The following is a 72089-nucleotide window of genomic DNA, read 5'->3' as shown; positions in this document are numbered from 1 at the left end:
ATTTTCTCTTAACTTTGGGGCACCTAGATATTATTTATATTTTTTTCGATTCGCTTAAATATAGAATTTCTGTATTTTACATGAGAGAGCATACTGAGTTGGTGTATATACCCCAAAACAGAGTAGAATTAGGCATTGTATATTTTTTCTGAGAGACTATATTCAGAGCTATTTTCTTTTAATTTTGGGGCGCCTAGATAGTATTTAGATTTTTTTCGATTCACGTAAATATAGCATTTCGGTATTTTACAAGAGAGAGCAAACTGAGTTGGTGTATATACTCCAAAACAGAGTAGAATAAGGCATTGAATATGTTTTGTGACACATTATATTCAGAGCATTTTGGTTTTTAACATTGGGGTGCCTAGACAATATTTAGATTTTTTCAATACGAGTAAAATTAGAATTTCTTTATTTTACATGAGAAAGCATATGGATTTGGTGTATACATTCCAAAAAATAGTAGAATAGGGCATTGTATATTTTTTCTGACAGATTATATTCAGAGCAATTTTGTTTTTATCATTGGGGTGCTGCGATTATATTTAGATTTTTTTCGATTCACGTAAATTTAGAATTACGGTATTTTACATGAGAGAGCATAGTGAGTTGGTGTATATACTCCAAAACAGAGTAGAATCAGGCATTGTATGTTTTTTCTAACAGACTATATTCAGGGCCACTTTGCTTTTAACATTGGGGTGCCTAGATAATATTTAGATTTTTTTCGACTCGCTTAAATATTGTATTTCTGTATTTTACATGAGAGAGCATATGGAGTTGGTGTATATACTCCAAAACAGAGTAGAATAGGGCATTATATATTTTTTCTGACAGACTATATTCAGAGCTATTTTCTTTTAACTTTGGGGCGCCCAGATATTATTTAGATTTGTTTTCATTGGCATAAAATTAGAATTTCAATGTTTTAAATGAGAGAGCATATTGAGTTGCTGTATATACTACAAAACAGAGTAGAACGAGGCATTGTGTATTTTTTCTGACAGATTATATGGAGAGTAATTTTGGTTTTAACATAGGGGTGCCTAGATAATATTTAGAATTTTTTCGATTCACGTAAAATTAGAATTTCTGTACTTTACATGAGAGAGCATATGGAGTTGGTGTATATACTCCAAAACAGGGTAGAATAAGGCATTGTATATTTTTTCTAACAGACTATATTCAGAGCCATTTTCCTTTAACTTTGGGGCGCCTAGATATTATTTAGATTTTTTTCGATTTTTGTAAAATTACAATTTCGGTATTTTACATGAGAAAGCATATGGACTTGGTGTATATTCTACAAAACAGAGTCGAAAACGGCATTGCATAGTTTTTTGACAGATTATTTTCAGAGCAATTTTGCTTGCAACAGTGGGGTGCGTAGATAATACTTAAAATTTTTGATTCGCTTAAATATAGAATTACTGTATTTTACATAAGAGAGCATATTTAGTTGGTGTATATACTCCAAAAGTAAGTAGAATAGTTCATTGTATATTTTTTCTGACAGATTATATTCAGAGCAATTTTGCATTTAACATTGGGGTGCCTAAATAATATTTAGGTTTTATTTGATTCGCTTAAATATAGAATTACTGTATTTTACATGAGAGAGCATACTGAGTTGGTGTATATACTTCAAAACAGAGTAGAATAAGGCATTGTATATTTTCTCTGACAGACTATATTCAGAGCTATTTTCTTTTAACTTTGGGGCACCTAGATAGTATTTAGATTTTTTTCGATTCACGTAAATATAGCATTTCGGTATTTTACAATAGAGAGCATACTGAGTTGGTGTATATACTCCAAAACAGAGTAGAATAAGGCATTGTATATTTTTTGTGACATTATATTCAGAGCATTTTGGTTTTTAACACTGGGGTGCCTAGACAATATTTAGATTTTTTCAATACGAGTAAAATTAGAATTTCTTTATTTTACATGAGAGAGCATATTTAGTTTGTGTATATACTCCAAAAGTAAGAAGAATAGTTCATTGTATATTTTTTCTGACAAATTATATTCAGAGCAATTTTTTTTTTAACATTCGGGTGCCTAAATAATATTTAGATATTTTCGACTCGTGTAAAATTAGAATTTCTGTATTTTACATGAGAGAGCATATTTAGTTAATGTATATACTCCAAAACAGAGTAGAAAAGGGCATTGTATATTTTTTCTGACAGATTATATTCAGAGCAATTTTGCATTTCACATTGTGGTGCCTAAATAATATTTAGGTTTTATTTGATTCGCTTAAATATAGAATTTCTGTATTTTACCTGAGAGAGCATGTGAAGTTTGTGTATATACTCCAAAACAGAGTAGAATAGGGCATTGTATATTTTTTCTGACAGATAATATTCAGAGCAATTTTGTTTTTATCATTGGTGTGCCAAGATAATATTTCAATTTTTTCGATTCTCTTAAATATAGAATTTCTGTATTTTACATGAGAGAGCATATGGAGTTGGTGTATATACTCCAAAACTAAGTAGAATAGAGCATTGAATATTTTTTCTGACAGAGTATATTCAGTGGAATTTTGCTTTTAACATTGGGGTGACTAGATATTATTTAGATTTTTTCAATTCATGGAAAATTAGAATTTCGGTATTTTACATGAGAGAGCATACTGAGTTGGTGTATATACTCCACAACAGAGTACAATAAGGCATTGTACATTTTTTCTAACAGACTATATTCAGAGCAATTTTCTTTTAACTTTGGGGCGCCTAGATATTATTTAGATTTTTTTCGATTCGCGTAAAATTAGAATTTCGGTATTTTACAGGAGAGAGCATATGGAGCTGGTTTATATACCCCAAAACAGAGTAGAAAAGGGTAATGTATATTTTTTCTGACAGATTATATTCAGAGAAATTTTGTTTTTAACATTGGCGTGCCTAGATAATACTTAGATTTTTTCGATACGCTTAAAAGTAGAATTTCTGTATTTTACATGAGAGAACATATGGAGTTGGTGTATATACTCCAAAATAGAGTAGAATAGGGCATTGTATATTTTTTCTGACAGAGTATATTCAGAGCAATTTTGTTTTTAACATTGGGTTGCCTAGATAATATTTAGATTTTTTTCAATTCGGGTACAATTAGAATTTCGGTATTTTACATGAGAGAGCAAACTGAGTTGGTGTATATACTCCAAAAAAGAGTAGAATAAGGCATTGTACATTTCTTCAAACAGACTGTATACAGAGCCATTTTCTTTTAACTTTGGGTCGCCTACATATTATTTATATTTTTTTCGATTTCAGTAAAATTAGAATTTCGGTATTTTACATGAGATAGCATATTGAGTTGGTGTATATACTCTAAAACTAAGTAGAATAGGGCATTGTATATTTTTCTGACAGATTATATTCAGAGCTATTTTGCTATTGACATTGGGTTGCATAGATAATACTCAGATATTTTTCGATTCGCTAAATATAGAATTTCTGTATTTTACATAAGAGAGGATATGGAGTTGGTGTATATACTCCATACAGAGTAGAATAGGGAATTGTATATTTTTTCTGACACATTATATTCAGAGCAATTTTGTTTTTAACATTGGGGTGCCTAGATATTATTTAGATTTTTTTTGATTCGCTAAATATAGAATTTCTTTATTTTACATAGGAGAGCATATTGAGTTGGTGTATATACTCCAAAACAGAGTAGAATAGGGCATTGTATATTTTTTCTCACAGATTATATTAAGAGAAATTTTGTTTTTAACATGGCGTGCCTGTATAATATTTAAATTTTTTTTGATTTTCATAAAATTAGAATTTCTGTATTTTACATGAGAGAGCATACTGACTTGGTGTATATACTCCAAAACAGAGTAGAATAGGGCATTGTATATTTTTTCTGACAGACAATATTCAGAGCAATTTTTTTTTTAACATTTTGGTGCATATATAATATTTAGATTTATTCGATTCTGGTACAATTTGAATTTCTGTATTTTACATGAGAGAGCATATGGAGTTGGTGTATATACTCCAAAACAGAGTAGAAAAGGGCATTGTATATTTTCTCTGACAGATTATATTCAGAGCAATTTTTCTTTTAACAATGGGGTCCCTAGATAATATTTAGATTTTTTTCGATTCACTTAAACATAGAATTTTTGTATTTTACATGAGAGAGCATATGGAGTTGGTGTATATACTCCAAAACAGAGTAGAATAGGGCATTGTATATTTTATCTGACAGATTCTATTCAGAGCTATTTTTTTTTAACATTGGGGTGCCTAGATAATATTTAGATTTTTTTCGATTCGCTTAAATATAGAATTTCTGTATTTTACATGAGGGGGTATATGGAGATGATGTATGTACTTCAAAACAGGGTAGAATAGGGCATTGTATATTTTTTCTTATTTTTCTAAGGGACTATATTCAGAGCCATTTTCTTTTAACTTTGGTGCACCTTGATAATATTTAGATTTTTTTCAATTAGCTTAAAATTTGAATTTCGGTTTATTACATGAGAGAGCATATTGAGTTGGTGTATATACTACAAAACATAGTAGAAAAGAGCATTGTATATATTTTCTGACAGATTATATTCAGAGCAATTTTTCGTTTAACATTGGGGTGCCTAGATAATATTTCGATTTTTTTTGATTCGCTTAAATATAGAATTTCTGTATTTTAGATGAGAGAGCATATGGAATTGGTGTATATACTCCAAAACAGAGTGAAATAGGGCTTCGTATATTTTTTCTGACAGATTATATTCAGAGAAATTTTGTTTATTACATTGGGGTGCCTAGATAATATTTAGATTTTTTTCGATTCACGTAAAATTAGAATTTCGGTATTTTACATGAGAGAGCATACTGAGTTTGTGTATGTACTCCAAAACAGAGTAGAATAAGCCATTGTATATTTTTACTAACAGACTATATTCAGAGCCATTTTCTTTCAACTTTGGGGCGCCTAGATATTATTTAGATAATTTTGGATTCGCGTAAAATTAGAAGTTTTGTATTTTAAATGAGAGAGCATATTGAGTTGGTGTATATACTCCGAAATAGAGTAGAACAGAGCATTGTATATCTTTTCTGACACATTATATTCAGAGCAATATTGATTTTAACATTGGGGTGCCTAGGTTATATTTAGATTTTATTCGATTCGCTTAAATATAGAATTTCTGTATTTTACATGAGAGAGCATATGGAGTTGGTGTATATACTTCAAAATAAAGTAGAATAGGGCATTGTATGTTTTTTCTGACACATTATATTCAGAGAAATTTTGTTTTTAACACTGGGGCGCCTAGATAATATTTAGATTTTTTCGATTCAGGTAAAATTAGAATTTCTGTATTTTACATGAAAGAGCATACTGACTTGGTTTATATACTCCAAAACAGAGTAGAACATGGCAATGTACATTTTCTCTAACAGACTATATTCAGAGCCATTTTCTTTTAAATTTGGGGCACCTCGATATTATTTAGATGTTTTTCTATTCGCGTAAAATTAGAATTTCGGTATTTCACATGAGAGGGCATACTGAGTTGGTGTATATACGCCAAAACAGGGTAGAAATAGGCGTTATATATTTTTTCTAAAGGACTATATTCAGAGACATTCTCTTTTAACTTTTGGGCGCCTAGATATTATTTAGATTTTTTTTGATGTACGTAAGATTAGAATTTCGGTATTTTACATGAGAGAGCATATTCAGTTGGTTTATATGCTCCAAAACAGAGTAGAAAAGTTCATTGTATATTTTTTCTGACAGATTATATTCACAGCAATTTTTCTTTTAACATTGGGGTGCCTAGATAATATTTAGATTCTTTTCGATTCGCTTAAATATAGAATTTCTGTATTTTACATGAGAGAGTATATGGAGTTGGTGTATATACTCCAAAACCGAGTAGAAAAGGCCTTAGTATATTTTTTCTGACAGTTTATATTTAGAGCAATTTTATTCTTAACATTGGGGTGCCTAGATAATATTTAGATTTTTTTCGATTCACGTAAATTTATAATTTGGGTATTTCATATGAGAGAGCATACTGAGTTGGTGTATATACTTTAAAACAGTAGACTAAGGCACTGTATATTTTTTCTGACAGATTATATTCAGAGCAATTTTGCTTTTAACATTTGGGTGCATAGATAATATTTAGGTTTTTTTTGATTCACGTAAGATTAGAATTTCGGTAGTTTACATGAGAGAGCATATTGAGTTGGTTTATATACTCCAAAACAGAGTAGAAAATCGCATTGTATATTTTTTTGACAGATTCTAATCAGAGTAATTTTGCTTTTAACATTCGGGTGTCTTGATAATATTTAGAATTTTTTCGATTCACGTTAAATTAGAATTTCGGTATTTTACATGAGAGAGCATACTGATTTGGTGTATATACTCCAAAACAGAGTAGAATAAGGCATTGTATATTTTTTCTAACAGACTATATTCAGCGCCATTTTCTTTTAACTTTGGGGCGCCTAGATATTATTTAGATTTATTTCGATTCGCGTAAAATTGGAATTTCGCTATTTTAAATGACAAAGCATACTGCGTTCGTGTATATACTTTAAAACAGAGTAGAATAGGGCTTTGTATATTTTTTCTGACAGACTATATTAAGAGCAATTTTGCTTTTCACATTGGCGTGCCTACATATTATTTAGATTTTTTTCGATTCGGGCAAAATTAGAATCTCTGTATTTTACAAGAGAGAGCATATTGAGTTGGTGTATATACAAAAAGAGAGTAGAGAAAGGAATTGTATACTTTTTCTGACATATTATATTCAGAGCAATTTTTCTTTTAACATTGTGGTGCCTAGATAATATTTAGATTTTTTTCGATTTGCTTAAATATGAGATTTCTGTATTTACATGAGAGAACATATGAAGTTGGTTTATATTCTCCAAAATAGAGTATAATAGGGCATTTTATATTTTTTCTGATAGATTATATTCAGAGCAATTTTGTTTTTAACATTAAGGAGCCTACATAATATTTTTATTATTTCGATTCGGGTAAAATTAGAATTTCTGTATCTTAAATGAGAGACCATATTGAATTGGTGTATATACAAAAAACAGGGTAGAAAAGGGCATTGTATATTTTTTCTGACAGATTATATTCAAGGCAATTTTGCTTTTAACATTTGGGTGCCTAGATAATGTTTAAAATTTTTCGATTCGCTTAAATAGAGAATTTGTGTATTTTTCTTGAGAGAGTATAGTGACTTGGTGTATATACTCCAAAACATAGTAGAATAGGGCATTGTATATTTTCTCTGACAGATTATATATTAGAGAAATTTTGCTTTTAACATAAAAGTGCCTAGATAATATTTACATATTTTTTCGATTCTCTTAAATATAGAATTTCTGTATTTTACATGAGAGAGCATACTGAGTTGGTGTATATACTCCAAAACGAAGTAGAATAAGGCATTGTATATTTTGTCTAACAGACTATATTCAGAGCCATTTTCTTTTATCTTTGGGGCACCTAGATATTATTTAGATTATTTTTGATTCGCATAAAATTAGAATTTCGGTATTTTACATGAGAGACCATACTGAGTTGGTGTATATACTCCAAATCAGAGTCGAATAAGGCATTGTATATTTTTGCTGACAGATAATATTCAGAACAATTTTGTTTTTTACATTGGGGTGCCTACATATTATTTAGATTTTGCTGAATCTGGTAAAATTAGAATTTCTGTATTTTACATCAGAGAGCATATTGAGATGGTGTATATACTACAAAACAGAGTAGAAAAGGGCATTGTATATTTTTTATGACAGATTATATTCAGAGCAATTTTGCTTTTAACATTCGGGTGCCTAGATAATATTTAAATTTTTTTCGATTCTCCTAAATATAGAATTTCTGGATTTTACATAAGAGAGCATACTGAGTTTGTGTATGTACTCCAAAACAGAGTAGAATAAGGCAATGTATATTTTTTTCTAACAGACTATATTCAGAGCCATTTTCTTTGAAGTTCGGGGTGCCTCGATATTATTTAGATTTATTTCGATTCGCATAAAATTTGAATTTCTGTATTTTACATGAGAGAGCATATAGAGTTGCTGTATACACTCCAAAACAGAGTAGAATAGGGCATTGTATATTTTTTCTGACAGATTATGTTCAGAGCAATTTTTTTTTATCATTGAAGTGCCTAGATAATATTTAGATTTTTTTCGATTCACGTAAAATTAGAATTTCTGTAGTTTACATGAGAGAGCATACTGAGATGGTGTATATTCTCCAAAACAGAGTAGAATAAGGCATTTTATATTTTTTCTAACAGACTATATTCAGAGCAATTATATTTTAACTTTGGGGTGCCTAAATATTATTTAAATTTTTTTGGATTCACGTAAAATTAGAATTTCAGTATTTTACATGAGAGCATATTGAGTTGGTGTATATACTACAAAACAGAGTAGAAAAGGGCACTGTATATTTTTTCTGACAGATTATATTCAGAGCAATTTTGCTTTTAGCATTGGGGTGCCTAGATAATATTTAGATTTTTTTCGATTCGGTTAAATATAGAATTTCTGTATTTTACATGAGAGAGCATATGGAGTTGGTGTATATACTTCAAAAAAGAGTAGAATAGGGCATTGTATATTTTTTCTGACAGATTATATTCAGACCAATTTTTATTGTAACACTGGGGATCCTAGATAATATTTAGATTTTTTTGATTCGGGCAAAATTAGAATTACTGTATTTTACATGAGAGAGCAGCCTGAGTTGGTGTATATACTTCAAAACACAGTAGAATAAGGCATTTTATATTTTTTCTAACAGACTATATTCACAGCCATTTTCTTTTGACTTTGGGACGCCTAGATATTATTTAGATTTTTTTCGATTCACGTAAAATTAGAATTTCAGTATTTTATATTAGAGAGCATATTGAGTTGGTGTATGTACTGTAAAACAGAGTAGAAAAGGGCATTGTACATTTTTTCTGACAGATTATATTCAGAGCAATTTTGCTTTTAACATTGGGGTGCCCAGCACTTTGGGAGGCCGAGATGGGTGGAACACGAGGTCAAGAGATCGGGACCATCCTGGTCACCATGGTGAAACCCCGTCCCTACTAAAAAAAATACAAAAAATTAGCTGGGCATGGTGGCACACGCCTGTAATCCCAGCTACTCGGGAGGCTGAGGCAGGAGAATTGCCTGAACCCAGGAGGCGGAGGTTGCGGTGAGCCGAGATAGCGCCATTGCACTCCAGCCTGGGTAACAAGAGCGAAACTCCGTCTCAAAAAAAAAAAAAAAAAAAAAAAAAAAAAAAAAAAAAAACATTGGGATGCGCCTAGATAATATTTAGATTTTTTTTCATTCGCTTAAATATAGTATTTCTGTATTTGATATGAGAGCATATAGAGTTGGTTTATATACTCCAAAACAGAGTAGAATAGGGCATTGTGTATTTTTTCTGACAGATTGTATTCAGAGGAATTTCGTTTTTAACATTAGGATGCCTAGATAATATTTAGATTTTTGTGATTACGGTTAACTTACAATTTCTGTATTTTACATGAACGAGCATACTGAGTTGGTGTATATACTCCAAAACAGAGTAGAATAAGGCATTGTATATTTTTCTAACAGACTATATTCAGAGCCATTTTCTTATAACTTTGGGGCGCCTAGATATTATTTAGATTTTTTTCGATTCGAGAAAAATTAGAATTTCGGTATTTTACATGAGAGAGCATATTGAGTTGGTGTATATACTACATAACAGAGTAGAAAAGGGCATTGTTTATTTTTCTTGACAGATTATATTCAGTACAATTTTGCTTTCAACATTTGGATGCGTAGACAATATTTAGATTTTTTTCGATTCGCTTAAATATAGAATTTCTGTATTTTACATGAGAGAGCTTATGGACGTGGTGTATATACTCCGAAACAGCATAGAATACGGCATTGTATACTTTTTCTGACAGATTAAATTCAGAGAAATTTTGTTTTTAACATTGGGGTGCCTAGATAATATTTAGATTATTTCGATGTGGGTAAATTTAGAATTTCTGTATTTTACATGACACAGAATATGGAGTTGGTGTATATACTACAAAACAGAGTAGAAAAGGGCATTGTATATTTTTTCTGACAGATTATATTCAGAGCAATTTTGCTTTTAACATTGGGGTGCCTAGATAATATTTAGATTTTTTTCGATTTACGTAAATTTAGAATTTCGGTATTTTACATACACTGAGTTAGTGTATATACTCCAAAACAGAGTACAATAAGGTATTCTTTATTTTTTATAACAGACTATATTGAGAACCATTTTCTTTTAACTTTGGAGCGCCTAGATATTATTTACATTTTTTTCGATTCACGTCAAATTAGAATTTCTGTATTTTACATGATAGAGCATATTGAGTTGGTTTATATATTCCAAAACAGAGTAGAAAAGGGCATTGTATATTATTTCTGACAGATTATGTTCAGACCAATTTTTCTTTTAACATTGGGGTGCCTAGATAATATTTAGATTTTTTCTATTCGGAGTAAAATTAGAATTTCTGTATTTTACATGAGAGAGCATACTGAGTTGGTGTATGTACTCCAAAACAGAGTAGAAAAAATATTGTATATTTTTTCTGACAGATTATATTCAGAGAAATTTCTCGTTTAACATTGGGGTGCCTAGTTAATATTTAGATTTTTTTCGATTCACTTAAATATAGAATTTCTGTATTTTACATGAGAGAGAGTATGGACTTGGTGTATATATTTTAAAACAGATTAGAATAGGGCATTGTATATTTTTTCTGAGAGATTATACTCAAAGCAATTTTGGTTTTAACATTGGGGTGCCTAGATAATATTTAGATTTTTTCGATTCGGGTAAAATTAAAATTTCTGTATTTTACATGAGAAAGCATATGGACTTGGTTCATATACTACAAAACAGAGTAGTAAAGGGCATTGTATATTTTTTCTGACAGAGTATATTCAGAGGAATTTTGTTGTTAACATTGTGGTGCCTAGATAATATTTAGATTTTTTCTATTCGGGTAAAATTAGAATTTCTGTATTTTACATGAGAGAGCATAATGAATTGGTGTATATACTACAAAACAGAGTAGAAAAGGGCATTGTATATTTTTTCTGACAGATTATATTCAGGGCAATTTTTCTTTTTACATTGGGGTGCCTAGATAATATTTAGATATTTTTCGATTCGCTTAAATATAGAATTTCTGTATTTTACATGAGAGAGCATATGGAGTTGCTGTATATACTCCAACACAGAGTAGAATAAGGCATTTTATATTTTTTCTGACAGATTATATTCAGAGCAATATTGTTTTTAACATTTGGGTGCCTAGATAATATTTAGATTTATTTCAATTCGCTTAAATATAGAATTTCTGTATTTTTCATGAGAGAACATATGGAGTTGGTGTATATACTCCAAAACAGAGTAGAATAGGGCATGGTATATTTTTTCTGACAGATTATATTCAGAGAAATTTTGTTTTTATCAAGGGGTGCCTAGATAATATTTAGATTTTTTTCAATACGCTTAAATATAGAATTTCTGTATTTTACATCAGAGAGCATATTGAGTTGGTGTATATACTCCAAAACAGAGTAGAATATGGTATTGTATATTTTTTCTGACAGATTATATTCAGAGCAATTTTGTTTTTATCAAGGGGTGCCTAGATAATATTTAGATTTTTTTCTATACGCTTAAATATAGAATTTCTGTATTTTACATCAGAGAGCATATTGAGTTGGTGTATATACTCCAAAACAGAGTAGAATATGGCATTGTATATTTTTTCTGACAGATTATATCCAGAGCAATGTTGCTTTTAACATTGGGTTGCCTAGATAATATTTAGATTTTTTCAATTCTGGTAGAATTAGAATTTCAGTATTTTACATAAGAGAGCATATTGAGTTGGTGTATATAGTACAAAACAGAGTAGAAAAGGGCATTGTATATTTTTTCTTACAGATTATATTCAGAGCAATGTTGCTTTTAACACTGTGGTCCCTAAATAATATTTAGATTTTTTTCAGTTCCCTTAAATATGGAGTTTCTGTATTTTACATGAGAGAGCATAAAGAGTTGGTGTATATACTCCAAAACAGAGTAGAATAGGGCATTGTATATTTTTTCTGACAGATTATATTCAGATAAATTTTATTCTTAACATTGCGGTGCCTAGATAATATTTAGATTTTTTTTCGATTCACTTAAATAGAGAATCTCTGTATTTTACATGGGAGAGCATATTGAGTTGGTGTATATACTACAAAACAGAGTAGAAAAAAGCATTGTATATTTTTTCTGACACATTATATGCAGAGCAATTTTCTTTTAACATTCAGGTGCCTAGATAATATTTAGATTTTTTTCGATTCACGTGAAATTACAATTTCGGTATTTTATATGAGAGAGCACAGTGAGTTGCTGTATATACTCCAAAACAGAGTAGAATAGGGCATTGTATATTTTCTCTAACATACTATATTCAGAGCCATTTTCTTTTAAGTGTGGGGCGCCTAGATATTATTTAGATTTTCTTCGATTCACGTAAAATTACAATTTCAGTATTTTACATGAGAGAGAATACTGGTTTGGTGTATATACACCAATACAGAGGAGAATAGGGCATTGTATTTTTTTCTGACAGATTATATTCAGAGCAATTTTGCTTTTAACATTGGGCTGCCTAGGTAATATTTAGATTTTTTTCGATTCGCTTAAATATAGAATTTCTGTATTTTACATGAGAGAGCATATGGAGTTGGTGTATATACTCCACAAAAGAGTACAATAAGGCATTGTATATTTTTTCTAACATAGTATATTCAGAGACATTTTCTTTTAACTTTGGGGCGCCTAGATATTATTTAGATTTCTTTTGATTTGCGTAAAATTAGAATTTTGGTATTTTACATGAGGGAGCATTCTGGGTTGGTGTATATGCTCCAAAACAGAGTAGAATAAGTCATTGTATATTGCTTCTAACAGACTATATTCAGAGCCATTTTTTGTAACTTTTAAGTGCCTAGATATTATTTAGATTCTTTTCGATTCGCATAAAATTAGAATTTCGTTATTTTACAGGAGAGAGTATATTGAGTTGGTGTATATACTCGAAAACAGAGTACAAAAGGGCATTGTATAATTTTTCTGACAGATTATATTGAGAGCAATTTTACTTATAACATTGGGGTGCCTAGATAATATTTAGAGTTTTTTTTGATTCGCGTACAATTAGAATTTCGGTATTTTAAATGAGAGAGCATCCAGAGTTGCTGTATATACTTTAAAACAGCGTAGAATATGGCATTGTATATTTTCTCTGACAGATTATATTCAGAGAAATTTTAGTTTTAATATTGGGGTGCCTAGAATATATTTAGATTTTTTTTTGATTCACGTAATATTAGAATTTCGGTATTTAACCTGAGAGAGCATACTGAGTTTTATATATACTTTAAAACAGAGTAGAATAAGGCATTTTATATTTTTTCTGACAGATTATATTCAGATCAATATTGTTTTTAACATTTGGGTGCCTAGATAATATTTAGATTTATTTCGATTCGCTTAAATATAGAATTTTTGTATTTTTCATGAGAGAACATATGGAGTTGGTGTATATACTCCAAAACAGAGTAGAATAGGGCATGGTATATTTTTTCTGACTGATTATATTAAGAGAAATTTTGTTTTTAACATTGGGGTGCCTAGGTAATACTTGGATTTTTTCGATTCGGGTAAAATTAGAATTTCTGTATTTTACATGAGAGAGCATACTGATTTGGTGTATATACTCCAAAACAGAGTAGAATAAGGCATTGTATATTTTTTCTAACAGACTATATTCAGAGTAATTTTGCTTTTAACATCAGGGTGCCTAGATAATATTTAGATTTTTTTCGATTCGCGTATAATTAAAATTTCAGTATTTTACATGGAAGAGCATATTGAATTTGTGTATATACTCCAAAACAGAGTAGAATAGGGCATTGTATATTTTTTCTGACAGATTATATTCAGAGCAATTTTGCTTTTAACATTGAGCTGCCTAGATAATATTTAGATTGTTTTCGATTTGCGTAAATTTAAAATTTCTGTATTTTACATGAGAGAGCATATTGAGTTGGTTTATATACTTTAAAACAGAGTAGAAAAGAGCATTGTATATTTTTTCTGAGAGTTTATATTCACAGCAATTTTGCTTTTAACGTTGGGGTGCCTAGATTATATTTAGATATTTTTCGATTCGCGTAAAATTAGAATTTCAGTATTTTACATGAGAGAGCATATTGAGTTGGTGTATATACTCCAAACAGACTAGAAAAGGGCATTGTATATTTTTTATGACAGATGATATTCAGTGCAATTTTGCTTTTAAGATTGGGGTGCCTAGATAATATTTAGATTTTTTTATATTCGCGTAAATTTAAAATTTCGGTATTTTACAGGAGAGAGCCTATTTATTTGGTGGATATACTCCAAGAAAGAGTAAAAAAGGGCATTGTATATTTTCTTTTACACACTATATTATATGCAATTTTGCTTTAAACGGTGGTGTACATAGAAAATATTTATATTTTTTGTAACCCCGTAAATTGAGAATTTAAATATTTTACATGAGAGAGCTTATTGATATGGTGTATATACTCCAAAACAGTGTAGAAAAGGGCATTGTATATTTTTTGGAACAAATTTTCTTTAGTGCAATTTTGCTTTTAACATTGTGTTACATAGATAATATTTATATATTTTTTATCCGCGTAAATTTAGAATTTTAATATTTTACATGAGAGAGCATATTGATTTGGTGTATATACTCCAAAAGAGTGTAGAAAAGGGCATTGTATATTTTTTCATACAGACTATCATTAGAACAATTTTGCTTTCAGCATTTGGGTAATTAGATAATATTTATTTTTTTCTATTCACGTATATTTAGAATTTTGTTATTTTACATGACAAAGAATATTGAGATTGTGTATATACTCCAAAAGAATGTGGAATAGGGCATTGTATATTTTTTCTAACAGATTATTTTTCGAGCAATTTTGCTTATATCATTCGGGGACATAGAGGATATTTATATTTATTTCTAACAGCGTAAATTTAGATTTTCAGTATTTTACATGAGAGAGAATATTGAGATGGTATATATACACCATAAGAGAGTAGAAAAGAGCATTGTATTATTTTTCTAACAGGGTATCTTCCATGCAATTTTGTTTTTTACATTGTGGTGCAGAGAGAATATTTATATTTGTGTCTAACCACGTAAATTTAGAATTTTTGTATTTTACATGTGAGAGAATATTGAGATTGTGTATATACTAAAAAAGACAGTAAAAAAAGCATTGTGTATTTTTTCTAACTGAGTGTCTTTAGAGTAATTCGGTTTTTAACATTGAAGTCAAACGGAAATACTTACAATTTCTCTATCCACGTAATAACAGAATTTCCATGTTTTACAAGAGGGAATATGGAGATGGTGTATATACTTTAAAACAGAATAGAAAAGGGCATTGTATATTTTTTCTAACAGAGTATTGTCAGAACAATTTTGTTTTTAACGTTGGGGTAAAAAGAGAATATTTATATTTTTAGTAATTTTGTGTTTAACATTTGTGTTAAAATGAGTATGTATATATTCTGTAACCGCATAAAATTAGAATTTCCATATTATACAAGATAGAGAATATTGAGTCGGTGCATATACTTTAAAACATAGTAGAAAATTGCATTGTATATTTTTTCTATCAGAGTGTCTTCAGAGTAAATTTTTTAAGGTTAAATTAGAGTATTTATATTTTCTGTAACTGCATAAAAATAGAATTTTTGTATTTTACAAGACAGCCAATATTGAGACGGTGTATATACTTTAAAATAGTGTAGAAAGGGGCCTTGTATATTTTTTCTAACACAGTATTTTCATAGTAATTTACATTGTGTGTGGGGAGCAAATTTCTCAAATCCCTTTGAACATATTCTCCCTCTCCCCTGTTTTTCTCTTTGCTCACTATTGAATCATGTTCAGGTTTCTCGATTTCTTATCTTTTCCCTATGAGCATTTTAGCTTCTGTCCACTTCTACTTTCAGAATTCTTCAGCTACCAAGACCCACCTCCTCAAAGAGTTGCTGGAGATTTTAGTAACAAAAATTTTCTCTGTCACATTTAGGAGACGTGCTTCCTTATCTTAATTCTATCAAGCTGGGTGAATTTACACAAAACACTTTATATCTTAGAACCAGTTTCCTCTCTGTAGAATGTAGCTAACCTCTGTTCTGTGGTCACAAGGATCATCAAAATAAAAAATCATCATAGTTAATATGTGTGGCTTACTAACCATGTTCTAGAAACCATGTCAAGTGCTTTCTGCAGATGGTTCCACTTTTATTATACTATTGGAACTATCGTCAACCCTACTTCGCAGACTACTAAATTGAGTGTCTGAGCTGCTAAGCCACTTGTCCAACGATATACAGCCAGTAAGTAACAGAATGAGGATCAGCATTTGAGATAGAAATATTCTAGACAAAATGTACTGTTACAGTGAAACGAGAGTGGTATCATCTCAGATAAGCGTTCATGCCTGTTCGCTTATCGAATCGGCCGAATACATTAAATGCATTCAGGAGATTGGGAGACATTGTTTAAATTTTCCCCAAAACCCAGAAGAACTCAAAAGTACTCATTGTCTTGGCCTTATTGGTATTTGACTATGAATACAATAGATCCCACAGAAGCAAGTCCAGTAGAGTGGCCTTGGAAAAAGGCTGGGATTTAGGAGCAGGTTTAGGCAACTCAAGCCTTCTCGGCTTCCATTTTCTCATCTGTACTTTCATAATTTTGATTTTTAAGAGCACCTTTGTTGAAAGTAAAGGTTCAGTGAAACAGCACAGATGAAGTCCTTCCTATTTGGTCTGGCAGGTAGTAGTTGCTCAACACGTCTTGTCTATTAATGACGACCACAATGATCATAGTGGACTAATAATGAATTGATAAAATATGATTATGTAAGTTCAAATGAGTTTTGATCTTGCCCCTCTCCTCTGTTTCAGAGGCTGTATGGTTTTTATGTTCTACATTGTATGGCTTAACATTGGCAGGTGGGGGATTTTGATAGACACATGATAAAATCAGAAGCCCCAAGACTTGTATTTTCATCACAGAAATGTATTACTTCCTTGAGTTTTGACCTGGAGAGAGTTACTTTGTCTAAGTTAACCTTACTTGAAAAAATAATCATAAATATACCTGCCCTTTCTCGTCATCTCAGCCTCTCCGCAGTCAGTGTGAGGTACCATTGGTATAGTGTATATGAAGGGGTTTGCAAGCTCTGGAGTGCTGTATGTATGCCATTTTGCCTCTTCAATTCTGAGTGGTGTTTTTCCATTCTCCTTAAATGACCCAACACTACGCTCTTGGTAAAATAAATGCATTTGTGCATGAACATTTGGCAAATAATAAGAGCTGCATTTGCAAGAATTTTTCCCTTGAACAGCCAAGTGAGCCACTATGAGCTGCACTGTAGCAGTGACATTTACAATAATTTGTTCAGAAGAGCAATTGCCAACTTGCCTATTTGACTAGTATGGAGTACCATACGTTGTTTAGGGCGATGAGATCAGTAAACCAGCAATTTGGTAGAGCCATCAGAGAAGAGGATGAAAAGAAATGAATATCTGAGATCCTGAGTTTCCAATCAGATCAAGAAAAAGAAGCCTATAAGAATAGGTCCCATTTATTTGGGGGAGAAACATACACCGCTTTGTATGAAGGCTTCATTTTCTAGGAATATTTTCTAATGCTTTCAAAAACATTGTGATATATGTAGGACTATTCCCATTTTACAGATGAGAAAACTGAGGCTATGAGGTTTAAGTCACTAGTCTGCTCCTTCTTCCATTCTGGTTTTTAGAAAATGGTGCCACCACCTATCCAGTCACACAAGCCAAAGTCCTATGAGTGAGCTCTGGTTTATCCCTTTCTCTCTCACTTCTCATATCCAACTTACCATTCAGGCCTGCTGATTTTAGTTCTTAAATATCCCTTAGCTTCTGTTTTTCCTTTCCATTAAAATTCTCATTGCAGCCCTTCTGTGGATTACCTCCTGGCCTTCCACCTGTGTGTCTGTGTCCATGTTGTCTCCAGTCTGTCCTCCACGTAAGTCAGACCATGCCCCATACCTCCCAGTCCTTCTTAGAATGAGGACAAACCTCCTCACCATGGCCACAGTCTTCTTTCCATTTCTCTGTCCTCATGGCGTGCCCCTCCTCTCTGCTCTGCACTGCAAAGACTCAGCATCTTGGACTGGCCAAGGTCCAGGTCCCTCTGCACCACATATTTGCCAGGAATGCCAGATCGTCCTTACTTTGCCCGCTTACTGCCCACTCATGCTTCTGATCTCGGTCCCTCCCTAGGGGAAACCTTTCCTGACCTTTGTAACTAAAGCAAAGCCTTCTACTGGGTGCTCTCATTGTTCCAGAGACTTGCCTGCACAGCACTTGTACCAGTTAAACCTTTACATTAACTGGAGTGACAGATATGTTAGTGTCCACTGCTGCCTCGCAGGAATAAAGCCAGAAAAGGTAAGGCCCTATCTGTGTGCATTTCTACGGTCTAGTGTGCTTAGTGAGATATTGTTTAAGAAGAATGAGTTGGACATGACAGCATGGCTAGAAAGTGATGGATTGAGGATTTAAACATACTTCTTTCTGGTTCTAGAGAGTTGGCTGCTAACACTATTCACTTTGGGACAGTGTCATTTCAGGACTGATAAGGGTACTTTTTGCTAAGATCAAATATATTTTGGGTCCATCAGATGAAGTTTGATAAAAGTGGGTTATTCAGAACCCACTGATAAGCAGAGCTGCCTGACCAAGATTTTCAGATTTTGCATCAAAGAGAAAAGTAATGAAAGTGGGCTGATGGGAGGGGAAGGAGGGCTGAAAAGTGAAGCAGGAACAGCTATTTCTATAGTGCCCTTGACCCTGCCTTTCTCTGTTCTTCACTCTGGCTGAAATTGACCACCCTGAGTGCGTTCAGATAATGATAAATTATCTCTGTCACACTGTGTGTGTGTGTGTTTGGCTATGTACAAAAGAGGCAGCTTCTGTGAATAAATGAAGCCTTGTAATTAAGGAATTTGTTGTAAATGGCAAGATGCATTGGTGCTTGGTCCTTAGTACTCCTCGCTGAGGCCACATTTCCTTGAACTGGCTTGTATTTGACACTGACACTACTAGCAGCAAAATGGAGGGGAGGAAGGAAGACACCAGGTGTTGCAATGCTTAGCGCCTGCTTTCAGCTTTGCTGCAAACTAAAACACTGACTGACTTTGGTTAACCCCCTAACCTCTTTGAGCCTCAGTTTTTTCATCTGAAAAAATCAATGATGGTTGAATTTCTTCCGAATATGACATTCAGTTATCTCTCTCTCCATTGTGGAATCACTGGGAGCTATTGTTCTCTTGTCTCTGGTGGCCGTTATGACTTCTGCATTATCACGGGGCCCTCTCTAACCTAAATAACCCCCCAAAGAAATTAAGTTTGTAATCATTTCTGCCTGGTAAGTGAAATGACAAGAGAAAAGAGCTAGTTGTCAATAGCCCTGTGGATGGCCAATTAATGGGATCTGTGCAAACAGTTGCTTATAGAGCCATAATTTGCCTTTCGTTTTCCTTTGCAACTCAGAAAAAAGTGAATAATTTTCAAAGAGCCTCTCATTGAACATATTTTTTAAAAACATGTCATTGGCAAAAGGGGCACTTGGTTGCTTGATTGCCATATATCTCTGAGTATGTGGAACAGTTATTTTTAGCTGCGGGTAACTAGCTGAGAAGAAAGCTGCAGCATCTTGGAGGCAGAAGAATCTTTGTATGTCTTATGTTGGCATGGAGAAAGCAAAGCGAAAGGGCAGAGTATAAAAGGTTGTTAACTAGATAAGGGGTCAGCTGCATTTCCTCTGGCTGCTCAGAGGTGAGGCCCTAAAGCAATGGAGACAACATTGTGGGTGGGAATGTGTTTGCAGGGTCTAATTAGTTTACCCAAGAAAAGCAAAAAAGAGAAAGGGCTAAAAATATGTAGATTGTAAAATTCATGGCTTCATTTGCTCTTCTTTGCCTTTGAAACCTTTTAAAAACCTTATAGTAGAACAATTTGTAATCCTTGAAGCCTTTTTGCTACCACTCTTGTCAGCTTGTCTAAGGCCACCGTAACATATCAGCTACTGGGGAAAGTTGTTTAAACTCTCTAAGCCTCCTTTTTTCCCACTGGTTCACTTAGGGGCACCAATTCCTAATGTTTCTGCCTGAGTTATTGTTTTTCAGATCCCATAATTGTTTGCATATGTGCTCTATAAGATGCGTCACCTAGCACACGTTGTGGGCAACCTCAGGTGTAGAAGTTAGGACATCTTTGTGCCTGGATTTGGCTGTTACTAACAAGACGGAACGGGGAGGAAGGGCAGAGTAGACTACTGTAGAATTTTTCTGGATTCTTTTGGTTTCTCCAGAAAATGATACTGTTCTTATATTTAAAGATAACTATCTGTCTAGGCATATTGAAATTCTAAGGTTGACACCACTTTGCATTGATCCTAGGGCAGGGTTTCAGGATTGCTGGAGCAGCATCATCCTTTTACAGTATAGATTTCAGTCAGCAGGCTGGTCATGGCCTCCTCAGTGTGCAATCTTCTTACTGATGGTGGGCGTCAGTGGGCTGGACTCACAGTTTCCATCTCTTAGGCTGGGCAGGCCCATGGTGGCAATGGTAAAAATTTCATGGGAACGTACATCAGAAGTAATAAGAAATCCATCTTCTTAAAGCCTTCATAGGAGATTTCCTGAAGATATATAAAAGGCACTTCATTGATCAAATGACTCTGATGTTTCTTCTCACTGGAAGAAATTCAGGTCACCAGCCCACTTAAAATCATTGTGTTCTCCTTTTGCAGTAACCTCTGCTCATATAATTTCTTTATGGCATATTATATACTATTAACTTAATATCCTGATTAGTGGAGCTAGCAAACACTCAGTATCACTATAAACTGCAGTATCATAACTGACTTCCTTTAAAAATCATCTAATGTTTCTTTAAAATCACTGGTGCTTTTGTAAAGTAGTTCATATTTAGGAATATGAACATTTTATCATGCTGGAAAATTATTTGAATTCCTTTTCATTTAAAACCTGTAGCTTTCTATTTAATCTAGCTTTCACAAATATTTTCTTTGCCCACTATAGAAAAATCGAGTTTAGAGATAAATGTAAAGTCACTCATAGCTCCATCCAAAAGTCAACAACTCTTAATATCATTATTTTTGTTCTTGTTCTCAGTATTTTTGCTGAATCTATGTTTCGTAGAGTTTCATCATATGTCAGATAAAACTGCATATATATGAGTTTTTAAACAATACATTTTTATTGTCATAAATGAAACACACATTTAATATGGTATGACTAGGACATATAGAGAGATATAACAAAGAAAATTAAAGTCATTTAAAATCTTACCAAATCTAATAACCATAAACCTTTCGATGTATTTTCTCAGAATACTTTTTCCTATGCCTTTTATATTTTCTTGATTATCAAGTACTTCAAGCGTATAGAAAAGACAGAAACTAATATAAGCAACAATGGAAAATTTTAAAATATGGGTATTTTTCTGCATGTGTTTCAGATTGTTTAGTTTTTGTTGTCCTTTGCCCTCCCCACGTGTCCCTTTATTTTCCTGGCAAAACAAAGCATTACAGATATAGTTGCAGCTTCCTATACTCAATTTTATTTTTCTAAAACTTATTGATATTGAAATGTCTACCTCTGGTCTACTTACTTTCCCTGCCGAATAATACTTTACCATATGGAAATACCACGATGTACAATTACATGCATAGTGCCATATACATTTGTTTACAGGTTTCTTGGGAAGAATCTCTCTTACTGTGTTCCCAGAAGAGGGATTGGTAAATTGTAGGGGAGGCTTGTCTTCATTTTTACTATGAATTTCCAATTGTTTAAAGTAGTTGTAACAATTGGTATTCCCACAGTAAATGTGGGGAAACTTGTTTTGTGTTTGGCTTCACTTGATATTCCTAGGCTTTTACTTTTTGTTTGTCAATCTTATGAATGTAAAATGGTATGTTTTAATTTATATTGTGTGCAGACTTTATTATTCGGGACACATGTAACCTTTCTCATGCACCACTGTCATGGATTTGTTTTCAATTTAACTCATTTATTACGCACGGAAAATTGTGAGGTTTCTCAAAGATGGCGATGAGAACTGCTGATGGATTTGCTGCATTAGATCCACCCCCTCCAGCTCTGGCCCTCTAGTGTCAGTATTTCTGCCTTCCATTTATAGTGCTTCCTCTTTTCAGGTTCTGGGAACATTCTGGCTGTAGAAATCAGTTGCAGTAATTGGAAGAACTTTTACTAAAGTGACTTACTTGTCTTCTTACTTGGTAATTATGCAGACTGTAAAATATATTTATAAAAAAATTCAAGTTATATACAAAACCAGACACTACCAAAGCATATACAAAGTTCATGATCCCTTTTATTTTTCTCTTCTTCCTCTTCCAATATATAACCACTTGTAGAGAGCCCCTACTATTTCCTTTGTATTTATGTTTATGTCCAAATGCAATAGATATTCTCTAACATATCTCCTTGGATCCATGAGAAGAAGGTGAATGTAATTTTTAAAAATGAATATTATATCTCTACATCAGCACAGTATTGCATTATACGGAAATAAGAGAAAGAATCTAACTCTTCCATGGACATTTAGGTGGCTTGTAGTTTTCTATTATTTTAAACAGTGTTGTGGAAAACATTCTTGTAAATGTCTTTGGACATCGATGTGAAAATTGTCTCAGGAGATATTCGTAGAAATGCTATTTACATGGTCTTTTTTGCCTACTTTATTCATTTTTATTTAGAACATTTTATAGAACATTAGGAATTGGTGACTTCTAAGTAGATGTAAAACACAGTACCGGGCAAGGTATGGTGGCTCACGCCTGTAATCCCAGCACTTCAGGAGGCCGAGGCGGGTGGATCACGAGGTCAAGAGATCGAGACCATCCTGGTCAACATGGTGAAACCCCATCTCTACTAAAGATACAAAAAATTAGCTGGGCATGGTGGTGCGTTCCTGTAGTCCCAGCTACTTGGGAGGCTGAGGCACGAGAATTGCCTGAACCCAGAAGGCGGAGCTTGCAGTGAGCCGAGATCACGCCATTGCACTTCAGCCTGGGTGGCATGAGCGAAACTCCGTCTCAAAAAAAAAAAAAAAAAACAGAAAAAACACAGTACCTGGATTCTCTGAGCTTTATGTTCTGTTTGAAGCAGGGGAAGTGACAGTAACTACTTGTTAGGGTGATTTTAAGGATTAAATGAGACACTGTGTACAAAGTTTATAGCATGGGTTTTGGATTACAGCAGAGACTAAAAAGCTCAGTTTTGCCTCCTCTTAGTCGGTCCTTAACCCAAATATACTTTTAAATATTCTTTCAGCACAGATTTTAAAGTTTGATAGAAATAGAATTATATAGTGATCACTCCATATGTAAGGTTTCTTTTAGTCAAGAAAATGTTTTTGATATTCATCCATGTTGTAGCACATGTCAATAGTTCTTTCCTTTTTTATCCTCCTATCTCAGGTCTTAAAAAAGGAATACTGCAAAAAAAAAATGAAACAATATTTCCACTTGTATTCGGTTTTGGTCTACAGTTGACATTGTTCTCAAGTATCACTAACAGGTTCCCATGGAGAGCAATTTAAGATATTAAGAAATTCTGTCTAGTTCAAAACAGGAGCAGAAAACCAAGCACCACACTTTCTCACTCATAATTGGGAGTCGAACAGTGAGAACACATGGACACAGGGAGGGAACAACACACATTGGGGCCAGTTGGGGGTCAGAGGAGGGTGAGACGGGGAGACCATTAGGACAAATAGCTAGTGCATGTGAAGCTTAAAACCTAGATGAACGGTTGATAGGTGCAGCAAAGCACCATGGTACACATATACCTATATAATAAACCTACACATTCTGCACCTGTATCCTGGAACTTAAGAAAAATCCTGTTTAGTTTAATTTCCAAACTCAAAAATCTCATTCAGCTGAAAACTTAACCCTTTTTTACATATTTTAACACATAAAATAATCAACAATGAAAACAGGTAGAGGTTGAGCATCTCTGATCCATAAACCCCAAAATCCAAAATATTCCAAGATCTGAAATTCATCCACATCGATGGCTGAGATAGCGATATGTGTGCTTTCTGATGGTTCAATGTATACAAACTTTGATTCGTGCACAAAATTGCTAAAAATATGTAAAATTTTATTTGCGTTATGTGTATGAGGTGTACGTAAACATAGGTGAATTTTGTGTTTAGACTTCAGTTATATCTTTAAGAGATCTCTTTATGTATATGTAAATGTTCCAAAATATGAAAATAGTTTAAAATCCAAAACACTTCTAGTCCCAAGGAATTCAGATAAGGAATATTCAACCACTACATCTAATAAGTCATGGATACTTTAAAATGAAATTTTAAAAGTATTTAAAGAGTCCAAAAGACATCAGGAGAAAAGGGACAGGACAAAAAGTGGGGAAGGGGATGCAAACAAAAACAAACAAAATAATGAAACAAACCATTAAATTGTAAGCTTGAATCCAATTACATCATTCAACCACTAATAAATCTATATTTAATAACGTTAAATGTTAATGAATCATACCACATACTCCAATTAAAGTGCAGAGATTGCCAGAATTGATTTAAAAAACCCACAAGACCCAGTGCTGTATATGAAATACACGCTTTGAATAGAAAAAAAAGACAAATATACGTAGGTCTAAATAAGTACATTTGAAATTTTTTAAGACAGTGTCCTACTCTGTCTCCCAGGCTGGAGTACAGTGGTGCGATCTCTGCTCACTGTAAACTCCGCCTCCTGGGTTCGAGCAATTCTCCTGCCTCAGCCTTTTGAGTAGCCGGGAATACAGAAACCTGCCACCACGCCTAGCTAAATGTTGGGGTATTTTTAAGAAAGCTGGGGTTTCACTGCATTGGATAGGCTTGTCCTAAACTTTTGACCTCAAGTGATCTACCTGCCTCAGCCTCCCAAAATGCTGGGATTGCAGGTGTGAGCCACTGTACCTGACCCTAATGAGTACATTTAAAATAATATACTATGCAAACAGTCAGCAATGGAAGTGTGAAGAAGCTATATTAATACCAAATAAAATATGCTTAAGTCAAAACAGTATTTCCAAAGATAAAGAGGGATAGTTCATGATTACAGAAGAGTCATTTCATCAAAAAATGGATTAAAAATAATTTGTGCGTCAATTTGCACAAAACAAAATTGAACTAAAGGAATAAACAAACAATCCACAATTTTGATTGGTGATTTTAATACCCATCTCCCAAGCAATTGATAGATAAACTAGACAAAATCTTAGTCAAGATGCAGATGACCTGAACAACACTCTCCACCATCTTAAACAAACCAATGGAAGACGACACCCAATAACCACAGAATACTGTATGTTTCAAGTACATGTAGTGTTCACTAGGATAGGTCACATGCTAGGTCGTAAAACAAGACTGAATAGATTAAATCAAATTGAATTCATGCAGTGTATGTTACCTGACCACAATAGGATTAAAACAGAAATTAACAATAAGAGAACTAGGAAAGCTCCAAGTACTTGGAGATTAAATAGAATACACAAGCCCAAGAAGAAATCAAAAGATAGAATATAAAATATTTTATTCTAAGGGATAATCAAAATACAACATGCCAACACTTATGAATTACAGCTATGGGAGTTCCCAGAGGGAAGTATAGCCGTACATGCTTATACTGCAATAGAAGAAAAAGAGAAAGGTCTAAAATCAATGACGTAAATGTTCACCTAAAGAAGATTGAAAACACACACACACACACACACACACACACACACACAGCAAAGAAAACTCCAACGAAGTAGTAAAAAGGAAACAATAAAGGTAAAAGTGCAGAGATAAACCAAATTGAAGACAGAAAAAATAATAGAGAAAACTAACAAAGCAAAGAAGCTGGTTGTTTTAAAATATCAACATTAATAAACCTTAAGCTACTCTGATCATGAAAAAAAGAAAGGAAACACAAATGGTCAGTATCAATATCAGAAGTGAAAGCGAAGTGAAACTATCACTACAGATCCTGCAGACGTGAAAAGGATAATAAGAGACTATCATAAACAACGTCATGGTGACAAATTCTGCAACTTAGATGAAATGAACAAAGTATCTGAAAAATACAACAAAAACTAACACAAATTTTGCAGAAAAATGTGTCTGGGAAAATTAAAAGATACATTAAACAAAAGAATATGCAAGCCACAGCCTGACAGAAAATGGTCATAAATATATTTTCAGTAAAGAGCCTGATTTCCAGAATATAGAAAGCAGTTTTATAACCTGAAAATAAGGCTGGGCACAGTGGCTCACACCTGTAGTGCCAGTACTTTGGGAGGCCGAGGAGGATGAATGGCTTAAGGCCAGGAGTTTGAGACTAGTCTGGGCAACATGGTGAGACCCTGACACCTAGTATAAGTACAAAAAATTAGCCTTGTATGTTAACTAATATCAATACAAAAAGTTAGCCTGGTATCAGCTAATTGGGAGACTGAGGTGGGAGGATCACTTGAGCCCAGGAAGCAGAGGCTGTAGTGAGCCAAGATTGCACCATTGCCTTCCAGCCTGGATGACAGAACAACTAAAAGCAAAAAAGATAACAATTACTTTTTAGAAGGGGAAAAAATTTGAGGAGCCACTTTGCAAAGATAATATACAAGTGGGACAAAATGGTTAACATCAAGGAAATGCAGATTAAAACCACAGTGAGATACTACTACACACCCCACAAAATAACTAGGTTGGGAAAGACTAAACACCAAATGTTGGCAAGAATACAGCACAACTATAACTATTGCTAATGGGACTATAAAACAATACAACTACTTTGTCAAATTTCTGGAATTTTCTTATAGAACGAATATACATCTCATCTATAATAAATGTCCGAGTTAGGAATCTACCCCAATTAGTGAAAATACATGTTAATAAAAATACTTATAGAAGACCACAATAGCTTTACTCATAATAATCAAAAGTTGAAAATATTTCTGGTGACCACAAATAGAGGATCAGGTAGCGAACTACGTTATTTCATAGCATGAAATACTACTCAGCAATAAAAATGAAAGAGATACTGATATGTGTAACCTGACTGATAAATATAAAAATTATTTTGTGGACTGAAGTGAGCCTTATATATAGGGTTATCACAACATGATTCAAGTTATGTGGAATTTCTAAAGTTGGCAAACTTAGTCTACGATGAAAAAAATCCAAGGGTACAGAGCTGGAGACTGAGACAAGTCATGAGGAAACTTTCTGGGATTGTATTAGTCCGTTTTTTCACTGCTGATAAAGACATACCTGATACTGGGTACTTTATTCAAAAAAGGTTTAAGGGACTCACAGTTGCACCTGGCTGGGGAGGCCTCATCATCACGGCAGAAAGTCAAAGGGACATCTTACATGGTGGCAGACAAGAGAGAAATGAGAAACAAGCAAAAGGGCTTTCCTCTTATAGAAGCATCAGCTCTTGTGAGACTTATTCACTATCACAAGAACAGTATGGGGGAAACTGTCACCATGATTAAATTCTCTCCCACCAGGTCCCTCCCACAACACGTGGGAATTCTGGGAGCTACAATTCAAGAAGAGATTTGGGTGAGGACACAGCCAAACCATATCAGGGATTATAGTAATGTTCTTTATTTATAGAGTTTTGGGTTACACATATGTATACTTTTGTCAAAATTCGGTAAATACATACTTAAAATTTTTGCATTTCATCATTTGTAAACTTTACACCAAAAGGAAAAAAAAGATACCAAATTCTAGTTAATGCACGTTGAGTTACTGATGTCTGCAATTTACTTTAAAATGCCTCAAAACTATAATGGATTACTGGATGGATAGAAAGATGGATCTATGGATGGACATGAGATAAAACAAGACTCCAAGTTGGTGAAGATACAGTTAAAGTGTTCACTGTAAAGTTTTTTCAACTTTGCTGTACGTTCATAAATGTTCATGATAAAATATCAACGAAAACAATTTTCATCCCTCCTCCTCTGTGACAGCCTCAGCCTGAGAAACCCTCAGTGGGAAGGGAAAGGAGGGCAGTGTGTTTGTTTATGACCACCCACCCTCACTTCTTAGCAGTGCTTTCTGGCTCTTCTAGGGTTGGATAGGGGCAGGGAGAAAGGAGAGACAGAGGAACAGATAGGGCCTCATTGAATAGTTCAGCTGTATTATGGTGTCACATTTTAGGAGCAGGCATGCAGTTTTTGGGCCCTTTCTCATGCGTTCCTGAGAAATTCTCCTGGTAGGGATCTCTGACAGCAGTTCACTACCTCAGGTAATACAGTTTCTAGGAAGCCACTAAGAGTTCTCCTACCAGCTGCCTCCGGGGGTCCTGGGCAGCCTCTTCCTTACCCCTGGCAGGAAGCTTTTCAGGGCAGCGTCCTCCTTAAAATCAATGGTTTTCTCTATTATGGAATTCCTATTTGGCCCATATAAAACATGCAAACACCTTTGTTTGGCTTAACTTGAAGTACAGGCCACTCCCAGCTCCAGTCTTTATCGCTTCTATCTGCCCCATTATTTCAACTTGGCCACAGCCTTTTGCCTTTGGATTGTATTCAGATGGGATAGCAGTTCCCCTGTTCTCCAGCCTTCAGGGACATGAGCTCATCAGTTTGAATGGTTAATTAGAAGTTCCTGTTCAGGCAGCTCATTAGCTTTAAAATGAAGCAGCAGCCTTTTCCCATCCATGAGAATTGGGTGAGGAGGGAGTTCATACAACACACAACCCTTTCAAAAGTCTTCAGTGTAATTAAAAAAAAAAAATGCCCAGCGTGGTGGCTCACATCTATAATCCCAGTACTTTGGACAGCTCAGGTAGGCAGATCATAAGGTCAGGCTTTGGAGACTACCCTGGGAAACATGGGGAGACCCTGTCTCTACTAAAAATTCAAAAATTAGCTGAGTGTAGTGGTGGGCCCCTGTAATTCCAGCTACTCAGGAGGCTTAGGCAGGAAAATCACTTCAACCTGAGAGGCAGAAGTTGTAGTGAGCCGAGATCATGCCACTGCACTCCAGCCTCGGGAACAGAGCAAGACTCTCTCTTAAAAAAGAGAATTTTTAGTCCTGTCCTATAAAGGTAAGAGGTAGATAATAACCTATTCTGGCAAACTGGTTCTTTCCCACACCATTTGAAAAGTCTAGAACCTGATTGTAAATGAAAGGATTCTTGACAACTACTGTTTGGCGCTTGATCTTTGACTCCAATGCCAAACTTGGAGAAGACAGCATGTTTCCACTGTTCTGAAAACAGTAGCTAATCTGTGCTTCCCTTTGCTGTCTCGAGTATAGTAAAACATTTATGAGGTACAGAGGCTTGCAGAAAAGTATTTTAGAAGTGGAGTCAGAACTCTACTGTGGAAAGGGGGCTGAGAGAATCATGAATCCGATTCCTTCTCTTGCCAGAGGAGACTCAGATTTGTGATGTGGTTTCTCTGGGTAAACATGAGTAAGTAACAGAAGAGATCAGTAAAACTCTGGTCCACTGCTTAGAAATTAGTGTTTTATGACCTCCCCTCTGCCAGGAAAATAAGCATAAAGACAGCGCTTTTCCTCCCACTATTTTTAAAACTCAGATGAGCAGGTGTTCTATTGCTCCACGTGGTGCGCTTTTGAACTGAGAGGGACTGAGCACGGAGAAGCCCGAGTAGCACTGCCCCCACCCCGTGCCACCTGAAACTCATCATGCTGCTTTCTTTGGAGCGGCTGCCCATTTAAAAGAAGATGTAAGGGGTTTCATTTGGCTCTGTGATTCTGCTGGAAGGAGGCCTGAGTAAGGTTGAGCTGAGGTTGCAGAGGAAAGGAGCCGTTTGTCCCACAACCTGAACAAAACAGAACTATGATGAAGCAGCATTGTCCATCTGAGGTAATACCCAAGGTACATTGCCTCATGTCAAGAAAATCAAGGACGTGAATACACATGGAGTGAGGTTAAGAATGGAGGTTTTACAGGCAAAAGAAGAAAAGAGAACATCTCTCTCTTCTGCAGAGAGAGAGGGGGGCTTCTGAGTGTGTTTTCTGGTGAACTGCACAAGGTTTTATAGACTTGTTGAGGAGGTGGTGTTTGATTTACATAGGGTCCAAATATGGGTTGGACCAGGTGAGAGCTTTACATAGCTCGTGAAGAAGCTGGCTATCCACCCGAATCTTCTTATGCATATAGGTTTTCTACTTGGCCAGTGCATGTTGTCTGTCCCTTACTGCACTTGTGGTTGATAAAGATAAAGGAAGATAAAGCCATCAGGTTGAGCATGCCTGGCACCCAAGTAGCCTCCTATTGTTACAGCTGCTGGCATTCGCCTGTGCAAGCTTCCAGCTTGCTTGTCTATATCTGCAGCTCGATTTTACAGGCCGCTCTTTGTTAGAAATGGTTTTGGGGCTGCTTTTTATTCAAAGGGAAACCTTACCAAAGATTTCCTTACTTTCAATCTCTGAATAAATAATTTCTTTAGAACTCCTGTATCAATGGGACTTCTGGATTACAGTTGAAGTAGTTTTGGCTGATCATCAACTCTGCCTCCACTTAATAGTGAATGCTTTTATTTTCGATGTTTCAAGGAGGGTCTCTTTGCTTCTTGCCCTTCTTCAGAATAGCAGTGTGGAAATTGCACTTAAGAACACCTGTTGGGCACAGTGGCTCACACCTGTAATCCTAGAAATTTAGGAGGCTAATATAAGAAAATTGCTTCAGGACAGGAATTTGAGAGCAGTCTGGGCAACATAGCGGTACCCCATCTCTCAAAAAAAAAAAATTACTGGGTGTGGGGATGCATACCTGCTGCCCTGTTGGCCCAGCTTCTGTCAGGAGGCCATGGCAGAAAGGTCACTTGAGCTCAGGAGTTTGGGGCTGCAGTAAGCTATGGTCATGCCACTGTACTCCAGCCTGGGTTACTCCATCTCTTGAAAAACACAACAAAAACCAACAAAAGCCCACTTTCTATCTGGAATGGGAACCGGTAGAGCCTTATGACAGTGAGTGACTCAGAGGCAGAGCAAACGTTTGGCCACAGTTTTAATGGTGCAATTTGAACCCTGTGTTTGTCCTACTGACCAAGGCTGTGGCTGTCTTAGGGTCCTCCATATGATCTGGCCTTGGAGGAGAAGAAACTCTTCTTGTTCAACACTTTCTGTTTGTGTAGCCCAAGATAAGAACTTTATGTTTGTTTCACAGATGAGAGGGTGCTAAATAGCTTGCTTAGAATTACACAAGTCAGAGGTAGGAGGGCCACGTTCTTTAACCAGTTTGTGAGTAGATGTCTTCCCAAGAACGTACAGCTGATGGCATAATGCTGACCTTAAGCCTAGGTTAATCCAATTGATGTTTAATGAAAAGCAATAGATTTCCTCGTGTAGCCCAAGAAAGAGCCACTTGACTACAGCTAATCGGTGAGAGAAATTCCTCTATCAAAGGAATAGGTGATCAGAATTCATGGGCAGCAATGGGACATAGGAATGTGGAAATGAGAGGTGTGGGCTCCAGGGATGCTGGAGAAAACTCCTCCTCCAGTATTCCCTAACTCTCGAATGCTGCTGTCTTTTCAATACAAATACAAACCCACTCTGTTGTTTTGCACTGCCCCGTGCCCTGAATCTCTTGTTTGTGGACTGTATCCTCCAGTAACTTATTCAAGCAAGGATACACTGAAGCAAATTGTTCTGAAATATGACTTTATTTCTTCTTACACTTACATGACTGGTGGGGCATAGAATTTTTGATTGAAAATAATTTCCCATTCAAGTTTTAAAGATACTACTCCATTATTTCCCAGCTTCTGGTAGTGCTGTTGAGAAGCCTGAAATCATTCTGATTTTTGATTCTTTGTAAATACTGTTTTTTTAAAAACTTTTCTGAAAACTTAGGAGAGCTGTTTTCCTTTGTCATATATTGCAGATTTTCAAGACAATGTTCCTTGGTGTGAGTTTGTGTTCATGTGTTTAAACCTAGGAAGTTATGTTATTCAACTTGAGAAGTTGCCTTTTTTTTAACTTTTATTTAAGTCCAAAGGTTCAAGCACAGGTTTGTTATTTAGGTAAAGTCTGTCATGAGGTTTGTTGTACAGATCATTTCATTACTCCGGTATTAAGCCTAGTCCCATTTAGTTGTTTTTCCTAATCTTCTTCCTTCTCTCATTCTCCACTCTCTGAAAGGCTCTAGCGTGTGTTGTTCTTCCGCCTGTTGTATGTTCCTGTGTTCTCCTCATTAAGCTCCCACTTGCAAGTGAAAATATCTGGTATTTGGATTGTGTGTTCCTGCATTAGTTTGCTAAGAATAATAGTCTCCAGCTTCATCTATGTCCCTGAAGAGAACATGATCGCATTCTTTTGTGGCTGCCTAGTGTTTTTTGTTGTATATGTACCACATTTTCTTTATCCAGTCTACCATTGATGGGCATTTAGCTTGATTCCATATTTTTGCTATTGTGAACAGTGCTGCCATGGACATATGCGTGCACATGTCTCTATAACAGAAGGATTTATATTCCTTTGGGTACATACCTAGTAACCCATTACTAGGTTTGCTGAATCAAATGGTATTTCACTCTTTAGGTCTTTGAGGAATCATGACACTTTTTCACAATGGCAGAACTAATTTGCATTCCCGAATACAGTGTGTAAGTGTTGTTTTTCTCTCTAACCTTGCCAGTATGTGTTGTTGTTTTTTTTTTTGCTTTAATAATTGCCATTATGACTGGTGTGAGATGGTATCTTATTATAATTTTCATTTGCATTTCTCTAATAATCAGTGACGTTGAGCTTTTTTAATATGATTGCTTGTTGCATATATGTCTTGTTTTAAAAGTGTCTGTTTATGTTCTTTGCCCACCTTTTTATGGGTTGTTTGTTTTCCTCCTGTAAATTTAATTTCCCTACCGATGTTTGATATTAGATTTTTGTGGAATGCATAGTTTACAAACATTTTCTCACATTCTGTAGGTTGTCAATTTTCTCTGTTGATAGTTTATTTTGCTGTGTGAAAGTTTCCCATTTTAATTTGACCCCAGTTTTCAATTTTGCTTTTGTTACCTTTTCTTTTGGCACGTTCATGATGAAATCTTTGTCTGTGCTTATGTTTTGAATGGCATTGTCTCGTGTCTTGCATAGCTTTTATAGTTTTTGGTTTTACATATCAGTGTTTAATCTATCTTGAGCAAATTTTTGTATGTAATGTAAAGAAGGGGTCTAGTTTCAGTCTTTTGCATATGGCTATCCAGTTATCCTGGCATCGTTTATTGAATAGGGAGAATCTTTTCCCCCTTGCTTGTTTTTGTTAAGTTTGCCAAAGATCAGATAGTTGTAGAAGCTTGGTTTTGTTTCTGGATTCTCTATTCTGTTCCATTAGTCTATGTGTTTGTTTTTGTACCAGTACTATGCCATTATTTCCTGTAGCCCTGTAATGCAGTTTGAAGTCTGGTAGCATGTCGCTTCCAGCTTTGCTCTTCTTGCTTAGGGTTGCCTTGGCTGTTTTTGGTTCCACATAAATTTTTCAAAAGCTGGTTTTCTGAAAAAAATAATAAAACTCAACCTACTTCTTAACATTTTTCAAGAACCCAAATGAAATCATGACTGCTCTTGGAGATGGCACTCTGTATGTTTCAATTTACTACCCAGTAACTGGTCTATTAAAATCATACTGGTTAAAAAATAATAAACTTGAAGCTAGACCAATGAAGGAGAAAGGGAAGAGATTCAAATAACCACCATCAAAAACAATAAGGGCAATATTACCACTGACCCCACAGAAATACGAACCACCCTCAGAGAATATGATGTACAACTGTAGGCACTTTGTTTTCTTTAAATTTGAGATGAAGTTTTGTGCTTGTTGCTCAGGTTGGAGGACAATGGTGAGATCTCGGCTTAGTGCAGCCTCTGCCTCCTGAGTTCAAGCTATTCTCCTGCCTCAGCTTCCTGAGTAGCTGGGATGACATGCATGTGCCACCATGTCTGGTTAATTGTGTATTTTTAGTAGATATGGGGTTTCTCCATGTTGATCCAGCTTGTCTTGAACTCCCAATCTCAGGTGATCAACCCACCTTGACCTCCCAAAGTTCTGGGATTGCAGATGTGAGCCACTGAACCTGAAAAAATTGAGAAATCTAGAAGAAACTGATAAATTCCTGGTCACAACCACCCTCCCTGAGATGCAAGTTTGGTTTAACATATGCAAATTGATTAATGTCATCGTCACATAAACAGAACTAAAGAAAAAAATTACCCACATGATGATCTCAATGGATGCAAAAACAGCTTTTGATAAAATTCAACTTTCATGTGTGTTAAAAACTCTCAATAAACCAGGTATTGAAGGAACATACCTCAAAATAATAAGAGCCACATGTCACAAAACCACAGCCAGCATCATACTGAATGGACAAAAGCTGAAAGCATTCCCCTTAAAAATTGGCACAAAATAAAGATGCCCTCTCTCCCCACTCCCATTCAGCATAGCTTTGAGGGTGTTCTTTGCTCTTGGGTTTCTAATTCTTTTAATTGTGATGTTGGGTAGTTAACTTCAGATCTCAATTTTGTTTTTGAGATGGAGTGTTGTTCTCTCAACCAGGCTGGAGTGCAGTGGTGTGATATGGGCTCACTGCAACATTTTTCTCCTGGGTTCAAGCAGTTCTCCTGCCTCAGCCTCCTGAGTACCTGGGATTACAGGTATGTGCAACAACACCAGCTAATTTTTGTATTTTTAGTAGAATGGGGTTTCACCATGTTGGTCAGGCTGGTCTCAAACTCCTGACCTTGTAATCTGCCCGCCTTGGCCTCCAAAAGTGCTGAGATTACAAGAGTGAGTCACCGCAGCTGTCCCGAGTTCTCACTTCTCGATGTGAGCATTTAGTACTATAAATTTCTCTCAACACTACTTGACTAGCTGCATCCCAGAAACTCTGGTAAGTTGTACCTTTGTTCTCATTACTTTCAAAGAACTTCTTAAACTTCTTGATTTCTGCCTTAATGTCATTATTTACCCAGGAGTCATTCAGGAGCAAGTTACTCAGTTTCCATGTAAGTGTATGGTTTTGAATGAATTTCTTAGTCCTGATTTCAAATGTGATTGCATTTGCTTTGTGACCTAAGGTATCTTCTATACTTATGAATGATCTATGTGTTGAGTTGAAAAAATGTGTATTCTGCAGTCATTGGATGAAATGTTCCTTGAATATCAGTTCCATTTGGTCTGTAGTAAAGATTAAATTTCATGTTGATTGGTTGGTTTTCTGTCTGGAAGATCTGTCCAGTGCTGAAAGTTGGGTGTTGTAGTCTCCAGCAATTACTGTGTTAGGGTTTATCTCTCACTTTCTTATTTGCTGCGTGTGTCTGTTCTTTTTTCTCTCTCTCTGTCTGTCTCTATTTCTGTCTTTGGAATTCTGATCATTTTAGTGTTGAACCTGTTCAAATTTTCTTCCGGATTTCAACTTTTTTCTTATCGCTATTTCTGGAAGACATAAGGTTCATCTACTCAACTTTGTTGTCTTACTATTCTAACAAGAATTTTTCACAAGTTCTGCTGTCATATTTTTAATTTCTAAGCGTTTACTTTTTCTTTAAATTTGGTTCTTGTTTCATGAAAATGGTAACACTTTTATCTCTTCGTGAACATTCATATGGGTTTCAGAAGGTCTTATCTCCTAGCACAGATCTCATTCAGGCTGCATTTATGTGTCTTCTTGCTCTGGTCTCGGCCATTCATGTTAGAAGCTTTGCTCAGATGCCTGGTGACCCTTAGCTGTCTGTGTCTGTTAGAAAAAAATGGAGCACTGAAAAGCTAAAAGCTGATGGAAGTTCTGTGATTTTAACATTTTGTGGGCGGTGGTCTTGTTGGGTCAGACCTTTTCTTCTTGAGCAAGAGAGATTCTCTCTAGAGAAAAATCATCTTAACTTCTGACCAAGTGTATCTGCCACCCTCATTGGAACTCAGTGGTAGGAAAACCTGGAGGATCTCAGTGTTCAGTGTGTACATTTAAGCACTTGTGTCTAGAGAGCTCCTGCCTAGAGACACCAAATTTTACTGTATAGAGAGGAAACCTCCACCCTGCCACCACCGTGGGATGCAGGCACCGATTCTAGGGAGAGGATCTGGGATCTACCTACTACTGAAACATAAATTCCCTAGGTAAATATAGCTGCCAACTCTTGAACCGTTGGGGATCCTGGTTGCCTTCCTGCCACTGGCTTGGGATTTAGCATCTCTGGGTCTACTGTCAGGTGTCACTGACAGCTTCTGCTTGCCAGTTTTCTATATGATGAAGGGATTGTCTTTATTTTCTTTTTATCTTTGGTGGTTTATTTATTTTTAATCATCCCGTATTAATGTGGTTTAATGATGGAGTGAAGGCATATGCAGGTATTCAACCAAACATCTTAGCTGAAGTCTGTGTATTTCTCTTGTAGTAAAATCTTGATCATTCTATGTTTCAGTTAATCAAATTTTTATATATGCATTCTGATTTGGGGATGATGTGAGGGAAGAGAGAGAGAAAGAAAGAGAGACTCAGACGGACAGAGACAGGGTGAGAGAGAGAGGCTACTGTGACAAATCTGTGGGTCTGTGTATTTGGAAGTCAATAGGAATTTAGCCCTGTTTTCTGTCTAAAAAGCAGGAGTGTCCAGACAATGGATCTGGAACTAGGCTAAGAATCTTTGAGGCAATGGCGCAGATCCAGTTGTGTTCAATTTTTAGTCCTTAGGCTGAAAGGGAAAATAACGTAAAACACATTTTTAAAAATTTCTGGCTGGGCGCGGTCGCTCAAGCCTGTAATCCCAGCACTTTGGGAGGCCGAGGTGGGTGGATCACAAGATCAAGAGATCGAGACCATCCTGGTCAACATTGTGAAACCCTGTCTCTGCTAAAAATACAAAAAATTAGCTGGGCATGGTGGTGCGTGCCTGTAATCCCAGCTACTCGGAAGGCTGAGGATGGAGAATTGCCTGAACCCAAAGGCGGAGGCTGAGGTGAGCCGAGATTGTGCCATTGCACTCCGGCTTGGGCAACAAGAGCAAAACTTCATTTCTAAAAAAAAAAAAAAAATTTCTGAAAGTGGTGTTTTCTGATTTGCCCTCAGATAATTAGATATAGAAAGTAGCCATACATTTTTGGCTAACTCAGCATTCGTTGCTCCATTCAGCGAATTCATCTTTATATTCATGTTCTTTCTCTCCAGCTTAATATCCAAAATTTAAAAGTGAGGAATGCAGAATAGTTGAACTAAAAGAAACAGATCAACCACAACCTGCCTCTTCTTCCTCTCACCCAAAGAAAACCATTGTTAACATTTTGCTATATTCTCTTTATGTACTTTTCTCAGGTACTTTTATTCGAATATATTTTTGATCATAAAATTGTCTTAGACAATAAGTTGTCAGAGAAGAACACCCACTCTTTTTACACTCCAGGCTTCCAGATTGAAGGTGACTGACTTGGGAATCCTGTATTTTAACAAGATATGATGTTGATATGGAATCTTTTATTTGACTGTTCTGAGGTGTTCTCTTTTTAGCATACTCTCCTTCATCCCCTTCTTCCCTGCTATGCACACACATACACATTCACACATACATGCATTCTTTCTTTCTCTCTCACATGCACATTCTCATACGCAAATACAAGCATGCTCATACACATGTGCACACACACAGGCAAGTGCATGCACACACTCACACTCATATGAACCAACATGCACATACACACTCTCCTTCATCTCTTTCCTCCCTGCTACACACACACACTCTAACACTCATATGCACATGTGCACACACACATATGTACAACATGCAATGTGTCAGAAGGCCATGTAGAAAATGATTGTTACTCTCCAAAAGGAAGGACACCCACACTTTTGCAATGGAAAAAAACAGCTGTGTTTTTGTAAAAAAAAAAAAAAAAAAAAAAAAAAAGAATTTTCTATTAGGCCTAGAAAGAAACTTAAAAAGTGTTTCTTCTTTTATCTGATCGGAACTTGTGTATGTGCACACACCCGTGTGACAGAAAGAGCCAGGGAGAGAGGGAGGGAGAGGAGGTGAAGGCAAGAAGAGAGAGGCCGATTAAAAAGCAAGGGCACTGTGGCAAGCTCGTCTGGACTAAGTGAGAAGCAGGCGGTTTTGGTGATGAGATAGGAGCTCGGAATGCTTCCTGGTACCAAGACTGTCATAAGTGGAATTGGGGTCTGAAAAAGTGACAGCAAAATTCAGCATTCCTTTGACAACCACTCAGAAAATAGAATGTGAGGCAGCAGGAGGAAGGGAAGGTGTGGGGCCAGACATGAGAATGCACCCCGCTGCTCCACGAATGCCTAGAAATGCTGCTCACTTATAGGGCACAGGTGAGGGGAAGTCTGGACTGGTGGCAGTAGTGCTGCCAAGCCATGTAGCCTGCTCTCTCAACAGTGAATGTTCTTGCATAAGTAGTGGGGAAGATTATTCCCTAGTTTTTATAGGCCCCATTTGTCCTAGACACAGATTTTAATGTTCTCAGGTGATCGCTTGCTTGATTGTCTGTGTAACAGATCAGCAATCCTTTTTTTTTTTCTGGAAAGGTCTAGGCAGTAAATATTTTAGGCTTGGCAGCCCATATGGTCTCTGTCACAGCTACTTATCTCTGCGGTTGTGGTGTGAAAGCAGCCATAGAAATGGGTTATAAAGGAGTGGGGCTGAGTTTCAAAGTACTTTTATGAGAACTGAAAATTGCATTTTATATAATTGTTGACATGTCCCAAGATATTGTTACTTTTTTGAATTCTTTCACATTCGTGGCTCATGAGCTGTCTGACAAGAGACGACAGGCAGGAATTGGTGGATGGGCCATGGTTGCCCAAACCCTGTGTCCAAATCATGGCATTGTACAAGCAGGAGGGATCTCTGACCCTCTCTTTTTTTCCTCTTTCCTTCTTTTCAGTTTCTCATTGTGCTGATTTAGAAACCAGAAATCGAAAGCTCTGGGAAGTGAACTCTTTCTGACTTAACCTGTTAGTGGCAGTGTTAGGATAAAATGTCAGGTCTCAAGGAGCACTTCTTAGAGCCCAGATCAGACTGAATGCTGCTTTTGTGATTGCAGAAGGCATACCATCCTCTGGTACACTAGCTCCTTAGCGTCACCCTGAATCTGAAACTTAGTTCTTCATAAAGTCTTTTGTTCTATGATTCCTCAGTGCATCATTTGCTAATTTGCGCCAGTTATTCTGTTTAACACAACTGAGATATAGACATAAGCAAAGTTCCTACCCTATAGGAACTCACTTCTTCAGGACCTGGTTTTGATAATCCAGACAAAGCTACTTAAATGTAGTTTTATCCTTAAAAGCAAAATCGGCTGCACTTATGTAAGTTACAATAATAATTAGAATTTAGGAAAAATCCATTCTCAAAACAAGAAGGCAAAGAGAATAAAAAATAAACATCCAAGTCACCCTCTGACTGTGCGTTGGTTTTAAAACAACAAGACTATTATTTTAAGTGAACACAAGAAAAATTTTGCTACCAAGCGAGTACAATTTCTAACAGGTGGTACATCGACTCCTCTAATTCCAGACATTTCTGAAAGTGCCCTTACTACCTACATTACTTCCTTCTGTAAAGCTCTACTGATTAAGACTTTATCTTTTGTGGTTGGATTTTTGCTTTTGGGATTACAACCTGCTTTCAAGTCACATTTTGTAAATTAGTTGAGGTATCTTGCTGAGTGATAAAGTCTGAGTCAAAAACTTCCTGAAAAGTGCCTCGTGAACTCGTGAGGCATCATGGCAAGGATCCCAATTGTTGGACTGAGGCAGAGAGGTAGAAAGAAGAACACAGACTTTAAGGTCTGACAGATGTAAGTATAGGTCCCACCTCCACCACGTATTAGATGTGTAATGTTAAATGAGCTACTATACCTCTTTGAGCCTCAGCTTTCCTCTCTGTAAAAAGAAGATGTTAAACCTTTCCTTGCACTATTGTTGTAGGGATTAGAGATGATGTCAATAAAAATGTTTCCAGCATGCTCGGTATTCAACGTACCTTGGATAGACTTATTTGGCCAGTTCACTGCAAAGGGTAATATACACGAGTAAGATTTTTTTCTTTTCTTCAAAATAGACTTTTTGGGATTAAACTCTAAAAAAGTGTTAAATAAATGAATCAAGATATTTTTCATTTCTGTTGTTGAAGTATTTGCCTTCTTACGTTTGGTAATGCTAGGATTTTCCACAGAAGAAGTTGACACTTTCCTTCTTAATCATACTGGCGATACCATGTTTCAACACTAGTTACTATTTTCTTTTCGAAAAGTGTCATTTGTCTAGCTTCCCTTGAAAGATCAGCTAAGTGTCACATTATCCCTGCTTCTGCTAATCTTTCAAAATGCTCACCACCATAGTCATAACATTTTCTTCATGCTCAAGTTGATTTAAAAAAATGTTCTAAAGACAGTGTTGCTGAATTTTTATTTGTTTAATAAAAATTAGGCTTTTAAATATAAAAATATAGATTTATTATAAAGCCTCTAGAAAGCAAAGAAAAATAGATTTGAAAAATACCTTGTTTAATCACATAAAGCTAGGCAGAGTTAAATCACTGTTTCCATTTTGGTACATTTTATTTTAATCTTTTCACTATTTTAATGTCCTTCTTTATATCCATAATGGTGATAACATGATGTATATATGAACATGTATATATTATATAAATATATAAAATACATAAATATATCTTTTAAAAATGGAATCTGTAGGACGGGCGCGGTGGCTCAAGCCTGTAATCCCAGCACTTTGGGAGGCCGAGGCGGGTGGATCACGAGGTCAAGAGATCGAGACCATCCTGGTCAACATGGTGAAACCACGTCTCTACTAAAAATACAAAAAATTAGCTGGGCTTGGTGGTGCGTGCCTGTAATCCCAGCTACTCAGGAGGCTGAGGCAGGAGAATTGCCTGAACCCAGGAGGTGGAGGTTGTGGTGAGCCAAGATCGTGCCATTTCACTCCAGCCTGGGAAACAAGAGCGAAACTCCATCTCAAAAAATAAATAAATAAATAATAAAAAATAAAAACGGTATCTGTTTGTTTATTATATATAAATATATATCTAATGAGTATATATCTACATATCTACTTCTATATTTATATATCTCCATGATAGAAGTTGGAAAATACTGAAAACTGTAGAGGAGTTCGGAGAAACAACCTATAATCTCATTATACAGAAATAATTTTCTTCCCTTTTGCTTCTCCACATTTTGGCTTAGATCAAATTTAGAAATAATTTTCTTAACGTTTTTGGTATTGTGTTATTAGAGTATCAAGATGTTGCTGCATATTCTCATTTTTATGTATAGTTGTGACAGGAACACCCACAAAAATAATTGTTCTAGAAAAGAATTTGTTAACAAATATTTTCTTCCAGGAAGTGGTGTATTAGCGTTTTAAAAGAAACATTTCTGGACGTCAAAGTAGACATTGGGCTTATATCAACAGCTCAATCTTTTTTAAAATACGCTTTATTTTTAGAGCAGTGTAAAGTTAATAGTGAGGCATAGTGGAAAGTACAGAGAGTTCCTACATTCCCACCTCCCCAAATGCACAGCCTCCTCCACTATCAGCCTTCCTCACTAGAGAGGTACATTTGTTACAATGGATGAACCAACATTGACTTATCACTGTCACCCATCGTTTATAATTGACATTAGGGACCATTCTTGCTGTCGTATATTCAGTGAGTTTTGACAAGGGTGTAATGGCATGTGTCTACCATTATAGTAACACACAGAGTAGTTTCATTGCCCTAAACATCCTCTATGCTCTGCCCATTTATCCTTCGCCACTTTTCAACCCCCAGCAATCACTGAACGTTTTGATGTCTCTATAGTTTTGCCTTTTCCAGAATGTCATATAGTTGGATTCATATAGTAAGTGGTCATTTGAGATTGGTTTCTTTCACTTAGTAGTATGTATTTGAGTTTCCTCTATGTCTTTTAATGGCTTCATAGCTCACGTGCTTTTTTTCTGCAACAAAAGCCACATTCAAAGATTATTGCTTTCATTGCTGAGTAATATTCCACTGTGTCGATGTAGAGGTTTGTTTATCCAGGCACTTACGAGTCTATAGTAACCAGTGTGGAGCCTGGGGAAGCCATAAATGGCCTGGTTGTGGTGAAGGCCTGGAGCCTATGTCGGAAGGAGCCATGGAGGTTGGAGGCATTAGATCTTAGAGCCATAGGGGAAGGCCTGGAGCTTGGGTTGACAGGGTCTGTCCCATAGCCTGTGGCTATAGAAACCTGCCTGGTGTTGAGTTCACTGAATTGTGCCTGGCATTGGAGTTGATGTTGAAGTCAGGTGTTACATTTGCTCTCCTCTCTGCACATACATGGTATCTCTTTCCATGCTGCACTACCCAGGTTTAGGGGCGGGGTAATGCAGATAATAGAAAACTCTCTTTTATACTCTATTTTATGCCGTTTTTCTTACTTTTCTACTCCACAAACGTGCTATAACCTCTCACCTGGATTCCCTGTCTCTTTTGAAGACACTTTGATGCACGGATGGCTGTTCAAATTGATGTTTCTGTGAAGGAATAAGTGCTGAAAAGTTCTGTTTTGCCATTTTGTCCATGGCATTCTTCTCTGTTAACTGAAAAAATATTTTTACTGAATAACATATTGTTAAAAATTGTCATACCCTTGGTTTAGCTCTGGAAGTTTCTCCTTTAGAGCAAGTTCCTTTCATAGTTCTCTATAGAAAGACTATAGTTGTAAAATGTTGGTAGAGATGATATTTTGTGTGTAGAATTAAGGACTGATTACACATAAATGTTTAGCGGACAGTAAACATTTGTGAGTAATCTGTTCTTACACACAAAAAGAAGGTCTATAGCTTTAGGAAAGGGAAAATTATCAAGGTTATTCAGACAATATAAAATGAGTTGAGAAAATTGAAGGGAATGTTTATACTTGAATGAGACCTCATGGAGAATGACAAAATAAGGAAGCCATGGGAGAATATTTGTATTCTCGGAACCACAAAAGTGAGGAAAGCCAAGGGCACAGCTGGAGTTGCACCAGATCAAGTAGACATTCCATCAGAGCCTGAAATGAGAATGCACCATTCCTAGTCACCTTGATAACAGCCCCATTTTCTGTTAATAATACTCTATGAGAAAAATCTTGCAAAAATAGTCAGAAAAGGCAGAGTCACATGCGGTTCAGTGTGTTCCACCTTGGCAGACGGTCTTAGGAGGAGTTTTGGAAGGATCGTGCTGCAGGCAATGGATGAGATAATGATGAGAAATTTTCCAGCTCTGTATAAAAAGGCAAGCGAAATATATGCTTGTGAATTTTTGGCTGCTTTTTTATGCTGTATTTTCAGATCAATTTTATCCCAGTTAATGTGAATATAAACTCTGATTGTTATGGTTATCTCTCGTGGTGTCTATTATTTTGTCAGAAATTGTATCAGGAACTTTATATCAATCACTAAATTACACATTTCCAAGCTGCATATGAGTTAGGTATTACTATAATCATTTTACAGATGAAGAAGATGAGACTCAGAGCAATACATAAGTTGCCCAAGGTCAGAGAGCAAGTAAGTACCAGAAATAAAAGCCAGATAAATCTAATTCCCATATCCTTGCTCTTTCTATGATGTTTCAGAGTTGATTACAAAAAGAATTGTTCTGTGTGCCCAGGATAATTTACTACCTACTAAATTTAACCATAGGGCAGTCTTATAAACAGGGTAGAGTATGCAGTTAAGATAAAATTTGAGAGGAAAAAATTAAATTAAAATAGTATATAACCAATGATCAGAATATTCTCTCAGTATTTTAGAATTTTATGTAAGAATAAACTAGATACTGATAAAAAAGTCACATTCTTTATGCACAAATCTTGTAAGTAGCTACTGTTAAAGAGAGGATATTATTTACCTAGAAGAAAGTGGGGTTGTCAACCACTATATAACCATTCGTGGGGTGAATGTCTTTTTTATTTTAGGCCTCTGGCTGATGGATCCAAGAGGTAGATACGTGATGTCAAAATATTCTCTTTTATAGGTAATTACAATTTACAATGGAAGATACAGAGGCCACAAGGTAGTAGAGTTGAGTTATATTAACAGAAAACCTTGTTAGAGAAAAGAACCACCTCTCACTATCATGTTCAATGGCAAAGATTAACAGGAGGTACAGCAAAATGGACACACATGCGAGTATACCCACATTGATATTGGAAGTAACTTTTTTCTTATATACTATAAATCATATCCCAGAATATACTCATAATGTGTACACTTATTGGGATATTACAATCAACGTACAAAATATGTACCTTATGTACATTGACTGTGATGTACATATGTGTACACAATACAGATGTACAAAAAATGTACATAATCTGTACAATATTACATTTATATGTACATAATGTGTACACAGTAGGTATGTACATAATGTGTACAATATGTAAATATATTGTAATACAATGATTTCATATAATCACAACAGCATATATAATCACAATACACATATAATACATGATATCAATATAAATGTACATATTGCACACATTATATACATTTACATTTATTGTGATATTACGATATGTACACATGTACATCATGCACACGTGCAGATTTGCGGTATATACACGTGTATGTAAGTGCACAGTATGTAAATATGTACACTACACATATGTTCATATAATGAAGATATGTACCTTCTGTACAGGAGTACACAGTATGTACAATATGTACACGTATATACTAGGTACACATATAGGTGTATACCCACTTTGGTAACTGGAGAGATTTCTATCTAATATACTAAATATAAAATCCCAGAATGTAGTCATAGTGTGTACATTTATTGTCGTATTGTGATAAATGTATTAAATAGGCACAATCTGTACATGTACTCTGCTGTACATAGGTGTACACAATGCACATGTACAAAAAATGTACATAATCTGTAAAATATGTACCTATATATTTCTATAATGTGTACACAATGCATAGGTCCATAATGTGTGCACTATGCACATTCCTTAAAATATCAGTGATAAAATATATATAATCACAGTAAGATCTATAATCACACTAATACATATATGTCGTGTAATATCACCAAAAAGTACGTATTGTACACATTAGCTATGTATTAGGTACATATGTATAGTGCACATATTATGAAAATATATATGTATCATGATAACACGGTATGTACACGTATACAAATATGTGCCTACTATTTAAACAATGTACACATGCAGAAATAGGTGCAAACTACATGCCTATGCACAGCAGGCTATCACTACAGTTCTGCTCGTAGCAGCCTCAATGCCCACCCTGGCTGCTTAAAGACCCCCTGGCTAGGGGGCTGTGGGTACAGCTGCTGGGGCCCGGCTATTTTGAAAATGTGGTGTAATATGATACTGGCAACCTATCACACAGAAATGATAATGTTATTGTGGTTCTTTACATATTAGGCAATAGTTCTAGTTACCCATTTGGCATATTGACAAAAATGTCATCCTCACCCCATTGACATTAGAATTGAAAGCATAGGAGGGTTTCACCCCTTGCAATGTTTAATTCAATATAATTGTTTTCTTGTTTACATTAGTGACCATATCAGAGCACGGTGTACATCTCTTGCAGTATTCAGAATATTTCTCTATGGGCAGCAACATTTTTCTCTCCTTATCTGGATATTAGGAAGAATATCACAGGACCGGCTTACAGCGCCAGTCACATCGTGAGCAATGTCATCTGTAATCCCCTAGTTATTAAGAACAATGTAACGGGGGTCTCGTGTGCTTTTGGAGATATTTGGAGTAATATCCTTTTAGTTTCTGGATATTAGAAACAATACTACAGTGGTGGTGTACACTTCCTGCGATATTAAGAGTATACACATCCTCTGTCCCTGGGATATTAGGAACTACATCGCAGAAGCGTTGCACTTTGCCTATAATATTGGAACAATCACAGAGTGTACACCTTCTTTCATTGTGAGAGAAATACCTACTTAGGATATGATGGATAATATCACAAAATGGACACACATGAATATATACCCACTGTGATATTGGAGGTCATTTTTATCTAATATACTAAAAGTTATAACCCGGAAAAAACTCATAATGTGTAGACTTCTTGGGATATTACACTCAATGTACAGAATATGTAACATATGTACATTGACTGTGATGTACACACATGTACACAATACAGATGTACAATAAATGTACATAAACTGTATCATTTGTACGAATATATGTACAAAATGTGCACACAATAGGTATGCACATAATGTGTACAATATGTACATTTATTGTAATATCACAATGTTATATAATCACAACTGCATATAAAATCACAATACACATGTAATATGTAATATCAATATAAATGTACATATTGCAAACAAGATGTACATTTACATTTATTGTGATATGATATGTGAACATGTACATCATGTACCTATTATGTACAGATGCACAATATATGCAAGTGTTCATATGTGGGTACAGTATGTACATATGTACACTACACATGTGTACATATAATGTAGATATGTACCTTCTGTACCCGAGTACATTCTATGCACAATATGTACACATATAAACGATGTACACACCTGGGTGTACAATCACTTTGGTAACCGGAGAAATTTCTATCTAATATACAAAATATAATAATTCAGAATGTAGTAATAGTGTGTACATTTATTGGCACATTGCAATAAATGTATAAAATAGGTACAATCTGTACATTTACCCTGCTGTACATATGTGTACACAATGCACATGTACAAAAAATGTACATACTCTGTAAAATATGTACCTACATATTTCTATAATGTGTAAACAATGTATAGGTACATAATGTGTACACTATGCACATTCCTTAAAATATCAGTGATAAAATATGTATAATCAAAATAACGCATATAATCACACTAATATATATATATCATGTAATATCACAAAAAAGTACATATTGTACACAGTAGATACGCATTAGGTCTATATGTATTGTGCACATTTGTACATATATATTTATCATAACACCATGTGTACACTTATACAAATATGTGTTCATTATTAAAACTATGTACCTAGGCCGGGCGCGGTGGCTCAAGCCTGTAATCCCAGCACTTTGGGAGGCCGAGGCGGGTGGATCACGAGGTCAGGAGATCGAGACCATCCTGGTCAACATGGTGAAACCCCGTCTCTACTAAAGATACAAAAAATTAGCTGGGCATGGTGGTGCATGCCTGTAATCCCAGCTACTCGGGAGGCTGAGGCAGGAGAATTGCCTGAACCCAGGAGGCGGAGGTTGCGGTGAGCCGAGATCGCGCCATTGCACTCCAGCCTGGGTAACAAGAGCGAAACTCCGTCTCAAAAAAAAATAAAAATAAATAAATAAAATAAAACTATGTACCTGTGCAGAACAGGCTATTACCACAGCCCGCCTCGTAGCAGCCCCAAGGCCCACCCTGGCTGCTTAAAGACCCCCTGGCTAGGGAGCTGTAACCACATTCCCCGCCAGAGGGCCCGTAACAGCTCCCAGGCTGACGCTGGCTGCTTAGGGACCCCCCGGCTAGGGCGCTGTGCCCGGCTATTTTGAAAATGTGGTGTAATATGATGCTGGCGACCATATCATATGGAAATGATGTTATTCTGGTTTTTGATATACTAGGCAATAGTTCTAGTTACACCTCTGCCATATTGACAAAAATGTCATCCTCACACCCCTGGACATTAGAATTGAAATCATAAGGGGGTTTCACCCCTTGCAATGTTAAATTCAATATAATTGTTTTCTTGTTTACATTAGTGACCATATCAGAGCACAGTGTACTCCTCTTGCCGTATTCAGAGGATTTGCCTATGGGCAGCAACATTATTCTCTCGTTCTCTGGATATTAGGAACAATAACACAGGACCGGCGGACAGCCCCAGTCATATCGTGAGTAATGTCATCTGTAATGCCTTAGTTATTAGAAAAAATATCACGGGGGTCTTGTGTGCTTTATCAGATACTTGGAGTAATATCTTTTCCGTTTTTGGATATTAGACACGATACTACAGTGGTGGTGTACACTTCCTGCGATATTCAGGGTATAATAATCTTTTGTCCCCAGGATATTAGGTAGTACATTAAAGAAGCCTTGTACTTTGCCTGTGATATTGGAACAATCACAGAGTGAACACTTGCTTTCAAAATGAGAGTAATACCTACTTAAAATATGATGGATAATATCAAAAAATGGACACACATGGGTGTATACCCACTTTGATATAGAAAGAAATTTTTATCTAATATACTAAAAATCATATATCACAATATACTCATAATGTGTACACTTATTGAGATGTTACAATCAATGTGCAGAATACATACCATATGTACATAGAGTGTTATGTACATATGTGTACACAATACAGATGTACCAAAAACGTACATAATCTGTACAATATGTGCAATTACAGGTACATAATGTGTACACAATAGGTATGTACGAAATGTGTGCAATCTGTACATTTATTGTAATATTACAATGATATCATATAATCACAACAGCATATAAAATCACAATACACAAGTAATACATAATATAAATGTACATATTGCACACATCATGTACATTTACATTTATTGTGGTATCACGGTGTGTACACATGCACATCATGTACCCATTATGTACACATGTACAAAATATGCACATGTACATATGTGTGAACAGTATGTGCATGTGCACACTATGTACACATAAATACATATAATGTTGACATGTACATTTTGTACATGAGTACCTAATATGCACAATATGTACACGTATAAACTATGTACACACCTGGGTGTACACTCACTTTGGTCAATGGAGTAATTTCTAATATGGTAAAAATTATATTTTAGAATGTACTCATAATGTGTACATTTATTGTCATATCACAAGAAAAGTATAAAATAGGTACAGTCTGTACATTTACTCTGCTGTGCATAGGTGTACACAATACACATGTAGAGAAAGTGTACATAATCTGTAAAATATGTACCTATATATTTCTACATTGTGTACAGAATACATAGGTATATAATGTGTACACTATGCACATTCCTTAAAATATTAGTGATAAAATATATTTAATCACAATAAGATATATAATCACAGTAATATATATTGTCTAATATTACAAAAAAATACATATTGTACACATTAGGTATGCATTAGGTACATATGTATTTTGCACATATTATGTAAATATAAATTTATCGTGATAACACCATATGTATGCATGTACATATATATACCCGATATTAAAACTATTTACACATGTAGTAATAGGTGCAAACTATGTACCGATGCACAGCACGCTATTACCAAAGACCCCCTTATAGCAGCCCCCAGGCCCAGCCTGGCTGCTTAGAGACCCCCTGGCAATTGGGCTGTGCCCACAAACACTGCTCGAATGCCTGTAGCAGCCCCCATGCCCACCCTGGCTGCTTAGGGACCCCCTGACTAGGTGTCTGTGCCCACAGCCCATGCCAGAGTGCCCGTAGCGGCCCCCAGGCCAACCATGGCTGCTCGGGGACCCCTGGCTGGGTCGATGTGCTCACAGACCCCACCAAAAAGCCCAGAGCAGCCCCCAGGCCCACCCTGGCTGCTTAGGGGTCCCCTCGCTTGTGGGCTCTGCCCACAGCTGCTGAGGCCCAGCTATTTTGCAAATCCGGTGTAATATGATACTGGCAACCATATTATATAAAAATGATAATCTTATTCTGTTTTTTTGTATATTAGGCAATAGCTCCAGTTACACCTCTGCCATATTGACAAAAATGTCATCCTCACCCCCATTGACATTAGAATGAAAATCATAGGGGAGTTTCATTCTTTGCAATGCTTAATTCAATCTAATTGTTTTCTTGCTTACATTAGTGACCATATCAAAACATTGTGTACACCTCTTGCCGTATTAAGAGTATTTGCCTATGGGCAGTAACATTTTCCTCTCCTTCTCTGGATATTAGGAACAATATTCCAGGACCAGAGTACAACCCCAGTCACGTCGTGGGTAATGTCATCTGTAATTCTCTAGTTATTAGAAACAATATCACGGGGGGCTTGTGTGCTTTCTGAGATATTTGGAGTAATATCCTTTCCGTTTTTGAACATTAGAAACAATACTACAGTGGTGGTGTACACTTCCTGCGATATTCAGGGTATGGTCATCCTTTGTCCTCAGGATATTATTAACTACATCACAGACGAGTTTTAGTTTGCCTTGATATTGGAGCAATCCGAGAGTGTAAACCTGCTTTCACAATGAGAGAAATACCTACTCAGGATATGATGGATAATATCACAAAATGGACACACATAAGTGTATACCCACTTTGATATTGAAAGTAATTTTTATCTAACATACTAAAAATCATATCCCAGAATATACTTATAATGTGTACTCTTACTGAAATATTACAAACAATGCACAGAATATGTACCATATATACGTTGACTGTGATGTACATATGTGTGCACCATACAGATGTATGATAAATATACATAATCTGTACAATATGTACATTTATGTGTACATAATATGTACACAATAGGTATGTCCATAATGTGTACAATATGTACATTTGTAATATCACAATGATATCAGAACAGCATATACAATCACAATACACATGTAATACATAATATAAATGTACGTATTTCACGCATTATGTACATTTCCATTTATTGTGGTATGACGATGTGTTTACATGTACAGCATGGACCCATTATGTACGGATGTACAATAAATTCAGGTGTAGATATATGTACATAGTATGTACATATATACGCTCTGTACCCATACATACATATAATGTAGATATTTACCTTCTGTAAAAAGTACGTAATATGCACAGTATGTACATGTACAAAGTATGTGCACACATAAGTTTACACCCACTTTGGTAACCAGAGTAATTTCTATCTTATATTCTAAATGTAATATCACAGAATGTACTCATAATGTGTACATTTATTGGCATATATCACAATAAATGTATAAAGTAAGTAAGATGTGTACATTTACTCTGTGTACCCAATACACAAGTAAATAAAATGTACATAACCTGTAAAATATGTTTCTTTCTATTTCTATAATCTGTGCACAATGCGTAGGTACATAATGTGTATAATATGTACATTTGTAATGTCACAATGATATCATATCACAACAGCATATATAATCACAATAAATGTAATACATAATATAAATGTACATATTGCAAACATTATGTATATTTACATTTATTGTGATATGATGTATACACATGTACATCATGTACCCATTATGTACAGATGTACAATATATGCACGTGTACATATGTGTGCACAGTATGTACATATGTATGCTGCGTACACCTATGTATATATAATGAAGACATGTACATTCTGTACATGAGTACATAATATGCACAACATGTACATGTATAAACTATGTGCGCACCTGGGTGTGAACCCACTTTGGTCACCGGTGTAATTCCTATCTAATATGCTAAAAATTATATCCCAGAATGTACTCGTGTACATTTATTGACATATCACAATAAATGTATAAAATAGGTATAGTTTGTACATTTACTCTGCTGTACATATGTGTACAAAATACACATGTAGAAAAATGTACCTAATCTGTAAAATATGTACCTATTTATTTCTATAATGTGTACACAATGCATAGGTACATAAAGTGTACTCTATGTACATTTCTAAAAATTTCAGTGGTAACATACATATTATCACAATAAGATATATAATCAATAATATGTAGATATCATATAATATCACCAAAAATTACATATTGTTTATATTAGGTACGTATAAAGTACGTATTTATTGTACACATATGTACATATATGTTTATTGTGATAGTAACATATGTACATGTGTACAAATATGTGCCCTTTATGTAAACGATCTACACATGTAGAAATAGGTGCAAACTGTGTACCTGTGAAGAGCAGGGTATCCCCACACCTCCCGCCAAAGGGCCTATAGCAGCTTCCAGCTCCACCCTGGCTACGTAGGGACCCCTGGTTAGGTGGCTGTGCCCATAGCCCCTGCCAGAGTGTCAGTAGCAGCCGCCAGGCCCTCCCTGGATACTGAGAGACCCTCTGGCTATGTGGCTGTTACCACAGCCACCGCCAGAGGGCCCATAGCAGCCCCCAGACAAACCACAAGGGGCCCGTAGCAGCCCCAATGCCCAACCTGGTTGCATAGGGACACCCTCGCTTGGCTGCCATGCCCACAGCTGCTGGGGCCCAGATATTTTGAAAATGTGGTGTAATATGATACTGGCAATCATATCATATGTAAATAATAATTTTATCCTTTTTTATTATATAGTAGGCAATAGCTGTAGTTACACCTCCACCATTTTGACAAAAATGTCCTCCTCACCCACTTGAAATTAGAAAAAAAATTATAGGGGGGGTTAACACCTTGCAATATTTAATTCAATATAATTGTTTTCTTGTTTACATTAGTGACCATACCACAGCACGGTGTACTCCTCTTGCCGTATTCAGAGGATTTGCCTATGGGCAGAAACATTCTCCTCTACTTCTCTGGATATTAGAAACATTATCAAAGGACCGGCAAACAGCTGCAGTCATATCGTGAGTAATGTCATCTGTAATCCCCTAGTTATTAAAAACAACATCACGGGGGTCTTGTGCAATTAATGAGATACTTAGAGTAATGTTTGGATTTCGGTATTTTAAATGAGAGAGTATACTGAGTTGGTGTATATACACCAAAACCAAGTAGACAAGGGCATTGTATATTTTTTTCTGACAGATTATATTCAGAGAAATATTGCTTTAAACTTTGGGGCGTCTAGATATTATTTAGATTTATTTTGATTTTCGTAAAATTACAATTTCGGTATTTTACATGAGAGAGCATATTGAGTTGGTGTATATACGCCAAAACAGAGTAGAAAAGGGCATTGTATATATTTTCTGACAGATTATATTCAGAGCAATTTTGCTTTTAATATTCGGGTGCCTAGATAATATTTAGATTTTTTTCGATTCACGTAAAATTAGAATTTTGGAAATTTACAAGAGAGAGCATACTGAGTTGGTGTATATACTCGAAAACAGAGTAGAATAAGGCATTGTATATTTTGTCTAAAAGAATATATTCAGAGCCATTTCCATTTAACTTTGAAGCGCCTAGATATTATTTAGATTTTTTTCGATTCCTGTAAAATTAGAATTTCGGTATTTTGCATGAGAGAGCATATTGAGTTTGTGTACATACTCCAAAACAGAGTAGAAAAGGGCATTGTATGTTTTTTCTGACAGATTTTATTCAGAGCAATTTTGCTTTTAACAATGGGGAGCCTAGATAATATTTAGATTTTTTTCGATTCACATTAATTTAGAATTTCGGTATTTTACATGAGAGAGCATATGGAGTTGGTGGATATACTCCAAAACAGAGTAGAATAGGGCACTGTATATTTTTTCTGACTGATTATATTTATACCAATTTTGTTTTTAACATTGGGGTGCCTAGAAAATACTTATATTTTAATCGATTCTCTTAAATATAGAATTTCTGTATTTTACATGAGAGAGCATATGGAGTTTGTGTATATACTCCAAAGCAGAGTAGAATAGGGCATTGTATATTTTTCGTGACAGATTATATTAAGAGCAATATTTTTTTTAACATTGTTGTGCCTAGGTAATATTTAGATTTTTACGATTTGGGTAAATTTAGAATTGCTGTATTTTACATGAGAGAGCATACTGAGTTGGTGTATATACTCCAAAACAGAGTAGAATAACAGACTATATTCAGAGCCTTTTTCTTTTAACTTTGGGGCGCCTTGATATTATTTAGATTTTTTTCGATTGGCTTAAAATTAGAATTTCGGTATTTTACTTGAGAGAGCATACTGAGTTGGTTTATATACTCCAAATTAGAATAAAATAAGGCATTGTATATTTTTTCTGACAGATTATATTCAGAGCAATTTTTCTTTAACATTGCGGTGTCTAGATAATATTTAGACTTTTCAACACGTGTAAAATTAAAATTTCTGTATTTTACATGATAGAGAATACTGAGTTATTTTATATACTCCAAAACAGTGTAGAATAAGGCATTGTATATTTTTTCTAACAGAGTATATTTACAGACATTTTCTTTTAACTTTGGGGCGCCTTGATATTATTTAGATTTTTTTCGATTCGCTTAAAATTAGAATTTCGGTATTTTACCTGAGAGAGCATGCTGAGTTGGTTTATATACTCCAAAATAGAATAAAATGAGGCATTGTATATTTTTTCTGACAGATTATATTCAGAGCAATTTTTCTTTAACATTGCGGTGTCTAGATAATATTTAGACTTTTCAATTCGTGTAAAATTGAAATTTCTGTATTTTACATGATAGAGCATAGTGAGTTAGTTTATATACTCCAAAACAGTGTAGAATAAGGCATTGTATATTTTTTCTAACAGACTATTTTCAGAGCCATTTTCTTTTAACTTTCCGGTGCCAAGATATTATTTCGAATTTTTTAGATTCGCATAAAGTTGGAATTAAGTATTTTATATGGGAAAGCATATTGAGTTTGTGTATATACTCCAAAAATGAGTAGAAAAGGGCAACGTATATTATTTCTGACCAATTATATTCAAAGCAATTTTGTTTTTAACATTGGGGTGCCTAGGTAATGGTAAATTTTTTCGATTTGGGTAAAATTAGAACTTTTTTATTTTACCTGAGAGAGCATATTGAGTTGGTGTATATTCTACAAAATAAAGTATAAAAGGGCATTGTATATTTTTTCTGACAGATTATATTTAGAGCAATATTGCCTTTAACATTGGGGTGCCTAGATAATATTTAGATTTATTTTGATTCACGTTAAATTAGAATTTCGGTATTTCACATGAGAGAGCATACTGAGTTGGTGTATATACTCCAAAACAGAGTAGAATACGGCATTGTATATTTTTTCTGACAGACTATATTCAGAGCAATTTTTCTTTTAATATTTCGGTGCCTAGATAATATTTAGATTTTTTCGATTCTGGTAAAATTAGAATTTCTGTATTTTAACTGAGATAACATACTGAGTTGGTGTATATACTCCAAAAGAAAATAGAATAAGGCATTGTATATTTTTTCTAACAGACTATATTCAGAGCCATTTTCTATTAATTTTGGGGCGTCTAGATATTATTTAGATTTTTTTCGATTCACGTAAAATTTGAATTTCGTTATTTAACATAAGAGAGCATATTGAGTTGGTATATATTCTACAAAACAGTGTAGAAAAGGGCATTGTATATTTTTTCTGACAGATTATATTCAGAGCAATTTTGCCTTTAACATTGGGGTGCCTAGATAATATTTAGATTTTATACGATACGCTTAAATATAGAATTTCTGTATTTTACTTTAGAGAGCATATTGAGTTGGTTTATATACTCCAAAACAGAGTAGAATAGGGCATTGTATATTTTTTCTGACAGATTATATTCAGAGCAATTCTTCTTTTAACATTGGGGTGCCTAGATAATATTTAGATCTTTTTCGATTCGCGTAAAATTAGAATTTCGGTATTTTACATGATTGAGTATACTGAGTTGGTGTATATATTCTAAAACACAGTAGATTACGGCATTGTATATTTTTCCTGACTGGTTATATTTAGAGCAATTTTGCTTTTAACATTGGGGTGCCTAGATAATATTTTGATTTTTTTCGATTCTTGTAAAATTTGAATTTTGTTATTTAACATGAGAGAGCATATTGAGTTGGTGTATATTCTACAAAACAGATTAGAAAAGGGCATTTTATATTTTTTCTGACAGATTATATTCAGAGAAATTTTGTTTTTAACATTGTGATGCCTAGATAATATTTAGATTTTTTTCCATTCGCTTAAATATAGCATTTCTGTATTTTACATGAGAGATCATACTGAGTTGGTGTATATACTCCAAAACACAGTAGAATATGGCATTGTATATTTTTTCTGACAGATGATATTCAGAGCAATTTTGTTTTTCACATTGGGGTGCCTAGATAATATTTAGACTTTTTTCGATCCTCTTAAATATCGAATTGCTGTATTTTACATGAGAGAGCATACGGAGTTGGTGTATATACTCCAAAACACAGTAGAATAGGGCATTGTATATTTTTTCAGACAGATTATATTCAGAGAAATTTTTTTTTAACATTGGGGTGCCTAGATAATATTTAGATTTTTTCGCTTCGGGTAAAATGAGAATTTCTGTATTTTACATGAGAGAGCATACTGAGTTCGTGTATATACTCTAAAACAGAGTAGAATAAGGCATTGTATATTTTTTCTAACAGACTGTATTCAGAGCCATTTTCTTTTACCTTTGGGGCACCTAGATATTACTTAGGTTTTTTTAGATTCGGGTAAAATTACAATTTCGGTATTTTGCATGAGAGAGCCTATTCAGTTGGTATATATACTCCAAAACAAAGTAGAAAAGGGCATTGTATATTTTTTCTGACAGATTACATTCAGAGCAATTTTGCTTTTAACATTTGGGTGCCTAGATTATATTTAGATTTTTTCGCTTCTGGTAAAATGAGAATTTCTGTATTTTACATGAGAGAGCATACTGAGTCCGTGTATATACTCTAAAACAGAGTAGAATAAGGCACTGTATATTTTTCCTTACAGACTATATTCAGAGCCATTTTCTTTTAACTTTAAGACACCTAGATATTATTAAATATTTTTCGATTCACGTAAAATTAGAATTTCGTCATTTTACATGAAAGAGCATATTGAATTGGTGTATATACTCTAAAACAGAGTAGAAAAGGGCATATTGAGAACAATTTTGCTTTTAACATTGGGGTGCCTAGATAATATTTAGACTTTTTCGATTCGGGTAAGATTAGAATTTCGGTATTTTATAAGAGAAAGTATATTGAGTTGGTGTATATACTACAAAACAGAGTAGAAAAGGGCATTGTATATTTTTTCTGACAGATTATATTCAGAGCAATTCTGCTTTTAACATTGGGGTGCCTAGATAATACTTAGATATTTTCGATTCGGGTAAAATTAGAATTTCGATATTTTACATGAGATAGCGTACTGAGTTGGTGTATATATTCCAAAACAGAGTAGAATAAGGCATTTTATATTTTTTCTAACAGACTATATTCAGAGCCATTTCCTTTAACTTTGGGGCCCCTAGATATTATTTAGATTTTTTTCGATTTGCGTAAAATTAGAATTTCAGTATTTTACATGAGAGACCATATTGAGTTGGTGTATATACTACAAAACAGAGTAGAAAAGGGCATTGTATATTTTTTCTGACAGATTACATTCAGAGGAATTCTGCTTTTAACATTGGGGTGCCTAGATTATATTTAAATTTTTTTTCGATTTGCTTAAATATTCAATTTATGTATTTTGCATGAGAGAACATAAGGAGTTGGTGTATATACTCGAAAACACAGTAGATTAGGGCATTATATATTTTACCTGACAGTTTATATTAAGAGCCATTTTGTTTTTAACATTGGGGTGCCTTGATAATATTTAGATTTTTTTGATTCACTTATATATAGAATTTTTTTATTTTACATGAGAGAGCATATGGAGCTGGTGTATATTCTTCAAAACAGAGTAGAAAAGGGCATTGAATATTTTTTCTGACAGATTATATTTAGAGCAATATTGCCTTTAACATTGGGGTGCCTAGATAATATTTAGATTTTTTTGATTCACGTTAAATTAGAATTTCGGTATTTCACATGAGAGAGCATACTCAGTTGGTGTATATACTCCAAAACAGAGTAGAATACGGCATTGTATATTTTTTCTGACAGACTATATTCAGAGCAATTTTGCTTAAAATATTGGGGTGCCTAAATAATATTTAGATTTTTATCGATTCGCTTAAATATAGAATTTCTTTATTTTACATGAGAGAGCATATGGAGTTGGTGAATATAGTCCAAAACAGAGTAGAATAAGCATTGTATATTTTTTCTGACAGATTATATTCAGAGCAATTTTGTTTTTAACATTCGGGTGCCTAGATAATGTTTAGATTTTTTTCGATTCACATAAAATTAGAATTTCGGTATTTTACATGAGAGAGGATACTGAGTTGGTGTATGTACTCTAAAACATAGTAGAAAAATGCATTGTGTATTTTTTCTGACAGACTATATTCAGAGCAATTTTGTTTTTAACATTGGGGTTCCTAGAGAGGATACTGAGTTGGTGTATATACAGCATAACAGAGTAGAAAAAAGCACTGTATGTTTTTTTTATCAGATTATATTCAGAGAAATTTTGTTTTTAAATTTGGGGTGCCTAGATAACATTTAGATTTTTATTATAATTCGCTTATATGTAGAATTTCTGTATTTGACATGAGAGAGAATACTGAGTTGGTGTATATACTCAAAAAAAGAGTAGAATAAGTCATTTTATATTTTATAAAACAGAGTATATTCAGAGCCATTTTCTTTTAACTTTGGGGTGGCTACAAATCATTTAGAATTTTTTCAATTCGCGAAAATTACAATTTCTGTATTTTACATGAGAGAGCATATTGAGTTGGTTTATGTACTCTAAAACAGAGTAGAAAAGGGCATTTTATATTTATCTGACAGATTATTTTCAGAGCTATTTTGTTTTTAACATTGGGGTGCCTAGATAATATTTAGATTTTCTTCGATTCGGGTAAAATTAGAATTTCTGTATTTTACATGAAAGAGCATACTGAGTTGGTGTATATACCCCAAAAGCAATTAGAATAAGGCATTGTATATTTTTTCTATCAGACTATATTCAGAGTTATTTTCTTTTAACTGTCGGGTGCCTAGATATTATTTAGATTTTCTTCGATTCGGGTAAAATTAGAATTTCGGTATTTTACATGAGAGAGCGTACTGAGTTGGTGTATATACTCCAAAACAGAATAGAATTAGGAATTGTGTATTTTTTTTTACAGACTATATAAATAGCTATTTTCTTTTACCTTTGGAAGACCTAGATATTATTTAGATTTCTTTCGATTCACGTAAAATTTGAATTTCGGTATTTTACATGAGAGAGCATACTGAGTTGGTGTATATACTCCACAACAGAGTAGAATAATGCATTGTGTATTTTTTTTGACAGATTATATTAAGAGAAATTTTTCTTTAAACATTGGGGTGCCTAGATAATCTTTAGATTATTTTAGATATTTTTCGATTCTGGTAAAATTAGAATTTCGGTATTTCACATGAAAGAGCATAATGAGTTGGTGTATGTACTCAATAACAGAGTAGAATAGGTCATTGTATATTTTTTCTGATAGTTTATATTCAGAGCAATTTTATTTTTAACATTGAGTTTCCTAGATAATATTTAGATATTTTGGATTCGAGTAAAATTAGAGTTTCTGTATTTTACATGAGAGAGCATACTGACTTGGTGTATATTCTCCAAAACAGAGTAGAATAAGGCATTGTATATTTTTTTACAGACTATATTCAGAGCCATTTTATTTTACCTTTGGAATGCCTAGATATCATTAAGATTTTTTCCGATTCACGTAAAATTAGAATTTCGGTATTTTACATGAGAGAGCATACTGAGTTGGTGTATGTACTCTAAAACATAGTAGAAAAATGCATTGTGTATTTTTTCTGACAGACTATATTCAGAGCAATTTTGTTTTTAACATTGGGGTTCCTAGATAATATTTAGATTTTTTTCGGTTCACTTAAATATAGAATTTCTGTATTTTACATGAGAGAGCATATTGAGATGGTGTATATACTCCAAAATAGAGTAGAAAAGGGCATTCTATATTTTTTCTGACAGATTATATTCAGAGCAATTTTGTTTTTAACATTGGGTTGCCTAGATAATATTTAGATTCATTTCGATTCATGTAAAATTAGAATTTCTGTATTTTAAATGAGAGAGCATACGGAGTTGGTGTATATACTCAAAATCAGGGTAGAATAGGGCATTGTATATTTATTCTGACAGATTATATTCAGTGAAATTTTGTTTTTAACATTGGGGTTCCTAGATAATATTTAGATTAATTTGATTCGAGGAAAATTAGAATTTCTGTATTTTACATGAGAGAGCATATTGAGGTGTTGTATATACTCCAAAACAGAGTAGAAAAGGGCATTGTATATTTTTTCTGACAGAGTATATTACGAGTAATTTTGCTTTTAACATTGGGGTGCCTAGATAATATTTAGATTTTTTCGATTCACGTAAAATTTAAATTTCTGTATTTTACATGAGAGAGCATATTTAGTTGATGTATATACTGCAAAAGAGAGTACAATAAGGCTTTGTATATTTTTTCTAACAGACTATATTGAGAGCCATTTTCTTTTAAGTTTGGGGCGCCTAGATATTATTTAGATTTTTTTCGATTTACGTAAAATTAGAATTTCGGTATATTACATGAGACAGCATACTGAGTTGGTGTATATACTGAACAACAGAGTAGAATAAGGCATTGTATATGTTTTCTGACAGATTATATTCAGAGCAATTTTGTTTTTAATATTGGAGTTCCTAGATAATATTTAGATTTTTCGTTTCGGGTAAGATTAGAATTTCCTTATTTTACATGAGAGAGCATATTAAGTTTGTGTATATACTACAAATCAGAGTAAAAAAGGGCATTGTATATTTTTTCTGACAGATTATATTCAGAGCAATTTTCCTTTTAACTTTGGGTTGCCTAGATAATACTTAGATTTTGTTCGATTCGCTTAAATATAGAATTTCTGTATTTTACAAGAGAGAGCATATTGATGTGGTGTATATACTCAAAAACAGAGTAGAAAAGGGCATTGTATATTTTTTCTGACAGAGTATATTACGAGCAATTTTGCTTTTAACACTTGGGTGCCTAGATAATATTTAGATTTTTTCGATTCAGGTAAAATTAAAATTTTGGTATGTTACATGAGAGAGCATATTCAGTTGGTGTATATACTACAAAACAGAGTAGAAAAGGGCATTGTATATTTTTTCTGACAAACAATATTCCGAGCAATTTTGCTTTTAACATTGTGGTGCCTAGATAATATTTTAATTTTTTTCGATTCAGGTAAAATCAGAATTTCAGTATTTTACATAAGAGAGCATACTGAGTTGTTGTATATACTCCAAAATAGAGTAGAATAAAGGATTCTGTAATGTTTCTGACAGATTATATTCAGAGCAATTTTGTTTTTAACATTGAAGTGCCTAGATAATATTTAGATTTTTTTCGATTCACGTAAAATTAGAATTTCTGTATTTTACATGAGAGAGCATACTGAGTTGGTGTATATTCTCCAAAACAGAGTAGAAGAAGGCATTGTGTATTTTTTCTAACAGACTATATTCAGAAAAATTTTGCTTTTAACATTCGGGTGCAAAGATAATATTTAGATTATTTTTGATTCACGTAAAGTTAGAATTTCGGTATTTTACAGGAGAGAGCATATTGAGTTGGTGTATATACTCCAAAACAGAGTAGAATAGGGCATTGTATATTTTTTCTGGCAGATTATATTCAGAGCAATTTTTTAATTAACATTGGGGTGCCTAGATAATATTTAGATTTTTTTCGATTCGTGTAAAATTAGAATTTCTGTATTTTACATGAGAGAGCATATTGAGTGGGTGTATATACTCCAAAATAGAGTATACAAGGGCATTGTATATATTTTTTGACAGATTATATTCAGAGTAGTTTTGCTTTTAACATTGGGGTGCGTAGATAATATTTAGATTATTTTCGATTCACATAAATTTAGAATTTCGGTATTTTACATAAGAGAGGATACTGAGTTGGTGGATATATTCCAAAACAAAGTAGAATAAGGCATTGTATATTTTCTCTAACAGACTATATTCAGAGCTATTTTCTTTTAACTTTGGTGTGCCTAGATATTATTTAGATTTTTTTCAATTCACGTAATTTTAAAATTTCGGTATTTTACATGAGAGAGAATATTGAGTTATTGTATATACTACAAAACAGAGTAGAATAAAGCATTGTATATTTTTTCTGACAGATTATATTTAGGGCAATTTTTCTTATAACATTGGGGTGCCTAGATAATATTTAGACTATTTTCGATTCGCGTAAATATAGAATTTCCATATTTTACATAATAGAGCATATGGTGTTGGTGTATATAATCCAAAACAGAGTAGAATAGGGCATTGTATGTTTTTTCTGACATATTATATTCAGAGTAATTTTGTTTTTACCATTGGGGTTCCTACATAATATTTAGATTTATTCGATTCGAGTAAAACTTGAATTACTGTATTTTACATGAGTGAGCATATTGAGTTGGTGTATATATTACAAAACAGAGTAGAAAAGGGCATTTTATATTTTTTCTGACAGATTATATTCAGAGCAATTTTGCTTTAACACTGGGGTCCCTAGATAATATTTAGATTTTTTTCGATGCGCTTAAATATATAATTTCTGTATTTTACATGAGAGAGCATATGGAGTTGGTATATATATCCCAAAACAGAGTAGAATAGGTCATTGTGTATTTTCTCTGAAAGATTATACCCAAAGCAATTTTTTTTTAACATTGGGGTGCCTAGATAATATTTAGATTTTTTTCGATTCACGTAAAATTAGAAATTTTGTATTTTACATGAGAGAGCATACTGAGTTGGTGTATATACTCCAAAACAGAGTAGAATAAGGCATTGTATAGTTTTTCTAACAGAGTATATTCAGAGCCATTTTCTGTTAAATTTGGGGTGCCTAGACTATATTTAGATTTTGTTCGATTCACTTAAATATAGAATTTCTGTATTTTACATGAGAGAACATATGAAGTGGGTGTATATACTTTCATAAAAAGTAGAATAGCGCATTGTATATTTTTTCTGACAGATTATATTCAGAAGAATTTTGTTGTTAACATTGTGGTGCCTAGATAATATTTAGAATTTTCTCGATTCGCTTAAATATAGAATTTCTGTATTTTACATGAGAGAGCATATGGAGTTGATTTATATACTCCAAAACAGAATAGAATAGGGCATTGTGTATTTTTTCTGACAGATTACATTCAGAGCAATCTTTCTTTCCACATTGGTGTGCCTACATAATATTTATATTTTTTTCTATTTACGTAAACTTAGAATTTCGGTATTTTACATGAGAGAGCATACTGAATTGGTGTATATACTCCAAAACAGAGTAGAAAAGGGCATTGTATATTTTCTCTGAAAGAGTATATTCAGAGCCATTTTACTTTTATCACTGGGGTGCCTAGATAATATTTAGGTGTTTATTGATTAGCGTAAATATAGAATTTCTGTATTTTACAATAGAGAGCATAGTCAGGTGGTGTATATACTCTGAAACGGAGTAGAATATCGGCATTGTATATTTTTTCTGAAAGATTATATTAAGAGCAATTTTGTTATTAACATTGTGGTGCCTAGATAATATTTAGATTTCTTTCGATTCACGTAAAATTGGAATTTCTGTATTTTACATGAGAGAGCATACTGAGTTGGTGTATATACTCCAAAACATAGTAGAATAAGGCATTGTATATTTTTTCTAACAGACTATATTCAGAGCAATTTTGTTTTTATCATTGGGTTGCCTAGATAATATTTAAATTTTTTTCGATTCACGTAAAATTAGAATTTCGTTATTTTACATGAGAGAGCATACTGAGTTGGTGTATATATTCCAAAACAGAGTAAAATAAGGCATTATATATTTCTCAAACAGACTATATTCAGAGCCATTTTATTTTAAATTTTGGGTGCCTAGATATTATTTAGATTATTTTCGATTCGCGTAAAATTAGAATTTTGGTATTTTACATGAGAGAGCATATTGAGTTGGTGTATATACTACAAAACAGTAGAAAAGGGCATTGTACATTTTTTCTGACAGATTAAATTAGGAGCAATTTTGCTATTAACATTCAAGTGCCTAAATATTTTTAGATTTTTTTCGATTCACTTAAATTAGCATTTCGGTAATTTACATGAGAGAGCATACTGAGTTGGTGTATATACTCCAAAACAGAGTAGAATAAGGCATTGTATATTTTTTCACACAGACTATATTCAGAGCCAATTTCTTTTAACGTTGGTGCACCTAGATATTATTTAAATTTTATTTGATTCGTCAAAAATTATAATTTTGTTATTTTACTTGAGAGAGCATATTGAGTTCGCATATATACTACAAAACAGAGTAGAAAAGGGCATTGTAAATTTTTTCTGACTGATTATATTAAGAGAAATATTGCTATTAACATTCGGGTATCTAGATAATATTTAGTTTTTTTTCAATTCACGTAAAATTATAATTTCTGTATTTTACCTGAGAGAGCATACTGAGTTGGTGTATATACTCCAAAACAGAGTAGAATAAGGCATTGTATATTTTTTCAAACAGACTATATTCAGAGCCATTTTCTTTTAACTTTTGGGCACCTAGATATTACTTTGATTTATTTCGATTCGTGTAAAATTAGAATTTTTCTATTTTACATGAGAGAGCATATTGAGTTGGTGTATATACTACAAAACAGAGTAGAAAAGGGCATTGGATTTTTTTTCTGACAGATTATATTCAGAGCAATTTTGTTTTTAACATTACGGTGCCTAGATAATACTTAGATTTTTTTCGATTCACGTAAAATTAGAATTTCGGTATTTTACATGAGAGAGCATACTGAGTTTGTGTATATACTCCAAAACATAGTAGAAAAAAACCTTGTATATTTTTTCTAACGGACTATATTCAGAGCCATTTTCCTTTAGCATTGGGGCACCTAGATATTATTTAGATTATTTTCGATTCCCGTAAAATTAGAATTTCGGTATTTTACATGAGTGAGCATATTGAGTTGGTGTATATACTCCAAAACGGAGTAGAAAAGGGCATTGTATATTTTTTCTGACAGATTATATTCAGAGCAATTTTGCTTTTAACATTGGGTTGCCTAGATAATATTTATATTTTTTTCGATTCACCTAAAATTAGAATTTTGGTATTTTACATGAGAGAGCATACTGAGTTGGTGTATATACTCCAAAACAAAGTAGAATCAGGCGTTGTATATTTTTTCTAACAGACTATATTCAGAGCCATTTCCTTTTAACTTTGGGGCGCCTAGATATTATTTAGATTTTTTTGGATTTGCGTAAAATTAGAATTTCGGTGTTTTACATGAGAGAGCATATTGAGTTGGTGTATATGCTCCATAACAGAGTAGAAAATCGCATTGTATATTTTTTCTGACAGATTATATTCAGAGCAATTTTGCTTTTAACATTGGGGTGCCTAGATAATATTTAGATTTTTTTTGATTCGCTTAAATATAGAATTTCTGTATTTTACATGAGATAGCATATGGAGTTGGTGTATATATCCCAAAACAGAGTAGAATAGGTCATTGTATATTTTGTCTGACAGATTATATCCAGAGCAATTTTGTTTCTAACATTGGAGTGCCTAGATAATATTTAGATTTTTTTTGATTCACGTAAAATTAGAAATTTGTTATTTTACATGAGAGAGCCTACTGAGTTGGTGTATATACTCAAAAACAGAGTAGAACAAGGCATTGTATATTTTTGCTAACCGACTATATTCATAGCCATTTTCTTTTAACTTTGGGGCGCCTAGATAATATTTAGATTTTTTCGATTCACTTATATATAGAATTTCTGTATTTTACATGAGAGAACATATGGAGTTGGTGTATGTACTCCGAAAAAGAGTAAAATAGGGCATTTTATATTTTTTCTGACAGATTATATTAAGAAGAATTTTGTTATTAACATTGTGGTGCGTATATAATATTTAGATTTTTTTCGATTCTCGTAAAATTAGAATTTCAGTATTTTACATGAGAGAGCATACGGAGTTTGTGTATATGCTCCAAAACAGAGTAGAATAAGGCATTGTATATTTTTTCTATCAGACTATGTTCAGAGCCATTTTCTTTATACTTTGGGGCGCCTAGATATTATTTAGATTTTTTTCAATTCTCGTAAAATTAGAATTTCGGTATTTTACATGAAAGAGCATACTGAGTTGGTGTACATAATCCAAAACAAAGTAGAATAAGGCATTGTATATTTTTTATAACACACTATATTCAGAGCCATTTTTGTTTATAGGGTACCGAGATATTACTTTGGTTTTTTTCAATTCCCGTAAAATTAGAATTTCGGTGTTTTACATGAGAGAGCATACTGAGTTGGTGTACATACTCCAAAACAAGGTAGAATAAGGCATTGTATATTTTTTGTAACAGACGATATTCAGAGCCATTTTCTTTTAACTTTAAGGCACCTAGATATTATTTAGATTTTTATCGATTCACGTAAAATTAGAATTTCGGTATTTTACATGAGAGAGCATATTTAGTTGATGTATATACTTCGAAACAGAGTTGAATAGGGCATTTTACATTTTTTCTGACAGATTATATTAAGAGCAATTTTGCTATTAACATTCGGGTGCCTAGATAGTATTTAGATATTTTTCGATTTACGTAAAATTTGAATTTCGGTATTTTACATGAGAGAGCATACTGAGTTGGTGTATATACTCCAAAACAGAGTAGAATAGGGCATTGTATAGTTTTTCTGACAGATCATATTCAGAGCAATTTTTATTTTAACATTGGGGTGCCTAGATAATATTTAGATTGTTTTGGATTCACGTAAAATTAGAATTTCTGTATTTTACATGAGAGAGCATACTGAGTTGGTGTATATATTCCAAAACAGAATAGAATAAGGCATTGTATAATTCTTCTAACAGACTATATTCAGAGCCATTTTCTTTCAACTTTGGGGAGCCTAGATATTATTTAGATGTTTTTCAATTTGCGTAAAATTAGAATTTCGGTATTTTACATGAGAGAGCATATTGAGTTGGTTTATATACTACAAAACAGAGTAGAAAATGGGATTGTATATTTTTTTTTGACAGATTATATTTAGAGAAATTTTATTTTAACATTAGGGTGCCTAGATAATATTTATATTTTTTTCGTTTCACGTAAAGTTGGAATTTCAGTATTTTACATGAGAGAGCATACTGAGTTCGTATATATACTCCAAAACACAGTAGAATGAGGCATTGTATATTTTCTCTAACAGACTATATTCAGAACCATTTTCTTTTAACTTTGGGGCGCCTAGATAGTATTTACATTTTTTTCGATTCGCGTAAAATTAGAATTTTGGTATTTTATATGAGAGAGCATATTGAGTTGGTGTATATACTACAAAACAGAGTAGAAAACAACGTTGTATATTTTATCTGACAGATTCTATTCAGAGTAGTTTTGCTGCTAACATTGGGGTGCCTATATAATATTTAGAATTATTTCGGTTCATTTAAATATAGAATTTCTGTATTTTACATGAGAAAGCATATGGAGTTGGTTTATATACTCAAAAACAGAGTAGAATAGGGCATTGTATATTTTCTCTGACAGAATATATTGAGAGCAATTTTTTTTTTACATTGGGGTGCCTAGATAATATTTATATTTTTTCGATTCGGGTAGAATTAGAATTTTGGTATTTTACATGAGAGTGCATATTCAGTTGGTGTATATACTACAAAACAGAGTAGAAAAGGGCATTGTATATTATTTCTGGCAGATTATATTCAGAGCAATTTTGCTTTTAATACTGGGGTGCCTAGATTATATCTAGATTTTTTTCAATTCGCTTAAATATAGAATTAATGCATTTTACATGAGATAGCATATGGAGTTGGTGTATATATCCCAAAACAGAGTAGAATAGGTCATTGTATATTTTCTCTGACAGATTATATCCAGAGCAATTTTGTTTTTAACATTGGAGTGCCTAGATAATATTTAGATTTTCTTCGATTTACGTAAAATTAGAAATTCGGTATTTTACATGAGAGAGCATACTGAGTTGGTGTATATACTCCAAAACAGAGTAGAACAAGGCATTGTATATTTTTGCTAACTGACTATATTCAGAGCCATTTTCTTTTAACTTTGCGGCGCCTAGATATTATTTAGATTTTTTGAATTCACTTATATATAGAATTTCTGTATTTTACATGAGAGAACATATGGAATTGGTGTATATACTCCAAAAAAGAGTAAAATAGGTTATTGTATATTTTTTCTGACAGAGCATATTACGAGCAATTTTGCTTTTAACATTGGGGTGCCTAGATAATATTTAGATTTTTTCAATTCATGTAAACTTAAAATTTCTGTATTTTACATGAGAGAGCATACTGAGGTGATGTATATACTGCAAAACAGAGTAGAATAAGGCATTGTATATTTTTTCTAACAGACTATATTGAGAGCCATCTTCTTTGAACTTTGGGGCACCTAGATATTATTTAGATTTGTTTCGATTCACGTAAAATTAGAATTTCGGTATTTTACATGAGAGAGCATACTGAGTTGGTGTATATACTGAACAACAGAGTAGAATAAGGCATTGTATATTTTTTCTGACAGATTATATTCAGAGCAATTTTGTTTTTAATATTGGGGTTCCTAGATAATATTTAGATTTTTTCGTTTCGGGTAAGATTAGAATTTCCTTATTTTACATGAGAGAGCATATTGAGTTGGTGTATATGCTACAAATCAGAGTAAAAAAGGGCATTGAATATTCTTTCTGAGAGATTATATTCAGAGCAATTTTCCTTTTAACTTTGGGGTGCCTAGATAATACTTAGATTTTTATCGATTCGCTTAAATATAGAATTTGTGTATTTTACATAAGAGAGCATATGGAGTTGGTGTATACACTCCAAAACAGAGTAGAATAGGGCATTGTATATTTTCTCTGACAGAATATATTGAGAGAAATTTTGTTTTTTACATTGGGGTGCCTAGATAATATTTAGATTTTTTCGATTTGGGTAAAATTAAAATTTTGGTATTATACATGAGAGAGCATATTCAGTTGGTGTATGTACTACAAAACAGAGTAGAAAAGGGCATTGTATATTTTTTCTGGCAGATTATATTCAGAGCAATTTTGCTTTTAATATTGGGGTGCCTAGATAATATTTAGATTTTTTTCAATTTGCATAAATATCGAATTTCTGTATTTTACATGAGACAGCATATGGAGTTGGTGTATATACTCCAAAAGAGAGTACAATAGGGCACTGTATATTTTTTCTGAAAGATTATATTCTGAGCAATTTTGTTTTTAACATTGAGGTGCCTAGATAATATTTAGATTTTTTTCGATTCACGTAAAATTAGAATTTCTGTATTTTACATGAGAGAGCATACTGAGTTGGTGTATATACTGCAAAACAGAGTAGAATAAGGCATTGTTTATTTTTTCTAAGAGACTATATTCAGAGAAATTTTGCTGTTAACATTCGGGTGCCAAGATTATATTTAGATTATTTTCGATTCACGTAAAATTAGAATTACAGTATTTTACATGAGAGAGCATATTGAGTTAGTGTATATACTCCAAAACAAAGTAGAATAGAACATTGTATATTTTTTATGGCAGATTATATTCAGAGCAATTTTGTTATTAACATTGGGGTGCCTAGATAATATTTAGATTTTTTTCGATCCGCTTAAATATAGAATTTCTGTATTTTACTTGAGAGAGCATATTAATGGGGTGTATATACTACAAAACGGTAGAAAAGGGCACTGTATATTTTTTCTGACAGATTATATTCCGAGATATTTTGCTTTTAACATTGGGGTGCCTAGATAATATTTCAATTTTTTGCGATACGGGTAAAATTAGAATTTCAGTATTTTACATGAGAGAGCATATTGAGTTGTTGTATATACTCCAAAATAGAGTAGAATATGGGATTCTGTAATGTTTCTGACAGATTATATTCAGAGCAATTTTGTTGTTAACATTGGGGTGCCTAGATAATATTTAGATTTTTTCGATTCGGGTAAAATTAGAATTTCTGTATTTTACATGAGAGAGCATATTTAGTTGGTGTATATACTACAAAAAAGTATAAAAGGGCATTGTGTATTTTTTTGACAGATTATATTCTGAGCAATTTTGCTTTTAACTTTGGGGTGCCTCGATACTATTTAGATTTTTTTCAGTTTGCTCAAATATAGAATTTCTGTATTTTACATGAGAGAGCATATTGAGGTTGTGTATATACTCCAAAACAGAGTAGAAAAGGGCATTGTATATTTTTTTCTGACATATTATATTCAGAGCAATTTTGTTTTTAACATTGGGGTGCCTAGATAATATTTGGATTTTTTCGATTCGGGTAAAATTAGAATTTCTGTATTTTACATGAGAGAGCATATTTAGTTGGTGTATATACTACAAAAAAGTAGAAAAGGGCATTGTGTATTTTTTTGACAGATTATATTCTGAGCAATTTTGCTTTTAACATTGGGGTGCCTCGATATTATTTAGATTTTTTTCAGTTCGCTTAAATTTAGAATTTCTGTATTTTACATGAGAGAGCATATGGAGTTGGTGTATATACTCCAAAACAGAGTAGAATAGGGCAATTTATATTTTACTGACAGATTATTTTCAGAGCAATTTTGTTTTTAACATTAAGGTTCCTAGATAATATTTAGATTTTTGTTAATTCACGTAAAATTAGAATTTCTGTATTTTACATGAGACAGCATACTGAGTTGGTGTATATACTCCAAAACAGAGTAGAATAAGGCATTGTATATTTTTTCTGACAGACTATATTCAGAGCAATTTTGCTTTTAACATTGGGGTGCCTAGATAATATTTAGATTTTTTTCGATTCGGTTAAATATAGAATTCCTGTATTGTAAATGAGAGAGCATATGGAGTTGGTGTATACACTCCAAAACAGAGTACAATAGGGCATTTTATACTGTTTTTGACAGAGTATATTCGGAGCAATTTTGTTTTTAACATTGGGATGCCTAGATAATATTTAGATTTTTTCGATTCTGGTAAAATTAAATTACTGTATTTTACATGACAGAGCATATGGAGTTGGTGTATTTACTCCAAAACAGAGTAGAATAAGGCATTGTATATTTTTCAAACAGACTGTATTCGTACCCATTTTCGTTTAACTTTGGGGCGCCTAGATATTATTTAGATTTTTTTGATTCGCGTAAAATTAGAATTTCTGTATTTCACATGAGTGAGCATATTTATTTGGTGTATATACTCCAAAGCAGAGTAGAAAAGGGTATTGTATATTGTTTCTGACAGATTATATGAACAGCAATTTTACTTTTACCTTTGGGGTGCCAAGATTATATTTAGATTTTTTTCGATTTCCAAAAATACAGAATTTCTCTATTTTACATGAGAGTGCATATAAAGTTGGTGTATATACTCCAAAACAGAGTAGAATGGGGCATTGTATATTTTCTCTGAAAGATTATATTCAGAGCAATTTTGTTTTTAACATTGGGGTACCTAGATAATATTTAGATTTTTTCGATTTGCTTAAATTTAGAATTTCTCTATTTTTCATGAGAGAGCATATGGAGTTGGTGTATATACTCCAAAACAGAGTAGAAAAGGGCATTGTATATTTTTTCTGACAGATTATATTCAGAGCAATTTTGCTTTTAACATTGGGGTGCCTAGATAATATTTAGATTTTTTTCGATTTGCGTAAATATAGAATTTCTGTAGTTTACATGAGAGAGCATGTAGAGTTGGTGTACATACTCAAAAACAGAGTAGAATAGAACATTGTATATTTTGT

Source organism: Callithrix jacchus, chromosome 7 (assembly GCF_049354715.1).
Source record: "Callithrix jacchus isolate 240 chromosome 7, calJac240_pri, whole genome shotgun sequence".
Taxonomy (NCBI): Eukaryota; Metazoa; Chordata; class Mammalia; order Primates; family Cebidae; genus Callithrix; species Callithrix jacchus.
Note: the sequence above shows the minus strand (reverse complement) of the source record.